Below are 67,432 nucleotides of genomic sequence, written 5' to 3' on the forward strand. Positions count from 1 at the left end.
CAAACCCAGAACAACTATAAATACTTGAGAAGAATCACCATTTGACATTTGCTACAAGAAATGTTTTTAATGGAAAAATTATTAAAAAATAATCTATAAAGTTGTATTTGAAAAAGTCAACAAATGTTGACTTTTGAAAGCAATAAAGTTTACAGTTAATGGCCATAGGACATAATAGAAAACTGAGCTCAAGGCCCAAAAAACATGAGTTTATCACTTAGGCTCTTAGGTTTAGTGGTCTTCTTAAAGCATTTTCATAAAGAAAGAAAAAAATCACAAAACAAGCCCCAACAAATTAAAGAAGATGGAAGTCCATACTATGCATCTTTCTGACCACACGCTATGAAACTATATATAACCTAACCACAAGAAAAATCTAGAAAGACCACAAATGCATGGAGGTTAAATAACATGCTACTAAATAATGAATGTTCAACCAGGAAATAAGGAAAGAAATAAAGAAGTACATGGAAACAAAGATGAAAACACAATGGTCTAAAACCTTTGGGACACAGCAAGAGCAGTTTTAAAAGTAAAGTTTATGGCAATTCAGCCATACATCAAGAAGCAAGAAAAACCTTAAACAACTTAACCTTACACCTAAAACAACTTGAAAAAGAATAAACAAAACTAAAACCAGCAGAAGGAAGGAAATAATGATTAGAGCAGAAATAAATGATAGAAAAACTAAAAAAACAATAGAACAGATCAATAAAACTAGGAGCTATTTCTTTGAATAAAAAAATCAATAAAAGTGATAAACCTTTAGCCAGACTTTCCAAGAAAAAGAAAGGACTCAAATAAATAAAATCATAAATAAGAAAGGAGAAATAACAATCAACACCACAGAAATACAAACAATTATAAGAGACTATGAAAAACTATATGCCAACAAACTGCACAATCTAGAATGGATAAATTCCTAGAAACATATAAACTACCAAAACTGAAACAGGAAGAAATAGAAAATTTGAACAGACCCATAAGCAGCAAAGAAATTGAATCAGTAATAAAAAAAATCTCCCAACAAATTAAGTCCAGGACCAGATGGCTTCGCAGGTGAATTCTACCAAACATTTAAAGAGTTAATACCGGGGTGCCTGCGTGGCTCAGTTGGTTAAGCGTCCAACTTCAGTTCAGGTCATGATCTCAAGTTCCTTGTGCCCTGCATCGGGCTCTGTGCTGACAGCCTGGAGCTGGAGCCTGCTTAGCATTCAGTGTCTCCCTCTCTCTATGCCCCTCCCCCGCTTGTGCTCTTTCTCTCAAAAATAAAGAAACATTGAAAGAATAAAAAGAGTTAATACCTATTCACAAACTATTACAGAAAATAGAAAAGGAAGGAAAACTTTCAAATTCATACATGAAGCCATCATTACTCTGATACCAAAATCAGATGAAGACACCACAAAAAGAGACTACAGGCCAATACCTCTCATGAACATAAATGCAAAAATCCTCAACAAAAATACTAGCAAACCAAATCAAACAATACATTAAAAAAAAATCATTTGCCACCATCAAGTGGGATTCATTCCTGGGTTGCAGGGGTGGTTCAATATTTGCAAATCAACGTGATTCATCACATCAAAAGAGAAAGGATAAGAACCATATGATTTTAACAGATGCAAAAAAAAAATAAAAAGAAAAAAGAAAAAGCATTTGACAAAGTACAACATCCATTCATGACAAAAGCCCTCAACAAAGTAGGTTTAGAGGGAACATACATCAACATAATGAAGTCCAACTAAAAACTCACAGCTAACATCATCCTTAATGGGAAAAAACTGAGAGCTTTTCCCCTAAGGTCAAGAAGAAGAAAAGGATGTTCACTCTAACCACTTTTATTTAACACAGTGCTGGGAAGTCCTAGCCACAGCAATCGGACAACAAAAAGAAATAAAAGACATCCAAATTGGTAAAGAGGAAGTATACCTTTCACTATTTGCAGATGACACGATACTATATATAGAAAATCCGATGAGGCACCTGGGTGGCTCAGTCGGTTGAGCGTCCAACTTCTGCTCAGGTCTGTGGGTTCGAGCCCCATGTCGAGCTCTGTGCTGACAGCTCAGAGCCTGGAGCCTGCTTCTGATTCTGTGTCTCCCTCTCTCTCTGCCCCTCCCCCACTGATGCTCTCTGTCTCTCAGAAATAAACATTAAACAAATTTTTTTAAATAAAAAAATTTTTTTAAAAAGTCCGAGAGACTCCAACAAAAAACCCGCTAGAACTGATAAACTCAGTAAAGTTGCAGGATAGAAAAGTCAATGTGAAAACATCGGTTACATTTCTATACACCAACAGCGAAGCAACAGAAAGAGAAATTAAGTAAACAATCCCATTCATAATTGCATCAAAAACAGTAAGATACCCAGGAATAAATCTAATCAAAGAGGTGAAAGACTTGTACTTTGAAAACTATAAAACACTGATGAAAGAAACTGAAGATGACAAAAAGAAATGGAAAGACATTGCACATTCCATGCTCATGGAATGGAAGAACAAATATTGTTAAGATGTCTGTACTACCCAAAGCAATCTACTCATTTAATGCAGTTCCTATCAAAATTTAATACAATTCCTATCAAAATACCAACAGCATTTTTCACAGAACTAGAATAATTCTAAAATTTGTATTAACCACAAAAGACCCTGAATAGCCAAACCAATTCTGAAAAAGAAAAGCAAGGCTGCAGGCATCACAATTCTGGGTTTTAAGTTATATTACAAAGCTGTAGTAATTGAAACAGTGTGGTACTAGCACAAAAGCAGACATACAGATCAATGGAACAGAACAGAAAACCCAGAAAAAACCCACAACTATAGGGCCAATTAATCTTTGACAAAGCAAGAAAGAATATCCAATGAGAAAAAGTCTCTTCAACAAATGGTGTTGGGAAAACTAGACTACTTTCTTACACCATACACAAAAATAAATTCAAAATGGATTAAATGACCTAAATGTGAGATCTGAAGCCATAAAAATTCTAGAAGAGAACACAGGCAGTAACTTCTTTGACAATGGCCAAAGCAACTTAAGAGAAACAAATGCAAAAATTAACTATTGGAATTACATCAAAATAAGGTTTCTGCACAACAAACAACTAAAAGGTAACCTACTGAATAGAAGATATTTGCAAATGATGTATCTGATTAAGGGTTACTATCCAAAATATATAAAGAAATGATAGAGGTGCCTGGATGACTCAGTCGGTTAAGCATCCAACTTGATTTCCGTTCAGGCCATGATCTCACAGTTCGTGGGTTCGAGCCCTGCGCTGGGCTCTGCGGTGACGGCAGAGTCTGTTTGGGATTCTCTCTCCCTTTCTCTGCCTTTCCCTTGCTCGCATACTCTTTCTCAAAATAAACATTTTTTTTTTTTTTTTAAAGAAAAAAGCTCATGAGGAGGGAGAAAAAAAAAAAAAAAACATCAAAAGTGGCATTGTTAATTTTTTTTTAAGGTAAATTCTACACCCAGCGTGAGACTCAAACTCACAACCTTGAGATCAAGAGTCACATAACTCTAATGATTGAGTTAGCCAGGGACCCCAGCATTCTTAATTTTGCTTTCTTCTGAATATAACAGTTATGAAAAACTTAATTCATCCACAGGTCATATCCTCATCACTACACAAACACTAAGGCCCTACTATATTGCAGAAACCCGGACAGGTAAGAACACACAGGGAAGGTCTACAACTGGGGAGTGAAGATATTCAAGGTATGCAAAAGGAAATTAATGGCTTTAAAAACTCCTTTAAAAATTCTCACCTTATTCTTAGAGCAACCTAGTTTCAGACAAATCTGAGAGTTTAAGTAATTTGCCTGAGTACCTTACTATATATCCTAAATGTGGCCTCCAACAAGAATCACCTAAGAGCTAACTAAAAATGAAGAATCTTAGGCTCCAATTCAGATCTACTGACTCAGATCTAGTTTATCAAGATCCCCAGGTGATTTTTATGCACGTTCGAAGTTTTAGGTACTTGGCCCTAATGCCCATTATTCTAAGTGGTACAGCTGGGATAGAGGATGGGCCTGTGCCAAGTTTTAAAAAATGGCCTTAGAAAAGCAACAAATGAATAAAGAACTGCAGAAAAGTGATCTGAGCTTGGAGTCTGGATTGAATACAGCTTATCCAAAATCTTGATAAGCACACTGAAGACCCAGAAAATAGTAGATACATATAGAAATACTTTCAGCCAAAAAATATAAATTTACTTTTTTTATTTTTGAGAGTGCATGAGCAGGGGAGGGACAGAGAGAGAGACTGAGGATTTGAAGTGGGCCCTGCACTGACAGCAGAGAGCCCAACATGGTGCTTGAACTCACAAACTGCATCATGACCTGAGTCAAAGTTGGATGCTTAACTGAGTCACCCAGGTACCCTATATTTACATTTTTGAAGGGAAAAATGTGGACTAGATCTTTTTTTTTTTTTGGGGAATCAGGAAATTTTGATTTTTTAAGTATATGCCCAATGTGGGCTTGACCTTATGACACCTCAAAAGCCCCATGCTCTATCAATTGAAGACAGCCAGGTGCTCGAATCATTAAGAGTTAAAACAGTTTATGTGGCCCACTCACAGAAATTCAAGTTTTCTATCAAAATTAGGTATATAAAATTCACCTGTGCTTCCCATTTCACATTTAGATTTCCGGCTAAGATCCCAAGGCTCCTCAATAGAACAAGCACATCATTTTAGCACAAAGAACCAGAATCTACCTTCTGGTTAGTGTTTCAAGCAGTTAAGACTTTAGTGCTTAACAAAGCTGATGGCTCTGTGATTCAACGAGGTTTTTAAGTTTATTAATTAGCATTCTCAAGGTCTATCTTGTTTCAGATAAAAAGCTTTTGACCATAAAGCCCTTTGCAGGGCAACTTTCATCAAAAGCTGTTAAAAATCTGTTATGTTCCATATCAAGAATGTGTCTGGGGTACTAATGAACCATACAAAATGATTAACATTCTCTTAGAAGCAAAATAATCAGCTTTATTATACAATTGTATCTAGGGATGGCTACCTGTACTTCATGTAGCATATACTCTAAATATCTAATTGTACTTACATCTCTGAAAATTTCTCTAATTTTCTACAAACCAATGTTGGTGGAGAGGTAAAGCTGACCATCATCTCTAATTTCCAAGTGAGAAACTAAAGTTGAGGGGCTGTGGATTTGCTCCCAGTTACATGAAAAGCAGAGGTGGAACGCAAAGTTATAATCATTTCGGCTCCTCCACCTGTTGGATGCTTATTGAACCAGGCTTTAGCATCATGCCCGTGACAAACACAGGGATGCAAGACCTAACAGTCTTATGAAACTTGTGGCTGCCATGATTATAGAGCTGTCAATCAGGCTGTTGTCCACGTACTAAATACTGCATTTTAGAAACAAAGACTGCCCAGAGGGCACTTGTTGGGATAAGCACTAAGTGATATATTTAAATGATGAACCACTAACTTCTACTCCTGAAAACATTCTCACACTATATGTTACACTAACTTGGATTTAAATAAAATTAAAAAACTAAAAATAAACTGTTTCTCTAATAAAAAAAAAAAAAAAAGACTGTTCTTTGGTGTTCTGTATCTTGGTTTATACCCATGGACATTTTATTTTTGGTCTTGTTTTCTTGTTATTCCCCCATTCTTTACTATAAAATTACTTTGTATTATCCTTTTAAAATTGTCACTTTAGAAAAAAATTGCATCTATGATAATTACTTTGTTGATCCATTCAGAACTCTGAAGTAAATAAAGTTTAGGAACACAATTTTTTCTTTCTGAAGAGATACAGAAAAGTTGTGCTCACTTAATTTAAAAATTCTGAACACAAAACACAGCTTTATTTAAATAAATACAGAGGCGGAAAAATAGGAGAAAGAGTCCAAAAAGGAAAAAAGAAACATTAGTGTGAGGCTCTCAAATTGGTCCATCTACATGATCTCCCAAAAGGCTAAGTTTCAAATTAACAAGTCACAACTCTCACTTCTCAGCTTTAATTATCAAAGCAATAACCATCAAATGCTAGATAGAATAAAGGGCCAAGGCTGTCTACCTAAAATACAGAGATCACAGAACTGCCTCAAAATACAAAGAAAATATTTTTATTTGTATAACAAAGACTCTAAGAAATGATAACATAATCAAATTATCAGAATTGGTGTCAAGACACAAATAGGTTTGGAAAGCTATAGATGATCAATCACTTTGTTTCATCCAACGTTCTCTCAATTGGAGAGCATCTCTGATATATTCCTGACTGAAGTGTGATGTATCCAGGTGATTCAAAGATGGTTCCCTTCAATTAGTCCTCATTATCTCTCTTTTTTTTCTTTTTCTTCTTTTTCTCTGGACTCTGAAAATAACCAACAAGAAGGCTTTTGAAAGAGCTGTAAATGTATGGGTAACAATAACTTTTCCTATAAGAACAAAGGAGATCTATTTTCCTTAAAAATAAATTTGGGTTAAAGATTAAAACCTAAAAATATAAAAACCACCTCTATGAAAGTGATCTTTAGCAAAAATATAAAAACAAAAAACCCAAAAAATATAAAAACCAAAAGTGATCTGCAGCAAATCATATTCTTTCTTTCTCAAGGCAAACCTATTTTGCAATAAGATTCTACGTTTAGGAAATGGCTCTTTGTAAAAATATCATTTTTATTTTTACTATTTCATCATTGAAAACCGTAACTGCTTGCTCATTTCTGATAAAGAGAATAGAATAAAATACAGAGACCCTGTCCATACCAACAAAATGTTGGCAATTAAAAACAAACATACAGGAATTGCTGTGCTAGTGCACGGTTCTTCCTCCGAAAGTGGTTCCTCCTTAATATGTTTCTTTTTGTCCTTTTTCTTCTTCTTCTTCACAGATGTCTCCTGTTCTTCCACCACTAGTACTCCTTCTTCCTCTTCTTCCTCTTCTTCGGCTGCTACTGTTGTGGTTTCTTCAACTGAATGGGTAAGTATAAAGACACAACAATTAACATTGTGTCAGACCTCACTTCCCCCACCCCAAACTTTTAGAATCTCACTTTTTTCCCCCATCATTCTGGTTAACTAGCCAATGTTTATTATAAAATTCTATAAGTGGAAAGGTCCTTGGAACTCCTGTCTAGTCCATTAACTCTAACTTAAATGATATAAAGCTCAAAGAAATTTCTCATGAGATCAGGTAGCTATGTATAGAAATTAGGAATAAAACACATTGAAACTTTTTTTGCAAACTGTCAATTATATTAGAAATGATTAAGAGTTTATGCTCCAGAGTTAGGACACTTGGGTTTATTCAACCTGGTGGGACCTGGAGAGTAAGTCATTTGACTTCTGTAAACTCATATTACTCATCTGTAAAATTTAGTGATGTCTACCTCACTGGATGATAACTAGGACTCAATGAGATAACATATAATACTTGGGGCATTAGAATGAGGACTCAATAGGTAGCTATCATTAGAAACTCATTCACCTTTAAGGGAAAAAAACAGGTCATTCACCAAAAATTCATTTAGCACCTACTAAATACCAGGTTGTATTCTACGATTTGAGATACAACAAGGCATAAAACAGACAAACTCCTTGTCCTTATATATCTTTTATTTTAGTAGAGAAAAAACCCAAAATGATACAACTATACAATATTTTACACAGTAATCAGTGCTAAAGGTAAAAATAAAGCAGGAAGGGGAACATTGAAGAAGACAATGCGTATGGATAGTTTAGACAGGGCAGTCAGACAAACACCTGGAAGAAGCAAGGGAGTGAGTGAATGATGGAAAAATATTATCCTGAGGAAAATTTTTCCAGGTATAGAGAATAGCAAATGCTAAGGTTATTTTGGGAGAGAAGGGGAGTTGGCAGGTTTAAGGAATAAGGAGGAGGTCAGTGTGGCTGCAGCAGAGTGAGCAAGGAGTAGGACTGAATCAGAGCTAATGGGTGTCACGGTGGCTGCTACATTAAGAACAGCAGTGGTGGATATGACAAGTGGTTAGACTCTGGATATATATATATATTTTAATGTTTATTTATTTCTGAGACAGAGCATGAGTGGGGGAGGGGCAGAGAGAGAGAGGCAGACACAGAATCCGAAGCAGGCTCCAGGCTCTGAGCTGTCAGCACAGAGCCCGATGCAGGGCTTGAACTCACAGACAGCGAGATAATGACCTGAGCTGAAGTCGGACGCTCAACCGACTGAGCCACCCAGGCGCCCCTTTACATTTTTTTTTTTAACGTTTATTTATTATTGAGAGACAGAGAGACATAGAGCTTGAACAGGGGAGGGGTAGAGAGAGGGGGAGACACAGAATCTGAAGTAGGCTCCAGGCTCTGAGCTGTCAGCACAGAGCCCGACGCAGGGCTCGAACTCACAAACCGTGAGATCATGACCTGAGCTGAAGTCAGACAGCTAACCGACTGAGCCACCCAGGTGCCCCTGGATATATTTTCAAAGTAGAACTGAATTGAAAGGATTTGTTGCCAAAATAGGGGTGTGTGGCTGTCGACGGAGCATGCAACTCTTGATCTCGGGGTTTTAAGTATGAGCGCCATACTGGGTGTAGAGATTACTCAAAAATATAAGTTCTAAAAAAAAAAAAAAAAGGATTTGTTGCCAGAGTAGGTTTTCGAAGAGTGAAAGTTAAAGGCCAAAGCAACCAGAATTGCTATTTATAAGAAAAATAAATTGGAGAGCAACAGACTGAGAGTAACAAGGATCCACGAAAGTTCAAGTTTAAAAAGCTTACTGGATGGATATATAAGTGAAGATACAATCCTGGAGTCTGGTGTTTCAAATGCTAATTAAGGGACCTAGGGATCACCTTACTGTTCAATAAGTAAACAGAAGTGTAGAAGCTGAATAACTTGTTTATGTTCTCTTCAGCTAGGGTAGGAATTCCCATTTGCTGATAGTATACTTTTGACCACTAAGCTATTTAGAAACCAAAAATTAAATCAGTCATTATTTTAATGCATGATACTCTTGTTGGACTAGTCTGTAGGCATTCAACACAAGTACTGCTAGTAAACAGAATTACTGTCTTATCAACTTTGCGAGACAGCCTAGTTCACTGGAGAGCACCTATTAAATATTACTGTAACGGCAGGCTACCCAATGTTATTACTATAGTCCGTTCTATGTAACAGAAACAATGAAGAAAACCACTGCTGTAAATTCTACCCTTAACTATATAACAAAAATACTTGAATAACGTAGAAACCATAAGCATTTTTTTATGTTTTAAGCTATTCTCAAAATAGCTCACATGGTAGTTAACTAAAGTTTGGTACACTTAGCATAATACAGGATTCCACATATTGAAAGAAATGCTTCTCACATTCCTCTATGAAGTCTGATATATCTAACAGTACCTGAACTATTCCCAGAGAACATGGCAGCTTATTAAAACACCATTAGCTTTCAATATGGGTGATTTTACAATAAAGTTCAGTGGCATGTACTTTCCCAAGATTTCTGAAGTCTGTCTGTCTTAAAAAATAATATAGGGATGCCCGGGTGGCTCAGTCGGTAAGCGTCCAATTTCGGCTCAGGTCATGATCTCATGGTCCGTGGGTTTGAGTTCTGTGTTGAGCTGTGCTGACAGCTCAAGAGCCTAGAGCCTGCTTCAGATTCTGTGTCTCCCTGTCACTCTGCCCCTTCCCCACTCACATGTGCGCTCTCTCTCAAAAATAAATAAACATTAAAAAAAATATATATATAAAGAACATTCAAAAAATTTAAACTGACCTTTAATTTTAACCTTGGCTTTTTTTGCCTTCTTTTCAATAATTTCATCCTCTTTATCTACCTGTTCTATCTTGCGTTTCTTAGAACAGGTTGGGAGTGTGGAGTCACCAGAAGGATCATATGTCTTCACTTCACTGAAAGAGCCAAATTATAGAAAATTTCTACAAATACTTGTATGAAATAATTCTAAACAGATTTAAAGGAAATACTAGTAGATAATACTTACATAAGCATACAATGCTGTTTTACTTTAGTGGCTGTGGGGCAGTTTATGAAAACTAATAGTTCCCAAAAGGTAAAGAGGTTTTACTATTTTCCAAGCAGATCAATCAGACTTCAAGAGAAGTGGGGAACTAAAATGAATTTTGGTTTAGTAATCAATGTAGTGACTATGGTACAGAAAAACATTCAATCAGTATGGGGAAAGATGGAAAAAAAATCTCTTTATACCAAATGACTTCTAGAAAGTAAAAATTGAAGCAATTCAAGTTTTAGAACATAGGGCAATTCAATGAAAACAACAACAACAAAACAGAAAACCCACAAAAAACCTAATCAAGTTAATACAAAAGACTTCATCACAAAATCCCAAAAGGTAGAACAAGCAGGGATACATATGGATAAACATTCCCTAAATAAGGCAACATTTGCTTTCGCTCTAATGTAGCAGAAAGAAAAAACTGAAGTACTAAGTGCCTAAGAACTAAACCTCATAATTGGTGCTTTAAGACCATGTGTTTAAAGTCCTAAGATCATGTGTTTAAAGTCCCATGGTATGGGAATATTAAAAAATTGTTCAAAACAAGCTAACGAATGTTTCATTTTTTAAATTGTAGACTTGTGGCTGTTTAATTTTTATAGATTAAAAACATTTAGAATTTAAAGAACAAAGATCCACACTTATCAACTAAACACATCAAATTAGACCTTGAACAGAAAAAAGGAAAACAATTTTTCTAAATGTGTACACTTACAGACATATGAATACATATGGTAAGATGTTATGGTATTTTGTTCTCCTTGCCCACTTAGAGTTTAAAATTTTACTATTAAAATTCTTAGAAGGGTTACAAGAGTCCTAATGGAATTTATGGGTTAATGACGAGAAACATTTTAAAGGCTCCTGATACATACCGTCAAACTGCTTCCCAGAAAAGTTGTACCATTCTCTACTTCCATCATCACAACCTTACCAGTGTTGAACACTACCTCAAATAACAAGCAAAATACCTCTCCCTACACGTATCTTTTGTTAATTTCATGGTGGTCTGAATACTTTACTATGCCTCTTAGCTAGTTTTAGACTTTTCTGTCTTTACATCTGAAAATGAACAAGTTAAATATTAAGAAGAAAAAAAGCCAAGGGGTGCCTGGCTGATCAGTTGAAGGAGTATGCAAATCTGGATCTCACAGTCTTGAGTATGAGCCCACGTTGGGTATAGAAAGCCAAAACAAGTATGCTATATGTGTACTTAGTACAACAATGTAAAAATATGTATATGATTAAAAATTGGGGGGTGACTGGGTGGCTCAGTTAAGCAATCGACTCTTGATTTCGGCTCAGGTCATCATCGCACAGGTTCACGGGATTGAGCCCTGCATTGGGCAGCATGGAACCTGCTTGGGATTCTCTCTCCCTCTCCCCCTTCCCAACTCTCTCTCTCAAGAATAATATAAAGTTAAAAAAAAAAAAGTAAATATGGAAAACTGTAAGGAGCAAAGAAACAATTAGAGACATTGAGGTGTTTACATTTATAATAAAAAAGTGCTGTCAAAAATTATAATTTAAATAAGCAGAAACTGTTCATCCATCCTCCCCCAAACGTACTCACCTTTTATGTTCGTATTTTTCTGTTTTTGCTAATGCTTTTCCTGTTCCACTTATTTTCCTTATCTAAGAAAAGATATCAATTTTTGGTAAATATAAGGGAAATTGTTAACAGTAGAAACAAAAAATGTTGTTAGGTATGCTGAAATGTTTCATAAATAAAGGTGCTTAGGTGAAATAATTAAGTACATACACTTGAAGTTTATTAATTTTTGATAGCTAACACTTCTGCAATAATAGGCAGGATGTGGTTCTTACCCCTCTATCTTCCAAGGACCTCAACCTGGCCTCTAATTTGGCTCTGTTCTCAATTCCCATTGCAGAACTGGAATCTTCACCAAAAGCATCATACCGGATAGCCAAAACAGTTTTGGCTGCCAGCATTCGAGAAATCTAAAAGAGAACTTGAAGTTAGAGGCATTCAAACTATATTCCAAGTTGAGATATAAAAATCCTCAGTTATCTATGAGAAAACTAGAGCAAGTCATGAACTCAATCATTCACTCTAGGATTTTTCCAAATCAGGAATTACAAAAGTATTATAAAATCATACAACTCAAGAAACCTATCTTATATCTGAATCTCTGCCACAATATAATGGATAACTGGTTATATACACAACTACATTCGTTTTGGTGGAAAAAAGTATCTTGTAGTTCATATCTAAAATGAGCTCAAGCTGGAGAGGATGTGGAGAAACGGGAACACTCTTGCACTGTTGGTGGGAATGCAAACTGATGCAGCCACTCTGGAAAACAGTGTGGAGGTTCCTCAAAAAATTAAAAATAGATCTACCCTATGACCCAGCAATAGCGCTGCTAGGAATTTACCCAAGGGATACAGGAGTGCTGATGCACAGGGGCACTTGTACCCCAATGTTTATAGCAGCACTTTCAACAACAGCCAAATTATGGAAAGAGCCTAAATGTCCATCTACACCAACTGATGAATGGATAAAGAAGATGTGGTTTATATATACAATGGAATACTACTTGGCAATGAAAAAGAATGAAATCTGGCCATTTGTAGCAATGTGGATGGAACTGGAGAGTGTTATGCTAAGTGAAATAAGTCAGGCAGAGAAAGATAGATACCGTATGTTTTCACTCATATGTGGATCCTGAGAAACTCAACAGAAGACCAGGGAGGGGTGGGGATAGGGGGAAAAAAAGTTAGAGAGGGAAGGAGACAAACCATAAGAGACTCTTAAATACTGAGAACTGAGGGTTGATGGGGTGTGGGGGAGAGGGGAAAGTGGGTGATGGGCATTGAGGAGGGCACTTGTTGGGATGAGCGCTGGGTGTTGTATGGAAACCAATTTGACAGTAAATCACATATATAAAAAATAAGACAAAAAAATAAAATGAGCTCAAACTGCTCTTCTAATGTCTTCTTTTAATTTCTACTCAGTGACCTTAGTTCTATATCAAGAGGTCATCCAGAAAACGCGTAGCCCCCTTTTTAGGCTAATTAACACTTTACCAACCTCCTTCTTCTATCTGCTCTGAATTTTATAAAATTTCAGTTTCTATTAAATTACGTATCCTACCAAAAACCTTGAAAGTACTTAGTTGGTTTAATATTCAGCTTTCTCATCTGTAAAACCTTTCTCATAGGTAGTTTTTTTGGTTTTTTTTTTTGTTTTTTTTTTTTTTAAAGTAAACTCTACACCCAACAAGGGGCTTGGAACTCATGGCCCCACAATCAAGAGGTCCATGCTCTACTGACTAAGTCAGCCAGGAGCCCTGAGTACACTTTCAGTGCATAGAAGTGCTTTTTAAAAAGCTCAAGAATTCACCATTCTCTATTTAATGAAAAGAAATAGTAGAAAGATTTATTGCATATTACAGAGTAGGATATGGGTTATTTAGAGGAAAAAAAAGAAAAACGACCCACCTCAGGAGAACTGTAACTCACCTTTCCTTTGTGTTTGGGACTTGTTTGGCCTACAAGTGAAGCATGATAAATGAGTCCATACTTTGGAGTATCTCGTCTAGACTTGAGGGCTCTGAAGAGTGCCTTTTCTGCTCCAAGAATCTGAACTGTAGAAGCTGCGTGTTTGGCCAAATTCAAAAGAGAACCTTCAAAAGAAAAGAGGTAGTTACAAGGAATGCAATTCCAAGTATTTGAAAGTTCCATGTATTAAACACAAGACATATAGTCTAAGTATTTACAGCCACTACAGTAAATAAAAATAATTCAGATTCTATATAGTCTGGGATTCCCTAAAAAGCTTCAGCATTTGTGATTCATCCATGTAGCACCATGGGCAGAAGTTTGTAATGAATGCTTATGGTAACTGAAGGTTAAGACTATAAGTTCAATTATACTTATTTGCCTGAGAGATGGTATTACTATTCCACATTCCATGTGGATGGATGGATAGTTTTGGGGATGATTTTGGACATCAAATATTCTACTTTTAGAGATGAAAAAAATATACAAATAAATGGAAACTCTCAGGACATCTCAGTAGTAGAACTATGTGATAATCTTCTCACATGTTACCTCTGTTGTTTAAGATATGGAGATGGAGATACACTTATATAAGTATAATCGGGTACTAAAAGGTGCTAGTTTGTTAAATTTATTACACAGGTTTTGTAAGAACACACCCCCAACATTAATGCTCAACCACACAATACATATTTAAAATTAAAAACGTACTTCTGTTAATCCCTATATCTCTTACAACAAAAGGTTAGCTAAGCCTATGAAATTTCATATGTAGACAACAAAACCTGCCAGATGATCCCAACCTTGCAGCTGAAGGTATCTGAATGGCATATTTGTCTATTTAATGATGCAGTTACAGGAGCTATTCTAGTTTAGACATGGTGACAGATGATATGTTAAGATCTTCTGTGATGGATTATACTCCAATAATGTAACGAGCTAGTAATTCACTCTATTTGCAACTATTCAATTTTATAGTATTTTGTAGCATACCTTCTTTGTAAAATCACTATATACATGTTTGAAGTTTTATGATAGATTATATATTAAAAATATTTTGCACGTCAAATATATTAAAATAGCGTATTTTAAAATAGCATATTTAATAGTGAACCAAATTCTCAATCAAGCATATATATATCAACCCTTGTGATAACTATTCCTATTTTAATCTGATGAGTTTTTAGTATCAGGAAATATTAACTGATTTCATCCTCCTGCACTTCATCTGAGTATTCTAAATAATGGTAACAAACTTCTGAAAATGGACCATAAGTGTCTCAGAAGAGGTAGTGACTAAAGATGCCTTCATTATCCAAAAGGAAATCAGGCATACAAATTAGAATCATCATTGAACACTTACTTGGTCCTTGGTTCTCCCCAATATACTATCTACTTCTATTTTTTAACCAAAAATTTCTAATAAATGTAATTTGAAGAGTAAAAAATAATCCTAGTAGAAAATAACTCTAAATATTCCTATTTACCAGTCACATTAAAATCATCACCTGCATGAGCAATGAGCCGTGCTCCCACTAATTCCCCAACCATGACTGTAACATTCGGTGCAATGGCCATCATTCGATTTTGTAGATATTCATAGAGCTGGGTTCTATACTCTGAGATTTCAATTACCTAGTATAAAGAACAAAGTGGATATGTCATAAATGATGTGAGTAAAAATTATATAAAAACCACCATCTGAAACATTACAGTCCTTCCTAAATTATCACAGAACAGCTGTGCAATCCTGGGAAAATGAACCACTCCTTACTTCAGTTTCTCATTTTAATACATATTTTATGAGATAATAAATGTAAACAACCTAATACGCTGCCTAAAAATGTTAGTCAACTATTTATTTGGTTAAGTGCTCAGCTTTGCCTCAGGTCATGATCTCACAGTTTGGGAGTTCAAGCCCTGCATCGGGCTCTGCGCTGACAGAGCAAAGCCTGCTTCAGATCCTCTGTCCCCCTCTCTTTCTGCCTCTTCCCTGTTCATGCTCTCTCTCAAAAACAAACATTAAAAACAAAAACAAAAACAAAAACAAACAAAAACTCCAAGGGCTAGACATTGTGTCATCCTCTTTGGTACTTTTTTTTTGTTTTGTTTTTAAAGACTTTGTTTTTAAGTAATCTCTGTACCCAACATGGGGCTAGACTTTAAACCCTGAGATTAAAAGTCACATGCTCTATCAACTAAGCCAGCCAAGTGCCCTTCTTTGTGATTCTTGTTTAACTATCTCCAAATGGGCAAAAAGGGGCTCCAGGCTACAAACACAGAGGCTGGAATTAAATAATTTAAACTGTAATTCTGTCTTCTTAATGGATTTATAATTCATTATCCAGACAATGCTAACAATACAGATAAATTAGTGTTCTATTAACTTTACTTCAGTATTATTTTCCCCACTAAGTATATAAATCAAGATGGCATCAGATGAGGTAGTGACTGAACACCCTCATATTTGTCAGGTGATTAGTAAATTTAAAAATCATCATTGCCATCAGAAAATTATTACATAGCTGGTTCCAACACAACTAGTTTCTCCATGTATAGTTTACCTGAGTGCAGAGATGTAGAATATTGCAAATATCTTCTTCTGAAACCTCTGTTCCCATTGATATTTCTGCAGCTGCTTTCACTTCTGCTTCAACTTCCTCTGGCAGTAATTCAGAAAGTTTAGCTGAGGCATAATTCTTCCTGTCGCCTATGGAATGTTTGCAGAGGATGAGGAAGAATCACTCTTGAACAAATTATATAAAACCCAAATAGTAACAAAACAAAACAAAACAAAACAAAAGGTAGAAATAAGCCAATGAAAAGGGTGCCTAAACAAAACAAAAAGCAAACAAGTCTGACCTGGATATTTTTCTTATGTAAAGGCTTAATTTTAGAGCTTAAAATCTCTCCCCACATTTCTCTTCAAAAAAAAAATATGAATTAGATAAAAACAAAATACCCCATGAAATAGGACTGATAATATTGTGACAATTTGTAGCCAAAGTTTCATTAAAGCCAGCGCCATGAATTCTTGCGGTGGTAATATGGTAATATAACATGAACCTGGTAAGTCCTATTTATCAACAATGCCCAAGCCCCTCTACTAATATTACTGTACTATTAATATAGAATATAACAGTAACAGCATAGACAGCGTACTAGTTTTATTATTAATATAATGCACGATATTCGAAGTCTACAGTTATTCGTATTAATGGCAAATTCACTATGAGATATATTCACCTGAAGATGCCATTTTCAGAAAAACCAAATTACAGGGGCATCTGGGTGGCTCAGTCGGTTGAGTACCTGACTCTTGATTTTGGCTCAGGTCATGATCTTACAGTTTGTGTCAGGTCATGATTTTACAGTTTGTGGGTTTGAGCCCTGCACTGGGCTCTGTCCTGTAAGTGTGGAGCCTGCTTGGAATTCTCTCTCATTCCCCATCTCTCTGCCCCTCCCCAGGTTGTGCTCGCTTGTGTTCTCTCTCTCAAAATAAATAAATGAACTTAAAAAAAGAAAAACGAAAGAAAGAAAGAAAGAAAGAAAGAAAGAAAGAAAGAAAGACCAAATTAGAGAACGATGCTCTGTTGTACAGGCCATCAAAATCACAGATAACTGTATCTGAATTCTAACAGACACTAAGATCACTACACTCCCAAACACATAAAAGTCATAAGGAACTCTGGGAAGCTCAAGGAAAAAGCATTACTATAAACTCATGTTTTTGGATGCAAATAATTATTTTCAATGCCTTAAAAGATAAAGTTACTCACCAACTTTCTGTAAACACTTGCAGTATGTCAAATTATCTGAAATAATTTTTCCTAATTCAGGAAAATGCCAGCCATACCATTCTCTACACCGCATAATGTAGTTGTTTAGTTCTTTATCTAGATCATCTAACAAGGCTGCAGGAGATTAAGATGGAAAAGAAAAGAACTTTTAAAAAGGCTTTGAAAAACTGTGGTAAAATATACATAAAATTTACTATTTTAACCATTTTCAAGTGTAGGTTTCAGTGGCATCAAGTACATTCACAATGTTGAGCAACAGTCGCCCACTATCCATTTCTAGAACTCTTTCATCATACCAAATGGAAACTCTGCACCCAATAAATAACACCCCATCCTCTCCTCCTCCTATCTCCTGGTTATCTCTTCTACTTCCATTCTCTATGAACTTTCCTGTTTTAGGTACCTCATAAGTGGAACCACACAATAGTAATGTTTTTTTGTGTGGTTTATTTCTCCTAGCAGGTTTTCAAAACTCATATAACATGTTGTAACATGTATTAGAACTTCATTCCTTCTTAAAGATAAATAATAATCCATTGTGTGTATGTATTCCATTTTGTTTACCCATTCATCTGTTAATGGGTATATGGGTTGTTTCCATCTTTTGGCTATTGTGAATAACGCTACTGTGAACACAGATGTATATATACCTGTGAGTATCTGCTTTCAATTCTTTGGAGTATATACCCAGAAATGCAATTGCCATTTAAAGGGATTTTTAAAACTAGAAACAACAGTTAAGAATCTGATGTTTTCAAAATTCATTTAATGACTTAGGAAAACGACCTATTACAAAGCCAAGTGAAAAAAGCACAATGCAATAGATTCTACTTAGTCATTTACTTCATGGAAAAACACACATCTGTTAACATCACTAGTGTTAATTCACGTTATTTCTACCTAGTTAAATTATGGGTGGTTTTCCTTCTCAATTCTGCATTTTCTAGTTTTCTACTTCATTACTAAAAATTCTAACTGAACTCCTTTCCCTTCCTCAAGTGCTAACATTACAAAAAATACAGTTTTAACAGGAGGAAAAAGTCATGAGGATTAGGCCTCCCATGGATTATACTTACAAATTGCCTGAACAATCATGGTATCCACTTTATCAGCACTGAATTTCAATCTATATCGGGACAAGCTGGGGATAAAAGGGAAAAATAAGAAATTACTGACAGCATCTATGAAAAGAACTAACAGCTTAAAAAATTGTTTAAAACCAATCCCCTCTTCTTGGAGCTGCATTATTTTAATTTTCCCAGCATGAGAAAATCAGTTGAACAAGAATACAATATGCAAAATCAGGGGCGCCTGGGTGTCTCAGTCAGTTTAAGCATCCAACTCTTGGTTTCGGCTCAGATTGTGATCTCATGGTTCCTGGGTTCGAGCCCCAGGTCAGTGCAGAGCCTGTTTGGGATTCTCTCTCTACCCCTGCCCCACTCATGATCTCTCAAAACAAATAAAACAAACAAAATATAATTATGCAAAACCAGGAAATACACATTTAAATTTTTTAATGTTTATTTATTTTTGAGAGAGAGACAGAGAGAGACAGAGAGAGAAAGAGCATGCGCCAACAGAGTGCGTGAGATCATGACCTGAGCCGAAGTCACTTAACAGACTCACTTAACTGAGCTACTCAAGAGCAACGTGGAAATACACATTTAAAAAGAAAATACATCTGTCCTATAACCTATATTTCAGAAACATGAATTAATTTATGACAGACAAAAAGGATGATGCTGTGCAATGCAAGTCATATTGGCTCATACATGATTTTTACAAGGTATCAATGCTTTATACCAGTAGGTAAGTAAAAGTACAGCACTGTTAACACCTGAAAACGGAAAGCCATGGAGGAACAGAATTGTACATAAGGATTTTTTTTAATTTTACTTATATTTATTTATTCTTATGTTTTGTCTCCCTCCCTGTTTTTATATTATTTTTGCTTTCCCTCCCTTATGTTCATGTTTTGTATCTTGAAGTCCTCATAAGAGTGAAGTCATATGTTTGTCTTTCTCTAATTTCATTTAGCTTAATACCCTCTAGTTTCATCCATAGTTGCAAATGACAAGATCTCATTCTTTTTGATTGCGGAGTAAAATTCCATTGTGTGTGTAAACACACACACACACACACATCCATCAATGGACATCTGGGCTCTTTCCATACTTTGGCTATTGTGGATAGAGCTACTATAAACATTGGGGTGCACATGTCCCTTCAAAATAGCACACCTGTATCCCCTGGATAAATACCTAGTAGCACAATTGCTGGGTCATAGGGTAGTTCTATTTTCAATTTTTTAAAAAATCTCCATACTACTTTCCAGAGTGGCTGTACCGGTTTGCATTCCCACCAGCAGTATACAAGGGTTCCTCTTTTTCCACATCCTCACCAACATCTGTTGTTGCCTGAGTTGTTATTGTTAGCCATTCTGACAGGTGTCAGGTGGTATTTCATTGTGGTTTTGATTTGTACTTCCCTGATGATGAGTGATGTTGAGCATGTTTTCACGTGTTGGTTGGCCATCTGGATGTCTTCTTTGGAGAAGTGTCTATTCATGTCTCTTGCCCATTTCTTCACTGGATTATTTGCTTTTTGGGTGTTGAGTTTGATATATTCTTTATAGATTTTGGATACTAACCCTTTATCTGATATATCGTTACAAGTATCTTCTCCCATTCTGTCGGGTGCCTTTTAGTTTTGCGGTTTACTCCGCTGTGCAGAAGCTTTTTATTTTGATGAGGTCCCAATAGTTCATTTTTGCTTTTGTTTCCCTTGCCTCCAGAGACGTGTTCAGCATGAAGTTGCTGTGACCAAGACCGAAGAGGTTTTTGCCTGCTTTCTCTTTGAGGATTTTGATGGCTTCCTGTCTTACATTTAGGTCTTTCATCCATTTTATTTTTGTGTATGGTGTAGGAAAGTGGTCCAGGTTCATTTTTCTGCATGTCGCTGTCCAGTTTTCCCAGCACCACTTGCTGAAGAAACTGTCTTTATTCCATTCGATATTGTTTCGTGCTTTGTCAAAGATTAGCTGGCCATACGTTTGTGTGTCCATTTCTGGGCTCTCTATTCTGTTCCATTGATCTGAGTGTCTGTTTTTGTGTCAGTACCATACTGTCTTGATGATTACAGCTTTGTAATACAGTTTGAAATATGGGATTGTGATGCCTCCAGCTTTGGTTTCCTTTTTCAAGACTGCTTTGGCTATTCGGGGTCTTTTCTGGTTCCATACAAATTTCAGGATTGTTTGTTCTAGCTCTGTGAAGAATGCTGGTGTTATTTTGATAGGATTGCCATAAGGGTTTCTTAATCCTGGCACTGTTAACAATGTGGGCCAGATAATTCTTTGCTGTAGGGGCCTATTCTGTGTAGAGTGGATGTTTAGCAATATCCCTGGCCTCTACCCATTATGTTAGACCTGAACCCGTATGTCACAACCAAAAATATCTCTAGACACTACCAAATTTCCTCTACGGGATATTTAATTGCCCCTGATTGAGAACCACTACTGTTATACAATGCCAACTAATCAAAAGCTTGTATCTTGACTCAGTTTAGCTAGTAATGTTCTTTTAAAAATGCTTATTACATAGGGGTGCCTTGGTGGCTCAGTCAGTTGAGCATCTTGATTCCTGACTTCAGCTCAGGTAGCGATATCACAGTAAGTCCTGAGATACAGCCACTCGCACGCCACGGTAAGTGAAGCTGGCTCCAGATTCTTTCTCCCTCTACCCCGCCCCACAACCTCACACGTGCTTGCTCTCTCGCTCAAAAAAAAATGCTTGTTACAAAGTTCTTCTTGACTTTTATGTTCATCTCTGTAACTCAGTAGCTTTAACCCTTTCATTGATTTATGCTATGTTTTGTTCAAAGGTACAGATCTCCGTTTATAGTATTATTCCTTTTATATAAATTTAACATGTCTTTTTAACTGTATTAACGTATAGAGCTTTTTTTTAAAGTTTATTTTGAGACAGCACTAATGGGGGAGGGGCAGAGAGAGGAGACAGACAGACACAGAATCCGAAGCAGGCTCCAGGCTCCAAGCCATCAGCCCAGAGCCCGACGCTGGGCTTGAACTCATAAAACTGTGAGATCGTGACCTGAGCCAAAAGGACACTTAACCAACTGAGCCAGCCAGGATTACAGGGCTATTTTTGATAGTGCTCTGGTTATAAAGTTGCATAGATTTTGAGTAGTCTATCTTTAATCCTATCTATTCTTCACCGAAAAATCCTGATAGTTTAGTACAATTTCACAATATGCCGAGGTTTTCGGGAAAACATACCACAGTAAAGCAGAAATGCCTGTTCTAATGGACCTCTGGTTAAACATGATAGGACAATGTGCTTCTCTTTGCCTTATTATAAAAATTCAATGAAAATCAGTAAAACAAGCAACATAGATACACAGCAGACCATAGCAGGTAAGAAAGTTCAGGAAGATGAAGACGGAGGGATAGCAAATGATTCAGCAGATATCAGAGAAAAGAAAAAAGAGAAAGCCCAAGTATTGTGGGACCCAATGCTCATAAGACAGAGAATGCTTATGATGAGGACTGCCTGGTTTCCAGCCCTGGCTTTGTCACTTACCAGATAACTGACTTTGGGCATCAGATTCATCTATAAAACGAGGATACTACTACTACTACCTTCCTCATAAAATTATTATGAGAATTAAATTAGTATTTACAATATGGTTAAACCAGTGCAACATAATTGCTTATTAAACAGAAATAAGCGGACTTTGTTTTCCAGTAAATCTCACCTGTGTGCCAATCCAAGACACATAGCTGCCATTTCACGTGGTTCTACTCCAGGGATTAATCCATCCATCTGGGAACGAATTCCTCTCATAAGTTCATTAACAACAGGACTATGGATACAACTGAGATTCAGCTTTTCCTGTAAGAATAAGAATATCTATCTGTATCAATGAAATAGAACTTTTCCTAAAACCATTTAATTATTAAAATAGAACAGATTTAAATATATATTTCTCAGTTTCTTAAAAAGCAGTTTCTAGTGTGTGGGGAGAACACTAAATGCAGATTTAAAGAATTTTTTTTAATATTTATTTTTGAAAAAGAGAGTATGTGAGCAGGGGAAGGGTAGAGAGAGAGGGAGACACAGAATGTGAAGTAGGCTCCAGGCTCTAGCTGTCAGCACAAGGACCAACAGAGGGCTGGAACTCATCAGGCTGGGCTCAAACTCACAGACCGAGAGATCATGACCTGAGCCGAAGTTGGATGCTTAACCAACTAAGTCACCTAGGGCCCCCAGACTTTTTTGACATGGTCCAGTACTATAAATGTACTTTCTCTTCCTTATGATTCTGCTCTTTGTAAAAAATATTTTATTTAAGTAATCTCTATACCCAACATGGGTCTCAAACTCAAAATCCCAAGATCAAGAGTTGCATGCTCCACCTACTGAGCCAGCCAGGCGCTCCCGATTTTCTTAGTAACATTCTTTCCTCTAGCTTACTTTATTGTAAGAATACAGTATCTAATACGTGTTGACATACAGAATATGGGTTAATAAACTATGTATGTCATTGGTAAGACTTCTGATCAACAGTAGGCTTTTAGTAGTAAAATTTTGGCGGAGTCAAAAGTTATACACAGATTTCTGACTGTGTGTGCGTGTGTGTGGGGGGAAGGGTTGGCACCCCAACACCTAAGTTGTTCAAGGGTTTACTATACAATTTTTTTACACACACACCCTCCACACATTAATAAATTTTGTTCTGCACCCATTCATTTCTTTTCACTTTGCATTGTATTTGGTATTCAATTCAATAATTCATTGTATTGTGCTAGTTTATCCAATGCAAATAATGACATGCATGCAAAATTAGATGTATTACATCATGTTTAAGAAACAAATATTTGGTATGTATGAGTGATCTTCAGTGTAAGTTTTTAAAACAGAGAAACTGAAAAGAAAAAAATAAAAATACCCATAATCCCACCATTCAACAATTTCTTCTGTACTATGCTAAAATCTAATGTTTTCAACAGAAAACTACAAACACTTGTGGGCACACCAAAGAATGAAGATAGAGATTGACATCATCACAGAAAACTTCATTACTTACCAGACAGTGTTAGAAATTCATTTAATTGAACTTCTTAAATTTACAATCCTGGCCAAAAAACCCCCTCAAATCTACTTAGCATTTTCTTACCTAAAAAGACCTATTTAACACGGGGTGCCTGGGTGACTCAGTCAGCATCTGACTTCTGGCTCAGGTCATGATCTCATGGTTCATGGGTTCGAGCCCCGTATCGGGCTTGCTGCTGTAAGCGCAGAGTCCACTTAGGATCTTCTGTCCCTCTCTCTTTGCCCCTCCCCAACTCGCACACGTGCACTCTCTCAAAAATAAATAAAACAGTAAAAAAACAAAAAAACACAAAACCCTACAACATAATATAAACCTTACTTTAAGAATTAGAGGTATGGAACACCTGGCTGGCTCAGTTGGAAGGAGCACAGAGGGTCTTGATCTCAGGGTCGTGAGTTCAAGTTCCATGTTGAAAGTAGAGATTACTTAAATAAACTTAAAAAAAAAACCCAAAAAACAGAGGTATATTCACAAACACAATAATTAATCTGTCACTGTAAGATCTACAATAACCACTGAAGATCAAACTATCGCAACCGGCTCTCAAACTCTTCTTTTCGTTCTTGGGAGCCCATTTTTCCACTATTTCTACCAATCTCTAGAAACTCTACCCCCTGCTAAAGTTTTCTAATAAACACACACACTCAAAAGAAATGTCATGTTTCCATTTCTGTTGAAAGAAAAAGAAATGTGGCTGAACAAAGACATGGCAGGATACAGTGTTAACAGATTATCTCTGGGCAGCAAGATTAAAGCTATTTTTTTTTTTAATCATTTTAGGGGTATCAATATTTTCTACAATGACCAGGCATTACTTTTATATGCTTAGTATATCTTGGAAATCAATTATTCTATAGGTAAAGGAGAAAAGATCAAGTATGAGAACTTAAAACAAACAACTCAATGCAAAGCCAAGTCTTTGTAGTTGCTAAGCTGTATGGTGAACTCTGATTAGCAGGCATGAAAAAAAAATTACCTTTATGACCCCTCCTAGTTTAGCATCAGCTACGGCCAAGGGTTCATGAGCTTCTTTTACTATTTTCTTCAGAACTTTCTTCAGCTGCTTATTGATTTTGCCCTCCATCAGAGCTGTAAATGCTTTTGAGGAAAAAGAAAAACCAAAGAATTCTCAAGTTTCTAATTTTAAGAACTTAAGCTCTCATTTAAACTTAAAAGATAAAGCAAAATAAACATTTCCTTTTACCTTTCAAAAAGGGTGAATTTAACATTACTTCTAAAATGAAATGATAAATGTAAAAAACACTGAAGGAGTTACACATTTGAATTTCATCTGATCTTCCCACCCCCATTTCAGCTCTAGAATTGGGAATTAAAGCAGAACCAACATTCCTTTCCCTATGTAATAGGAAATCTACTCTTGAACTCAGAGCTAAAATCATAAAACGTTAGAAACAATCTATTCTGGAATCAAAAGTAAATTCCCTCTCCTATATCATTATAAACAAACTGGCCTGTAAAAGGAGTATATTCATTTGGAAGGTCCTGCTGCGGGGTAAGGATGTCTGAGTGGAGGGCTTTTGCTAATCCTGATTCAGATATGTCATCAGGCCTCTGCTTGTAAACCTCCAGTGATGGGGAATTCCCCACTAAAGACAGCCTCTTCAATCTGAGACTGCTTTCATTTGTGGAAGGTTCTAAATCTGCTAATTTGGGGCGCCTGGGTGGCGCAGTCGGTTAAGCGTCCGACTTCAGCCAGGTCACGATCTCACGGTCCGTGAGTTCGAGCCCCGCGTCAGGCTCTGGGCTGATGGCTCGGAGCCTGGAGCCTGTTTCCGATTCTGTGTCTCCCTCTCTCTCTGTCCCTCCCCCGTTCATGCTCTGTCTCTCTCTGTCCCAAAAATAAATAAAAACGTTGAAAAAAAAAAAAAATTAAAAAAAAAAAAATAAATCTGCTAATTTATTAAGTCTCACTATTCTTTAGGCTTACACTTAGATCTTCTGGACCCACATGGACTGACACCTCCTGTTATCTGTGCTGGTTCTGGCTGAATTTAAAGTACTCCTGGCAGGAAGGAATTCTGTCACAATTTCTAAGGCCAGGCAATTTATGCTTTATCAGCCAGGTACCTGCTCTTTCATGACCACATCTCCATCCATTTGAATTACAAGTCCATTTCACCTGTTGTCTGGGAAAATGAAAGGTGAGGACAAAAATCATCTGGCTACCATAAAGCTCTTACAGAGGTTGAGACACTCTAAGAAGTTGAGACTCAAGCTATTTTTGTTAGGTTCCAACCATACTGTACAATACTGACTCCTTATGATCTGCCTTTCTAATAGGAGTTATCTTACTTCCTTTTATAATTAAAAAATTTCAACTTCCAGCTTCTGTTCTCAATCTTGCATACCATCATTTTTACATTTAAAAAAAATATTTATTTTTATTCTTGAGAGAGAGAGAGAGAGAGAGAGAGAGAAGGGGACAGAAGATCTGAAGCGGGCTCCCAGCTGACAGCAGGGAGCCCAATGCAGGGCTTGAACTCACAAATGGTGAGATCATGACCTGAGCTGAAGTCACATGTTCAACCTACTGAGCCGCCCAGGCACCCCATCTTTTACATTTTAACCTGGAGTTTTCCTTTAAAAATTCTTTTCTTATAAGCAAAAATTTCTACTCTAGATCTAATGCTTAGATTGATCTTCCCTTTATTATGAGAAAACCTGTTAATTACTCTTCATAATATGTATTTTTTTGTTAAGTTTATTTTTGAGACCAAGGGAGAGAGTGTAGGGAGGAGGAGAGAGGGAGAGAGAATCCCAAGCACGCTGTGTACTATCAGTGAGAACCCTGATGGAGAGCTGGATCTGGGCTGCCCCTGTAATATGTATTTTTAAAAGATGGCAAACAGGGGCACGTGGGTGGCTCAGCTGGTTAAGCATCCAACTCTTGATTTCAGCTCAGGTCATGATCTGACAGTTCGTGGGATTGAGCCCCGAGTCAGGTTCCTGCCTGACATTGCAGAGACTTCATGGAATCCCTGCTCTCTCTCCCTCTCAAAACAAATAAATAGACTTAAAAAATAAATAAATAAAACATGGGAAACAGAGATGGTGATGAAGTTAAGAGGACACTGAGTCTTGGGGCACCTGGGTGGCTCAGTCGGTTAAGTGTCCGACTTCGGCTCATGTCATGATCTCATGGTTCGTGGGTTCGAGCCCTGCGTCGGGCTCTGTGCTGACAGCTCAAGAGCCTGGAGCCTGTTTCAGATTCTGTGTCTCCCTCTCTCTCTGCCCCTCTCCCACTCGCACTGTCTCCCTCTGTCTCAAAAATAAATAAACATTAAAAAAAAAAATAGAGGACACAGAGTCTTTATTCTACTTCACTAGCCACTTCCCAGTAATTTTCCCACTTCATCCAAATGTAGGCTGGTGCCAAATTTTTCTGTGGCATTTGGAAGACTTGCAACTTGAAAATTAGACCGAGAGTAAAGATAAAGCTCTCCATACCAACAGCATATTTGAATTTCTAGGACCAATATAAATTCTTTTTTTTTAATTCAATCTTTTATTTAAAAAAAAAAAAGTTTATTTACTTATTTATTTAAGTAATCTCTACACCCAATGTGGGGCTTGAACTCATGACCCTGAGATCAAGAGTCACACTGCCCCTCCAACTGAGCCAGCCAAGCACCCTAAAGACTTTAAGTAGGCTCCACATCCAATGCGAGGCTTGAACTCATGACCCTGAGATCAAGAGTCTCATGCTCTACCAGCTGAGCCAGCCAGCTCCCCACCCCCACCTCATATAAATTCTTGACATCACAACAGATCAGACTGTTTCTTGGGCTACGGAGTTTTAAATGTACACTACCATATCTATAACCACTCAGTTTTGGTTTTGTCATACTATAATTGCTTTTTACAGGGAGTGGGAAGTTAATTTCCAGGAAAGACTACTCTCTTAATAAGGTGATGTTGAGTTTCTGGTAAAAATAGATGAGAAAAGGCAGATTCCTGACAGAGCTCACTACTTTCATCCCTTTATCCAAAATATTTATATGCTAGAATCTAGCAATTTGACAGCGAAGAACAATATAGTCTCTGCCTTCCTGGAAGGAAGATGGGGGAGGGGGGCTGACTTTAAATTCTTAGCTAGTATGGCATTTTAGCCATTTATTTTACAGTATTTTAAGGTATACCAAAAGCTCAGTAGGGAAATGAGATACCTCTTAAGCCTCAGTTTTTCTGTAAAATAGTTATTAATATGTATCCCACAGGACTGTTTCAAGGATTAAACAACAATTTTGAAATGATGAGTACAAAATCTGACACACACTACATGATCAACATATTAGCTATTAATAGTAAAAATCTGGGGGCACCTGGGTGGCTCAGCTGGTTGAGTGTCTGCCTTTGGCTCAGGTCATGATCTCACAGCTCGTGGGTTCAAGCCCCATGTCGGGCTCTGTGCTGACAGCTCAAAGCCTGGAGCCTGCTTCAGATTCTGTGTCTCCCTCTCTCTCTGCCCCTCCCCGACTCATGCTATTTCTCTCGATCTCAAAGATAAACATAAAGAAAAATTAAAATAGTAAAAATCTGCTTCATGTCTGGGTAGAAGTAGACCATTTAATATGGACTGGTCAGAAATAGCCCAAAAAAGATTAAAGAAGTAATATGCAAAAGGGAATTCAAAAGAAGTCACTTGGGATCAGGGCCACTGCACTTTATAGCTTCAGCAGGAGCTGTTCAAATCAGTCTATGTGAATATTGCACACCCTACCTGAGTTGGAAAATAATGAACACAATCTTTTTCTATAGAGTTTTAGCAAAACTCTACCCATATAATTTTAAAGCTGTGATAAACTGATCTTTTAAAAAATTCTCTAGGCAGGGAGGCACCTGGCTGGCTCAGTTGAAAGAACATGCAACTTGTGATCTTGGGGCCATGACTTCAAACCCCAAGTTGGGTATAGAGATTACTAAAAAAAATAAGAACAAAAACTAAAATTTAAAAAATTATCATTGTTGTGCTTTAATAGCTCTATGAGGCTTTAATTACTGACTTACTGATGCAGCAGCCCTAGAACTCTTTTTAAAAATTAAAAAATTGGTCTTATTGGGTCTTTCTTCAGCTACCCCTCTGCCAATGTTGGGGCGGTCTATTAATATTCTAGCATGTTTAGTTAGATTCCTAATTTTAACAAGAGAATTATACTCCTCTTTTGTGGCTGATGAACAATATTATTTGGGTCTATGATATTCTTGCCTAATTATAAGCCATATTCTTTATAGTCTACATTTTCAGGTTATACCAACAAGCAGTTGGCTGACTTAATATATAGAACTTAAGCAACTGAAAAATCCATGATTAGAATTTTATATCCAGTCTTCTTATTTTCCCTAACACTATGGGCAGGGGGGAACAAGCTTGTTAAGACCAACTGCTTATTAAAGCCAAACCTAGATGATACACCTTATTACTTTATGTCTGTTCTCCCATTATGAGGACTGGTTGAAGGATATGAGCCATCCATTCTTCATGTTCCCTTCAGATTAACTCTTAAGGCTCTGTGTAGGTTTCATACTAAAAAAAAATCCCCAAAAGCTGCTTTATTATTATTTCAACTGTGAATCCTGGCTATTCTCAACTTTACCCTTGAATTAAAATCATCAGAGGGCTGTGCACTTGACTACATTACCTTGGTCCCTTGTAGAACAGCTTTTACTGAATTGTGCTTCAGCATTATGCTGTTGGTTTCCACAGGGAGATCAACTTAACCACTTCTCACACTCATCACATGGGGGGGAACAAGCCCTATGGTGAAAAAAGCTAACTCAATGTTGTCTCAGTGGTAGTGACGAATTAGAGTTAGATCACTTAAATTCAGTTCCAAAAAGAATGCATCATTGACAACATTGAATAAGGTTAACTCAGGCAACTGAAGCACATAATCTTTTGATAAGAATAATACATTGACAAGATTATAAATAAAACCAAAAAAAGCTAGTCTTTCACTTTACCTGCTAATGCTTCTGCTGTATCCTGAAATTTCTCAAAATGTTTAAGCTTTACTCTAGAAGGAAAAAAAAAAAAAAAAGAAAAGTTATGAGGGCAAATTGATTCTTCAAAAGCCATATATTTAGGAAAGAGGTTCTGGACTGTTTTCAAAGCATACACCAACAAAATAAATTTTCCTGTCACTGGGCATGAGGGTGCAAAGTTAGATAAATTCATATTAAAACAACTAGTTTCTCCAAATACTAGGTCATTAATGTCTGGACTAAGAGAAGATTGTAGGGTTTGAAGGAAAAATAGCTAAGAGGTTTGGTACCACATCTCAACCACAGGAAAGATGTTGAAGCCTGAACATAACCTCTGTTGCTTAAATCTGGACACAGATGCCTTTTACTATATGGAATAGGAGACCTTAGAAAAGGAATTAAGAGTACCTCTCAGGTCAGGAATCTCACAACACTGATTTGTCCATCTAGTACAAATGTCATTAAAAAATAGCTAATGGTCTGGGAATGCAAGCTGGTGCAGCCATTCTGGAAAACAGTATGGAGGTTCCTCAAAAAATTAAAAATAGAACTACCCTACGACTCAGCAATTGCACTACTAGGCATTTATCCATGGGATACAGGTGTGGTGTTTCGAAGGGACACATGCACCCCCATGTTTATAGCAGCACTATCAACAATAGCCAAAGTATGGAAAGAGCCCAAATGTCCATCGATGGATGAATGGACAAAGATGTGGTATACATATACAATGGGAGTATTACTCAGCCATCAAAAAGAATGAAATCTTGCCATTTGCAATTACATGGATGGAACTGGAGGGTATTATGCTAAGTATTAGAGAAAGACAAAAATCATATGACTTCACACATATGAGGACTTTAAGAGACAAAACAGATGAACCTAAGGGAAGGGAAACAAAAATAACATAAAAACAGGGAGGGTGACAAAACAGTAGAGACTAAAAATATGGAGAACTGAGGGTTACTAGAGAGGTTGGGGGGGGATGAGCTAAATGGGTAAGGGACATTAAGGAATCTACTCCTGAAATCATTGTTGCACTATATGCTAACTAATTTGGATGTGAATTTTAAAAAATAAAAAATTAAATAAAAAAAAGAACTATGTTGCTTTATTTCCAAATATTTGTATTCTTAAAACCAATTTACTATTAGCTTGTAATATATTTCTGTTGACATTATAATATATGCCCTGTGAGATTTCAAGCTTTTGAAATTTACTGAACCATATTTTATTACCCAGCATATGGTTTATCTTAAAAAGCATTCCATCGGAAATTGAAAATAATGTATGATACGGAATTTTGTGAGGTTTATCAATTACATCAAGGTATTCATTATTGTTTTTATCTAATCATTCTATCAATTATGAAGACAGTGATATAAAATTAATCTATTTTGTCTATGATTTTCATTAATACACTGTCAGTAAGAAATGTGACAAATAATTCAGGTGTATTTCTTTTTAGAAGATAAATGAGACTTAAGCTCCTGCTGTTTAATAAACTCTTCTATAAACAACAACAACAACAAATAGCTAATGGTCAAATCTGACTCCTGTTACCCTTATTTTACTCTCCTTCTCCCCAACACACTTATGTGGAAGGTAACATCATTTTATATTCAACAAAAATATACAGTTAATTCATAATTCATTGTTGTCTCAGTGGTAGTGACGAATATTTGAGTTAGATCAGTTATATTCAGTTCCAACAAGAATACATCATTGACAACAATGAATCATGTTAACTCAGCCAAATGAAGCATACAGCCCTTTAAAAAGAAAAACTAGTCTTCTATTGTCCCTAAAATAGTATTGTCTTAATTAAGGAAGGTTTTCTTATCTGCCAGGGAACAAAAACCCTGGTGATCCCTTAAATACATTTAACAATACAAAGATTTTAGGAAAAAATAGTAATTTCAACTTATTGTGCCTCACCCCATCCCCATTTCCACCCTTTTGAAGTGGCATCTGTTGGTGTCTATGCCTGCATAAACGCATACACAGATCTAAGAGAACCTTGAAACAATGGGATCACATATGTATCACTGAGAAGCATGATTTTCTTGGTATACCACAGTCCTCTCCCCAGGTCACCAAAGGATCTATAGATATACTACAATTTATTCAGCAATTCTATTACTTGGGCCCCCTGGTTAACTCAGCCGATAGAGCATGCAACTCTTGGATCTCGGGGTCATGAGTTCAAGCCCTGCGTTGGGTGTAGAGATTACTTACAAAAAACACACCTAAATGTTAACTAAATTCTTAGTTTCAAGATGACTTACATTTTATTTGCTTTCTCTGGAGTTTCAAATTCTTTCCATAAACTATCAACCTCTTGAAGTTTCTTCTCATTCAAAACCTGTAACAAATATTTAAATGGCATAGTTTAGACATATATAACTACACTCTTCAAGTACAACTGTACATGTAAAATGAGAGTGGTGAAAGCTATGTTCTCATTGAAATAACACCATTTTTTTACCCACCATAAATGCGTGATCAAATTAGCAGCTCAAGTACCCCATTTAATAACTGGATGGAATTCAGTTGATGACTTTGTTTAAAACTTCCCATTTTGAAGGAGTCACTAACACCTTCACAAAACATGTTTTTTAATTTTTTAAAAATATTTATTCATTTTCGAAAAGAGAGAGAGAGAGACAGAGCATGAGTGGGGGAGGGGCGAGCGACAGAATCTGAAGCAGGCTCCAGGCTCTGGGCTGACAGCACAGTACCCGACACAGGGCTTGGACTTACAAACCGTGAGATCATGACCTGAGCTAAAGTCGGACGCTTAACCGACTGAGCCACACAGGCGCCCCAGCATATGTTTATAGAACAACAAAAGACTTTATTTCCCTACTTTCTAGAATAAAGAATAAATTTTATTTACTGCTTATGATCACCCTAACATCAAAGTACTAAGGATTTCTCTAAAACTGAGATACTATCAATTTTAAGATACATCCTGTTACAAGAAAACTTAAAATGAAAAGGGAAAAAAAGGGGCACTTTAAATCTATGAAACAGTCATTAACAATTAGGCATACATATTTAAGGCTTTTTGACGGTCTTCTCAACATTTTATTTATGCATACTTTTCAGAATCACACTATATACCATTTAGCATAACACGGACACAATTATAGGTTTTGACAACGTAGAATTAGACTGTATGAAAATACCACCATCTTATGCTCTTATAGAAGTTTAAGGTCTTTCTAAATTTTCCTTATTCTCCTTCAGAAAACAGTTTTGTATGTACACATGTTGTATTTCTATAAGACATACTTTACTAGACGTGCGGTTAATTGATCATATAGGAAATGCATATTTTATATTTGACAGATGCTACCAAATTGCCTTCAAGAGAGTCTATTAGTTTCATTTAAATCAAGAGTTAAAAGGGGCGCCTGGGTGGCTCAGTCAGTTAAGCGTCCGACTTCGGCTCAGGTCATGATCTTGCAGGTGAATTTGAGCCCTGCGTTGGGCTCTGTGCTGGCAACTCAGAGCCTGGAGCCTGTTTCAGATTCTGTGTCTCCCTCTCTCTCTGCCCCTCCCCTGCTCACACTCTCTGTCTCTCAAAAATAAAAACATTAAAAACAAACAAACAAACAAACAAACAAACAAAAAGAGTTAATAAAACATTTCCCACACTCTCACTAATTCTTGATGGGATAAGTCAACTGACCAAGCATAACACAGGGTAGACTCAATCCTAAAAACCATTTCCTCTGTATTTAACATCCTTGAAACTGACATGCCTTACAATTGATGGGAGATAAATTTAATTAGCAGTGCAAAATAATAGCATATTAAATTTGGTGAAATATAATACAGATATTATGTCTTCTTGTGGGAAAAATACTCAACTGATAAATTTAAAACTATACCTTACTGATAAACATTTTATCAAATCCATTATCACAGAATATTTACACAGTAAGATTTATTGCCCAGTTACATCTAGTGTATATTTTTGTGATAAAACATAATTACAATACTTCAAGTTGCATTTAATTTCTGTCAGACAAGTATGGCAAGATGATTTTAAGGAGGATTTGTTGTGGGGTTGCCTGGGTAGCTCAGTCAGTTGGGCATCTGCCTCTTGATCTGGGCTCAGGTCATGATCCTAGGGTTGTGGGATCAAGCCCTGCGTTGTGCTCCATGCTGGGTGTGGGGCTGGGCTTGGGATTCCCTGCCCCACCCATCACCCTCTGCCCCCCTTCCTTAAAAAAGAAGGGGTGGGGAGAAGGAGAGGGAGAGAGAATTTGTTGTGTTCTTTAAATTTAATCTCACACAGCCAAATTACATATATTCACAGAACTTGAGAAGTCAGTCAAAACAAATCAAAATGAAAAAACTTAAAAGACCAGAGTAAGAGCACTACATGATCACAAAACATAGTGTTTGTATTAAAAAATTACAAGCTGGGGTGTCTGGCTAGCTCGGTCAAGAGAGTATGTGACTCTTGATCTTGGGGTTGTAAGTTCGAGTCCCACGTTGGGCACAGAGTTTACTTAAAAATAAAATCTTTACAAAAATTACAAGCCACTAACAGTTTCTTTTTTTGTTTTTTGTGGGGTTTTTTTGTTGTTGTTTTTTGTTTTTTTGTTGTTTTTTTTTTTTTTTTTTTTTTTTAGAGAGACAGAGAGCAAGCGAGCAAGTCCAATGCTGGGCTTGATACCTGAGCCACCCAGGCACCTCTAACAGTTCTATTTTGTGTATCACCAGAACTTCCAACAAATCTCATGAATGCACTGAAACATTAACTGTTACTTTTTGATTAAGTAAGTTCATAGAATAGTTCTAACTTTTGGAAATAGTTTTAGAGAATGCAGTTAAACCATACCCAAAAAGTTCATGAACTGCCGAGAGGATATGTATCAAACAGGGGACATGACTCATGAGTAAAATCTACATTTTTTCCTAGTTGAAAAGCAAGATAACGTTTGGGTAACAACTGGCATAGTTAAGAGATATTATCAGCATTCTAAAAGTAACAAGGGAAATGTAATGAAAACATTCATGACTACTCAAAGGTCTCCAAAGACTGTTACAAACAAAACCTTGTTACTAAATGTTTCCAATTGTGCTACAACTTACTGAAGAGAACATTACTAATAAAGACAGTCTGAACAAAGAGATAACTGCTACATTTTCTGTAAAATGTGCCTCAAATTTTAGTCATTTTCAGACAGAGAAATCTAAAAACATTTGCATACAAAGTCCATTTCAAGTTTTATCATTTTGGATTATGATACAATAATTTCCATTTCCAAGTAGAAACGGTGTGTAGTTATTACCATTAAAACATTTAGCAGGCTGGGGAGCCTGGGTGGCTCAATCGACTTCAGCTTGGGTCATGATCTTGTAGTTTGTCAGTTTGAGCCCTGCATCAGGCTCTCTGCTGACAGCTCAGAGCCTGGAGCCTGCTTCAGATTCTGTGTCTTCCTCTCTTTCTCCCCCTCCCCCACTTGTGCTCAGTCTCTCTCTCTCAAAAATAAATAAACATTAAAAAAAATTTAGCAGGCTATTATTGTTCTTAGTTTTAAAACTGGTCTTTATATCTTACACATACTGTAGAGAGCAAGATGGTCTCTCAGGTCAAGCAGTAACTTATGTCACAAGCAACCAAGGGCATTCCACTTAAGACCCCATACTGCCGAAACCAGCACCAGCTGAGACATACTCAGAAAAGATAACCAATAGAAACATAAGAGGTTTGTCAATCAGGACTTATTAAGTCCTTTTTAAAATGGAAGATTTCTGCAGTAAACTGTCAAAACTTTCTTAACACTGACCCTTTCACATCTGACCACATCAAAAAGGTAGCTGCTGTCCAAGACCCTGCCTGACTGATCTCTGAACAAAATAGAGATCTTCCACTGCTTGACTATAATAAGCAGTAAGTTCTGTGAGCTGACCTGGACCAGACCAAGGCCACATCTCAACTGTGCAATCAAAGACTTCCTTTCCCCCGTTCTACTTTATTTGTTGTGTAACCTGTCTTGTGCTTTGCTTTCTGTAATGTGTAAGAAGTCAAGTTAAACAGGTAGTGAAATGTTGAGTCTGGAATCCTGAACCTGAGTTATAATTATACTAACCTTGCTCTAACACTGAAAAAAGCTGATACTGTGGAAAGACACAATTCATTTGTGCGCCTGCCTTCACAGCATGAGACACACTTACTTACAGATCAAACTAAATATCCATGGGGCTCCTGGGTGGTGCAGTCAGTTAAGCATCTCGACTAAGGTCATGATCTCACGGTCCGTGAGTTCGAGCCCCTCGTCAAGCTCTGTGCTGACAGTTTGGAGCCTACAGCCTGCTTGGGATTCTGTCTCTCCCTCTCTCTGCCCCTCCCCTGCTTGTGCTCTGTCTCTCAAAATAAAATAAAATAAACTTAAAAAAAAAACCCCTAAATATCCAGGATTTGCTTCAAAACAATGTGGGGAGGGGAATGAGAGAGGACACAAAATGGGCCTGCTGAAGCTGAGTAATGGGGTACATGGAGAGTCTTTATAATCTTCTACTTGTCTCCTTGAAAACTTTCACAATAAAAAGTAAAAACAAACGCATCCCACAGCATGCCAGATAGTCCTAGGGTATCCTCCTCTATTCCACACAGGCATGAAATTTATAAGCAGGAAAGGGCACATTATTATCAAAAGTGACTGTCCCTAATTTTCACTTTTTAATTGGTTATTTTGAGACTCCCTATGTTTTATTTAAATATTCAATGCTGGAGTGCCTGGGTGGCCCGACTTGGGCTCAGGTCATGATCTCAATGAGTTTGAGCCCTGCACTGGTGCAGAACCTGCTTGGGATTCTCTCTCTGCCCTTCCCCCACTCTCATGGGTGTGTCCACGTGCGCTCTCACAACATAAATAAATTTAAAAGAATAAACATTCAATGCTAACCTAAAAAAAATTTTTTTAATCTTTATTTACTTTTGAGAAAGAGACCGAGTGAGCAAGCGAGCAAGGGAGGAATGGGGGAAGGGGGGGGGGGACACACACAATCTGAAGCAGGCTCCAGACTGAGCAGTCAGCATACAGCTCAAGGCAGGGCTTGAACTCACAAACCACGAAATCATGACCTGAGCCAAGCTGGGATGCTTAACTGACTGAGCCACCCAGGCTCCCCTCAATGCTAACTTTTAAAGTTTTATTTCACAAACAAAATGGTTAAGTATTGTTCTATGAAACTGTGTGAGTTGTTACACAGGATGACTTGGAATAGTTTCAAGTGTGAATTATTCAAAAAGGAACAAATTGATACATGCAACATGGATTAGCTTCAAAAGCGGAAGTGAAAAAGCCAGACACAAAAAAACTATTACTTCACTTACATGAAATATCTAGAAATGACAAAATTATACAGACAGTGGTTGCCTAGAGCTCGGTATGACTGACTTGCAAATGGGCAGAGCTTTATTTTTTAAGAGGAAGTACTCTACACTGGATTGTAACTTGCACAGCTGTATAAATTCTACTAAAATGTATCAAACTGCACCATTTACAATAAGTGAGTTATACAGTATGTAAGCTATACTCAATAAATGCAGCTGGAAAACCATACTGCTCACTAATCATATTATACATGACCTGTGGTATACACCTAAAAAAAAAATCTCTTCCTCATGGCCTTGAGGAAATAAAAGAACACAAACAGAGGGATGCACTCTACAATGTGATTATTAAAACCAAAAGATGCCTTTAATCTTGCTATGTGTGCCTGCCACACGACAAGGAACACAGGTTGAGTTTTTACAATATTCTAAAAATAACAACAGTTCTTTCAGTATTGTCTTTGTATTCACATATTACCATGTTAACACAGTAATTTTTTTAGAAAGTATTTAGTTCTTTGTGAATCACTCTGTATATATGGCTTCATACACAGCGTATATATGCTATATACACACTGGAACATAACAGAATAAATGTATTCCTTACTATGACCTGAGGTTTAAAAAGTTTTAAAAATTTCTTGGGGCTCCTGGGTGGCTCAGTCGGTTGAATGTCCACTTGATTTTGGCTCAGGTCACCATCCCAGAGTGGTGACATCCAGCCCAGCATCGGACTCTGCTGCTGAGCACGGAGCCTGCTTTAGATTTTCACCCCACCCTTGCGTGTGCCTTCTCTCTCTCAAACTCAAACAAAACACCAAAACAACAACAAAAGCATTCATATTAAAGCACGAATTTCATGCAAACCAATATAGTTTTATACCCCAGTGTTCTGAAAGATCATGAAAAGGGAGCTAATGATTTTGTACTACATATGCACTTTAATATATAATTTATATACTGTAATATTCACCCTTCTCAAGTGTACGACTTACTTTTTAGCATATTTTCCCAAAACTGTGCAACCACTATTAATTCCAGAACATTTTGTATGACTGTTTTATTAACAATCAGTAACTGCTATTAATCGCAAATATTTGGGAGTAAAATCATTATTTCAATATACTCAAGCCTTTAGTTATTTATCTATTACATGGAACCATAAACCACAATTTGAACAGTGACTTGCAGATAGATAGCATTAGAAACTGACAGAATACTCAAGACTTATTTTTGTGGAGAACACTCTTCATTAATAGAAACCAGTAATTTATTAAGAAACATGGTTAAGTGTTTTATGACCCAGGTCACTACAATTGCTAAGTCAATTCCTTCCTACCAATCAGAGGCACACAGTGGACTGCAGAGTTGCCCCTCTCTCTATCAGCATCCAGTGGACAGTACACAATGACTCCAATTTAGATGAAATTCATCCATATACACAAATTCAAAATATGACAGACCATGCTGGCTAAGAAAATTTGGGCACATGTGCAGAATTCTATTTAAGAATTTAGAAAAGAGTGCCAAGAAGCTGGGAAAACGTAAAATAGACATACTCCACGTTCCAAAGCTTTCCCAAGTCCCTTAAAATTTCTAATATTGCAATTACAGACAACTCCAATGAGAAAAAATAAGCAAAGCTAGCTTTTGGCTTTTACCATTTTATCTCTTAAAAAATAATAAGTAATGTACCAAGTGCAAATGGAACTGTATTTTCAAAAGTCTGAAGAAAACCTTAAAGTTTTCTCTAAACCAATATTTTGGAAAACTGATTGCAGATTTTCCGCACTCATACCAGTTTTTTGATTCATAGCTAGAATCTTACTATACATATTTTATCCATTTTTGCCTTAACAGCACATATATGAAAATTTTGTTTTTCGATGCTACATTTGTAGAACTCAGAAGACTGGCTAGCACATGGATAGCACTCAGTTTCTCATTCTTTCTAACAACTCTATAGCATCCTACTACACGAATGTCCCATTTCTCAATCAGCTCCGTGCTGATAAACTTCAAATTTCAAACTTTATTAGGACAACCAAATCTCAAATTGATTACCATCGGCCCAGATCTCTCCCTTAGGTATTAAACTTAAAAAATGACGATTTAACAGACACCGCAAGTTTCACAGCCCAAACTGGACCTTTTTAGTATCCTCCCGTCTCCAAAAAAACCCAACCATCTTGTTTTTTTCTTCTCTTCGCTACCATCACAGCCCACTCACTTCATTCATTAGCCAAACCCACCAGTTCTACCTTCAAATTTTCTCCTGGTATTTATTTCCCTCCGTAGCAACCTTAATCCAAGCAATTTCATCTTGTCTACATTGATGCAAAAATATTCTTCCTTTCTTTCTTGCCTCCTATAATCTATTCTTCACACAGCAAAGCAACTTCATTAAGACAAGTTTAGATCAAGTCATTCCTCTGCTTAAAACCTCTCAATCATTGCTCAAAACCACTAAGAATAAACCCCAAACTCCTCACCTTTACCTGTGAAATTCTAATACAGCTCCCGCTCACCTCTCTCACCAAGCTAAATGCTCTAACACAGAACCCTGCGCCCCAAACGGCGGCGCCACGTGTTCACCGAAACATGCCTCCCAGGCCCAAAGCCTTCCCCCACCTTTCAAGGCAGGAGGACACAAACGGCTCCCACGCGATCCTGAGCAGTGCTGTCTTCTTCTTACGTCTTTCCCTCTCCTCGCCGGCCCAACACCAGCCTCCCCCCTCCAATGGCTCAATCACCAACCTACCTTAAAGATGGCGTAGCCGACAGACGTTTCAAATAGCACCAACATGGTGAGGCCGGGTTAGGGCCCTGCGTGGCCCGCCGCGAGCTCTGTTATCAGTGAAAAGAAATCAAACTTTCGGCCCGAAAGGTCCGCAAGGCCGCAGCGGGCCAAGCACAAAGCCGCACGCCTCCTTGCAAAGAACCACACCACGTTGCCTAAAGATTCCACACCACACTGCGCAAAGAACGCCTGAAAGCGCCCCTCCTTCTCCAAGGATTCTGGGATATTGCGTCACTTCCGACGGAGAGCGTGCCGTTGCTTCCGATATGTTCCCGCCAACGGAGTTGGGGGGGAGAGGGGGGAGAGAAAAAAAAAAAAAAAAGACCGTGTTGTTGCGAGATTTCTTAGGGACTAAAGCGAGCTTTTAAGTGGCTGGACTGCAGGGAAATCCAAAAGGGGAAAAACTTCCCTTTTTATTATTTTTGAAATTCCCACATAGGATATATTTTACTTTAAGGGAAATGCGCAGCAGTCTCGTCTGTTTACCCCAGGCATCTGGAATCTGGGAAATGCTAGCCCTTTAACTTTGCTCGCTGGATAGCCCTGCCTTGAAGTGAACTTCTCAGGGTGACACCATCCATGACTGTCGCTGTATTTGCGAGCATTCCTGGCCGTTCTCTTCTCTCTTGCAAATTGATTTTTAGCATAGATGTCTTTCATACATACGTACGCCTCTCCCATTTTTGCTGCAATGATTCTAGGGTATGCATTTAGACTTTATGTCCTTGTCTTAGTGTAATTTGCTTTTCTGGGACTTTTCAGTTTGAGTGACTGATTTCTAATACCTCAATTATTCCACAAGTCTGGCTTTCAATAGGAGTGAAATTTCCTTCCTCACTTCCCAGGCTTTATACGCGGATTGCGTGAAAGCATTAAGTTGCAACCTGATGAAAGTTTTGGAACACCAAGTAACTTGATTTTTTTTCAAGCAGCTCTGCAACCTGGGATCAAATCCTGGACTGAATAACAGGAAAGATGAAAGTGGCGGGGGTCGAGGGTGGCGTGGGGGTGGGAATGGGGGCTGGGGGGAACCAAGTGATGGGGGGAGGGAATACAGACAAGAGCATGGTTGATTATAGCCATAGGATTCGGTGTGATCAGGGAGGAAAGAGATACTAATATGGCTTGATTAGGAAAGGAAGGGTGAATGGAGTGGCTGGATGAAGTGGAAGCACCGTGTCTGTTTGTGGTGTTATATAATTTCACAATACATATCATCTTTTTTTATCTAGTTTTTTTTTTTGAAGATTTTTTTTTTTTTTAAAGTAATCGCTACATCCAACTTGAGGCTCAAACTTACAACCCCCAGGGTAAAAGTGTCATGCTCTACGGACACAGCCAGTCAGGTGCCCCTGTCTAGTTTTAACTGAAGAGTTATCTGCTAGAAGGAGCATTCTGTATCTTACACTTAATTATATCTGTATAGGGCATCATGTTGTACTAGTCACGAAGTAGGCTCTCATTAAATAATTCTTAACCATTTAATGAATGAATGTTTGCAGGAAGTAAAATTCTTTTTCTTGCATCTAAAGTTTGCATCTTTTGCTCAAAGAGAAATGAAACCACTTATTCAATAAGAAACCTTTTTACTGTGCTTCTCCAAAAAGTTGTCTTTGCACATTGCCATTTATATAATCAGCCCAGTGATGCATTAGTCAGGGGTTCAGAGCTGACTCTGGATTTGGATTTGGATCTTGGCCAAATAAAGTAATTCTCCGAAAAATTCCCTATTGCAAGAGAAAAGTAAGAGATTCAATACTTTATTAAATTAAACAAAGTACTAGATCAAGGGGAGATAGCACCAAGAAGTATAAGGAGGAGAATATGGGAGAATATAGATAACCCAGAAGAGGGATTTATTACTTTATTAGTGGTTTAACATGGTAAAAGGACAAAGGTAAGAAACATGGTTCTTTTGTTCACTCCCCACCCTCCAGCCCTATCCCTGTCCCAGCTGGAATATAATCTCCATGAAGGTTCATTGCTGGATGCCCAGTACCAAGTGAGTATCTGGCACATGGTAGGGACTCCATAAGTACGAATAGTGATGGGTGCATGAACGACTGGAATGAATAATGGGATTAAATTATTTCTAGGTGCTAGTAGAGGCTTCATGTACTTTTGGGGATGGACTGATAATAGCAAAAGAGATCCTTCTGTTACGAGACCTTTGATGTGCCTTGTAATAAATAGAAGGAGATGTTTTGGATCTTTCATGTAGTTCAAGTAGTAAACATCTTTTATGTAGTCAACAACTATGAATGTTTACTCTCTGTCAGGCTTTATTATAGGCACTAAGACATACCAATGAATAAAACATGGAAAAACCTCCACACTTCATGAAACGTATATTCTAGTAAGGGGAAACTAAATAAGTAAATATCTAGTATATTAGAGAGTACTAGATACTACAGAGAAAAATAAAGCAGGACAGGGGAATAAGATATTCCAGGATGGTAAGGAAAGGCCTCATTTAAGTGACATTTGAATAAATGACTTTAGGGACTCAGTCAGTTAAGTGTCCAACTCGTAGTTTTGGCTTGGGTCATGATCTCACGGTTTGTGAGTTCAAGCCCCTCATCAGGCTCTGTGATGATAGTGCCCCTCCTGTGCACATGCACTCACTCTCTCTCTCTCAAAACAAATAAGTAAACTTAAAAAAGAAAGAAAGCAAATATGGCAAAACACTAACAATTAAAAAAATGACTTTAGGGAGCCAACCATCGTGATATCTAGAGGAAAAGTATTTCAGGCAAAGAGAACAGTTTATTCAAAGACACCAAGCAGGAGTGTGCCTGATATGTTCTCAGAACAGTATGACGGGTATTGGAGTGACTATAAATGACCCCATTTTAAAATAATGAATTAACATTTTTATCAGTGTAACAATTAGTATTTTTTTTCAGTGCTCATAATATGCATCATATGATATAATCCTTAAACAAATTTAGACAATAGGTACTCTTTTTTTTAAGTCAACTCTTTTGTTTGTTTTTTTTTTTTAGAGAGAGGAAGAGCAAGTGTGCATGTGCATGCACAAACAGGGGAGAGAGGCAGAGGGAGAGAGAATCTTTTTTTTTTTTTTTATGTCTATTTATTTTTGTAGAGAGATAGAGCGTGAGCGGAGGAGGGGCAGAGACAGGGAGACACAGAATATGAAGCAGGCTCCAGGCTCTGAGCTGTCAGCACAGAGCCCGATGCAGGGCTTGAACCCGTGAACCATGAGATCATGACCTGAACTGAAGTCGGACACTTAACCAACTGAGCCACTGAGCTCCCTGAGAGAGAGAATTTTAAGCATGCTCCACACTCAGCATGGAGCCCAATGTGAGACTTGATCTCATGATCCTGGGATCATGACCTGAACCAAAATTAAGAGTAGGATGCTCAACTGACTGAACCACCCAGGTACCCCAATAGGTACTCTTATTATTACCCCCATTTGCCTTTTCAGAGAAGTTAAGAACCCAAGATAACACAATCTCCCTCACTGTATCCTTTAGGAAACCCCAGAGGATGGGCCATAGAGACTGTTTCTATTATAGAATTGAGCTGCTGCCTGTCGCTTTGTATTCCCTTGCAGACTCCCTGGTGTCTGCTAGTATTGCCATCTTTCTGCTGTTAACTGCTGCCACATTTTTGAACACAGGCGATGTCCACACCATTGCCCATTTTCTGCAGACTACCACCATCAGGGGTTCTTGTTCTTCTCCAGGTAGGAAGGAAGCAGCTTTTGTGCTTCCTAACCTGTTCTTCGGTGAGACATATTTTTCTTTTTGCAAAAGTCCTCTCCTTCCAGAGACCACAGGTACTTGGAGGAAAGAGAGGTAGTTAGGACATAGGTTGGAAACAGGCTCAAACTTCTGTTCTAACAGCCATGTTTTACTTCTCAGTCTGGCTCATGCAACTAAATACAGGATGGTTTCCTCTCATGAGCCTATTGTTGCTCTCTTCAATCTGTCGTTTTCTGAGGACTTCCTGCCATCAGATCAGTGTCTCAGATCAGTACCTGAATGAAATCTTTAAAAAAAATTTTTTTTAATGTTTATTTATGTTTGAGAGAGAGAGCTACAGAGAGTGAGTGGGGGAGGAGCAGAGAGGGAGAGGGAGACGCAGAATCTGAAGCAGGCTCCAGGCTCCGAGCTGACAGCACAGAGCCCGACACAGGGCTCTAACTCATGAACCGTGAGATCATGGCCTGAGCTGAAGTTGGACTGAGCCATGCAAGTGCCTCTGAAATCTTTTTTTTCTTAAGATTTTATTTTTAAGTAATCTGTACATCCAGTCTCAAACTCACAACCCTGAGATCAAGAGTTGCACGCTTTACTGACTGAGCCAGCCAGGCACCCCCTGAATGAAAATATTAATGTCTTTCCCTTATTTACCCTACATACTCTAGACCCTGTGTAAATCAAGAGCATCTGTTTCAATTGAGTGCCTATTTTAGTTGAAAAGTTCCCTGAACATTAAAAATTTTTTTCCTGAACATTGAGACATAACAGTTTGAATAGCCTCCAGAGAGGGCAGTCTACCCAGAAAACACAGAGGTGATATGTTTTGGGGAGCCAGCTCTTCAAAACAGCCCAAGAAAATCTCATCTCTGACCAGTTAAATTATACTTACACTCTTTCATCATTTTCTTGTGAGCTTGTACAAAATGAGCAATTCCCTCTAAAGTTATTAACTCTGGATTCATGGTCAAAATTGAGTTTCTTACTTGTAAAACTAAGGTCCAGATACTGAACTACATCATGGTATGGGCCTGAACAGACTATTAGCTGGTCTCTAGTTTTGACATCAGCACCTCTGATCCAACTTCAACGTTCCTTGCCCTCAGGGGACTTACTTTTTCAGAAAATAAGATTTATGCATGTTTAACAATTATAAAATTGTAAAAGATAGCTCATTCATTTATATGCCTACAACATACTAGACGCTATACTTTGTTCTGGTCATTCAAAGACGTACAATACATAATCTGTGCCCTGAAACTGCTGCTGATTGATGGGAAAAGCCTACTAGTACAAACACAATTACAATGTAGCAGAGGGGCACCTGGGTGGCTCAGTCCGTTAAGCGACGGACTTCGGCTCAGGTCATGGTCTCATGGTTCAGGAGTTTGAGCCTTGTGTCAGGCTCTCTGCTGACAGCTCAGAGCCTGAAACCTGCTTCACATTCTGTGTCTCCCTCTCTCTCTGCCCCTCCCCCGTGCTCTCTCTCTCTTAAAAATAAACATTAAAAAACCAAACAATGTAGCAGGAGTTCAAATCTCAGCTTCATCTCCTACTATTTAATGGATCTTAAGTCCTCGGGTAAATGATTTAAGTTCTTTGGCACTTTTCTAGTATGTAAAATAGAAGTAACATCTACCTCAAAGAGTTATTGTGACTATTAAACAAGATAGTATCTTTGTTTGACTTAACCTAAGTGCTCAGTAAATGGCACGTAATTAAATTAAATTAAGACAATAATTCAAATAGACCATAGGAGGGAGATATCAAGAAGGAAACTAAAGACATGTGGGACAAAATTCACACCACTTTCTTCCACTAAGGGTAAACATACATATCACATCCTACAGATAGGAAACAAACATACAAACACAACTTTGTGCCCCAAGGAAACAAAAACAAAACACAACGAAACCAGGTTTCAGTTCTAGATCCAGGATTAAGTGAAATTTTGAGACTTTGTGTAACTTATACTCTCAAACACAAACAACTCTATCCCTGCCTTTTGCAATGCTAATACCTGAAGATAAGGGAAAAGCTTTATAGACAAGATACACCTGTGAGAAAATCGCTGTTTGGTTTTTTTTTTTTTTTCCTCTGTTAACAGAACCTTGGTAACCAAACTGAATAATTTCCTTTTAATATATGTTTTGTGTATACTCAATAGGAGTGTCTTTGTTTAGGGTGGGGGGTGGCCATGTGACCAATAATGTAACTAACCTTGGAGACTGCGTTCAACCCAATGGGCAATCAATCAATCATGCCTATGTGATGAAGTCTTTATAAAAACTCTGTACCTGGAAGCTCAAATGAGCTTCCCTGGTTGGTAGTCCTCTATGAATATTGTCAAACATCAACACTGGGAGAGTAACAATGTGTCAACTGCATGAGAAAGGACATTGAAAGTTTTATGTTTGAAGTGCTCCCAGATTTTTGCCTTTTATGCGCTCCTTTCATGAGCTGATTTTGATATGTATCCTTTCCCTTTAAGAAATAGTAATCATGGCGGAGGTGGGGGGGGGGGGGGGGGGGGCCCTGGCTGGCTCACTCTGTGGAGCATGAAACTCTTGATCTTGGGGTTGTGAGTTTGAGCCCCACTTTGTGTGTGGGGATAACTTAAAAATTAAAAAATTTTTAAAAATTGTAACCATGAGGGGCGCCTGGGTGGCTCAGTCGGTTAAGCGTCCGACTTCAGCTCAGGTCACGATCTCACGGTCCGCGAGTTCGAGCCCCGCGTGGGGCTCTGGGCTGATGGCTCAGAGCCTGGAGCCTGCTTCCCATTCTGTGTCTCCTTCTCTCTCTGCCCCTCCCCCGTTCATGCTGTGTCTCTCTCTGTCTCAAAAATAAATAAACGTTAAAAATAAAAAAATTTAAAAAAAAATTATAACCATGAGTATAAAACAGCTTTTAGTAAGTTCTGTGAGTCCTTCTAGTATTACCAAACCTGAGGGTGGTTTTGGAAACCCTCTAAAATTTGCATTTAGTGTCAGAGTAAGGGCAGTCTCGTGGAAAGTGTGTGCTCCCTAAACATGATAGTTGGCTCTAAACCTTACAGTTTGGCTAACTCCAGGCATATGGATTTAGTAAAAAGACAAGAGAACTTTAAAATGATTCACTTGGTTTATGTAACACATATATGAATGAGCCTGAATGTGTGGTAGAACGGAAATCTAAATAGAGTAGGACCTGTTGTTTCTAACTTGTCTGGAGCTTCATGATCTCTTGAGAAGTATAAGGGTTCTGGAGGCATGACTTTTTCTCTCTCCTTTCTCAAAGGGAAATAGGAAAGTCTTATGGAAATATACAAATGAACTAAGCCACATTGGAGAGAAAAGCTCTATATATGGACAAGGTGTTAATAAATCTTAAAGTTGTGCCCCTAGATTGGTCTATTATCTGCACAAGTATTACATAACAGTGCATAATGACATAAGGGGAGATCCAGTTATAAAATTCTTCAGAAATTCCTAGCTTGCCCAAAATTCAAATAAGATTCTTCTATTGTGTGAAATATTTTCTGAGTAAACATGCAGCGTACTTTGCATATTTCAAAAAAAAAAAAGATAGATTATAACTTATCTAAAGTTTAACAAAACTCTTATTTTGATTGACTTACAGAGATTAATACTTGTATGACTTGTATTCATATCTTGTCTGCTCTGATAACTCTTTAAAAGATTACAATTTTGGGGGCGTCTGGGTGGCTCAGTCAGTTAAGTGTCTGACTTCGGCTGAGGTCATGGTTCATGGGTTCGAGCCCTGCATTGGGCTTTGCACTGACAGCGTGGAACCTGCATAGAATTCTCTTTCCCCCTCCTCTCTCTGCCTCTCCCCTGCTCGCACTTTCTCAAAATAAATAAATAAATAAACTTTTAAAAAAATTAAAAATTTTTTCTCCGATAAATTTTAAAAATATCGTCCTCACATTCAAACTTCAAATTCAAAATAGTAAAACTGTTATACACCTAAACTTTATTTGGAGTTTCCTAGACAAACCACAAAGAGGTTCACTTTCACCTGGTAAATGGAGATGATGTTAATCATAATTAAATATATTTGGCATTCTCCAGATATTTAATTATTTTATCACTACTATGAAAATTCTCTTGTCTCTCAAGCTCAAAATCTGAGAACAGCTGCTAAATAAAAAAGAAAAGCTCAGAGTGCCTGGCTGGCTCAGTTGGTAGAGCATGTGACTCCTGATCTTGGGGTTATGAGTTCAAGCCCTCTGTTGGGTATAGAGATTACATATATATACATATATATATTACATATACATATATATATATATAATCAAAATGATATCAATTTTTGGTAGGAGTAGGATTCAGTAATTGTGTACTTTTTAGGTTGGCTAGAAACATGCTCATGTTCACATACAAAGACAGTGCATTAGTTTCCTATTGTTGTAACAAATTACCACAAATTTAGTGGCTTAAAACAACACAAATTTGTTGTCTGATAGTGGTAGGTAAAAAATGGGCTTCATGGGGCTAAAATCAGTGTGTCAGCAAGACATCTAGAGCTTGTAGGCTCCAGGAGGGAAACTTTTTTTGCCTTTTCCAACTTCTGAAGGTTTCCCACATTCATGGCTCGGCTTCAGTTGTTACATGTCCTCCTCAGACTCTATCTTGCCTCCTTCTTTTAATTATAAGGATTCTTATGATAATATTGGGTGCATCTGAATAATTAAGAATAACCTCCCTATCTCAAGATTCTTTTTTTATTTAAGCCAATAACTTTTTATTTAAGGAATTTTACATGTGATTGCTGCCACTGCCAATCACCATAGTTCCTCCAAAGTCAGAATCATAATCTTCAAAAAATTCCTTTTGAAAAGAACTTTTTGGGGGTGCCTGGGTGGCTCAGTTGGTTGTGTGTCCAACTTTGGCTGCGGGCATAATCTCATGGTTTGTGAGTTTGAGCCCTGCATCAGGCTCTTTGCTGTCAGTGCAGGGGCCCGCTTTAGATCCTCTGCTCCCTCCCCATCTCTCTCTCTCCAAAATAAATAAAGTTAAAAAAAAAAAAAAAAAGAACTGTTGTTCAATCCACACTTGTCACTGTCAGTCCAGAGTTCTTTCAGTTGGACTTTTTTGATCTCCACTTGAACATGGACAGACTTTTAAAATTCTCCACCTGTAATCTTTGGTGATCCAATTTCTTTAGGGCCACGTTCAGGGTCACAGTCGATGGATCTGCCTGGTTCTCAATTTCAAATACCCTCTGAATGTGAATGAGTTCAAATCATATTCACTCCTAAACTACCACACCCTAGAACTGTACAGATTGTTGAGATATGCCAATACCTAAAATTAAAAAAAAAAATACTATTAGGTCTCTCACAAGTTTTAGCAGATAGATGTCTTATAATTCTTTCCCACAGATCTAACATATAAGAAATGTGAATAAAGGAAACCACATATGTACTCTATGAGGTGTTTCCAACAATGTAGGTCTACAGAAAAAGCCTGGTTGGGATAGACCTCAATTCCCATCTCAAGATTCTTTTTTTTTTTTTTTAATGTTTTTTAAACATTTATTTATTTTTGAGACAGAGAGAGAGCATGAACAGGGGAGGGTCAGAGAAAGAGGGAGACACAGAATCTGAAACAGGCTCCAGGCTCTGAGCTGTCAGCACAGAGCCCGACGCGGGGCTTGAACCCACAGACCGCGAGATCATGACCTGAGCTGAAGTCGGACGCCCAACCGACTGAGCCACCCAGGTGCCCCTCCCATCTCAAGATTCTTAACTTAATTGCATTTGCAAATTCCTTTTGCTATGTATGGTAACATTCACAGGTTCTAGGGCTAGAAATGGGCATTTTTTGGTGGGGGCATTATTCTGCCTATCACAGAGAGGCACCATAACTCTCAAAAAATCAGTTACTCTTAAAAAAAATCAGTTATTCTTGGGGGGCCTGGGTGGCTCAGTCAGTTAAGTGTCTGACTCTTGGTTTTGGCTCAGGTCAGAATCTCACGGTTCGTGAGTTCAAGACCTGTGTAAGGTTCTGCGCTGGCAGTGTGGAGTCTGCTTGGGAATCTTTCTCCCCTCTCTCTCATTCCCTCTCCCCCTCAAAAATAAATAAATAAACATTAAAAAAATTTTTTTTTGAATCAGTTCCTTTTTTTTAAAAAAGATGAGTGATTTTATTTCTAGGTACCTGGAAATAATATGGTAATTTAAGAAAAACAGCCATTTTTTTAAGGAATGCATTCTGAACCACCCAGACCCCCCCCCCCCATTTTTTAAAAGTTTATTTTATTTTGAAAGAGAGAGAGAAAGAATGAGTGGCAGAAGGACAGAGGGAGAAGGAGACAGAGAGAATCCCAAGCAGGCTCCATACTCTGCACTGAGCCCTACAGGGGGCTTCATCTCATGACTGTGAGATCATGACCTGAGCCAAAATGAAGAGTCAGACACTCAATCAACTGTCAAGGAAAGCATTCTAAAGTATGTAGAGATGAAATGACATGTCTGGAGTTTGCCCTAAGAGAATTCAGGAGAGAAAGAAGACGACAGAGAGGAAGGAAGTGTGCCAAATCTTGATGCTTTTTGCATCTGGGTGATGTATATTTGGGGATGTGAAAAGGTGGCTAAAGAAGATACAATTTGAGTCCTGCTAAATAGATGAGAAACCTATAGAGAGTGATCCAAGTGAAGAGAACTTTCCCTCACCTTTTAAAATGTTTTGTATTTTATGATGCTTTGGCATCTTAGGACTTTAGGGACCCAGAGAGAAACTGCCCCTCCCAGAGGTAGTAAAGAACTTGCCTGAGAATAAGCCTTTGATAAGCAAACCAACCAATCCTGAGTCCACCCCTCCTTTTACCAGGTTCCTGCAATTGAGGACACTAACCTCCCACCCTAAATCACTCTTGGGCCAGGTACTGGGCACCAGGGAACCATTCTTATAGCTGGGAGCCCAGGGAAATCAAACTATCCAATCCTAAACCTGCTTAGTTTGCTTATCCTGCCTCACCCCTTCCTCCCCATGAAAACCTAAAGAAAAGCTTTAGCCTACACTTTCCCCTCACTCTGTCTACTTCATGGTGCTTGCCGTGTGTGGTCTTGTGTGGTGTGCCATGCCTCCTGCTTCTAGGGATCCATGAGTATAAAAACTTCTTCCTTTATGCCAGTTTCTGTGTCTCCATGTCTTACGATACCTGACTAAAACAAATCTCGAGTACATTTTAAAGTAATCATGCCCTTCCTAAAACAAAACCATATGAGGAGTTAGAAGAATATTACAGATGTAAGCTCAGCAAAAGTAGAGCCTTTATGTGTTTTGTCCACTGCTGAAAGTGGAACGCAACTGTAAAAAACAAACAAACAAACAAACAAACAAACAAACAAACCTATGTGGCATTTACATGGCAAGTGGATGGTGGGCTACAATGAACCCAGTATCTGTCGATGAAAAGATGGTTAGTCATGAGATGCAGTGGCAAAACATTTGGCAGAATTATTGCCTGAGATGACTTGAGCAGCAGACTATGTGTCTACTGACTCCTGGGGGAATGGAAAATAGAAACTTAATAGAGGTTATTTTTAACAGTGTGTGGCAAGATATTATAAGAAAGGGATGAGATCAGGAAAGAATTCCCTCATGGGTTTGTTAGAAGAAATAGAAGGGAATAGAATCTAAAATTTGGAAACTCACAGGTAAAACTTCTGCTTCTATACCTCACTTATAAGAAATTAGGGGCAGCAGGGTGTCTCAGTCGGTTGAACGTCTGACTTTGGCTCAGGTCATGATCTCATAGTTCATGAGTTCCAGCCCTGTAATGGGCTTGCTGCTGTCAGTCAGCTCAGAGCCTGCTTTGGATCTTCTTCCCTACCCGCTGCCACCTCTGCCCCTTCCCCGCTTGTGTTCTTTCTCTCAAAAATAAATAAATCTTTAAAAAAAATAAGAAGAAATTAGTTAAGGAAGGCTATGAGCTTTTCCTTTGCCTCTTTTTCTTTCCCCTTCATTTCCTTTTCTTTCTTTCTTTCTTTCTCTCTTTCTTTCTTTCTTTCTTTCTTTCTTTCTTTCTTTCACTTTCCCTTCCTGAACTATTCCATCCCAAAGTCATTAGGTGGAGCTGAGAAGCTAAGTGACAACATGGTGTCACCTGGACAGAGGGGTCAGAGGCTGACTGGGGTAAGAAGGGTGTCCTTTGGTGGGGAGACCTACCAATGGATGTTAGAACTTGGATAGGAGGAGGAAGACATTCATTCAGATGGTTGCCCAGTACAGGATATTGGAGCTTGAGTGGAGTAAGGGCATCCTTATGGAGTAACAGACTGTTATGAGCTATCAGAACCATCAGAGGTGTTGACTCACCCCCACAGAAAAAGAACTTTACAATATTTACCCAATGGGATTTCAAAATGATGTGATCCTATCGCTTCTTGGCCTTTTGGCTAAGATCAAGTGTAGTATCAAAACGATGTGATCCAGTGAGAACTGTGTGTTCAATTCTTCCTTGTTCTGAATGAGAGTGTTTCAATTTTCCTGTCTTTGTTGCATTATCAATGGGCATGGGTGTGTCTGGGCAGATTATTTGTCTTTTTAGTTCATCGGTCACCAGTCCATAAAGAGCCATATCTGAACCTGATAGAGGAAACTGGACATTACCTGGAGAACTTGCACTTTGAGCTGAATATATTTACTGGGTGGAACTTTGGGCTGTCCTCTTTGGGGATGGGGAGAGTATTATCTATACAAAGGAAAAATATTTCGTGACAAAAAGAACTGACTCTGCCACAGGCTGCCTAGATGGTCACAAATCTCTTTTCCTTTCATTAAGTCACAAGAAAATGACATATTCCAGGCTTACTTGGTTGGGGCCATGAGTCTTGATTCTGGCCAAGAAGATATGGGTAGAAGTCATGTCCCATTTCTTGCCTGCCTTATTATTTCTTTTGACCTTTTGAATGCAGACAGGATCCAGTCCACATCTCTGAGAAGACCTTGGAACAGGGACTAGTAAATGGTCACCCATGGGTGAAATCCAGCCCGCCACAGTGTTTGTAAATAAAGGTTTATTGGAACATAGCCATGTCCATTTATTTGTTTATTTTTTATGCTGCTTTCATGCCACAATTGCAGAACGGTGACAGTATGTTCCAAAAAACCAAAAATATTACTATCTTTTATAGAAAATGTTTGCGGGCTGCCTGAGTGGCTCAGTCAGTTGAGCGTCTGACCTCGGCTCAGGGCGTGATCTCACGGTTCGTGAGTTCCAGCCCCGCTTCAGGCTCTGTGCTGACAGCTCAGGGCCTGGAGCCTGCTTCAGATTCTGTGTCTCCCTCTCTCTCTGCTCCTCCCCTGCTCACACTCTGTCTCTCTCTCAAAAATAAGTGAAGATTAAAAAAAAAAAAATGTTTGCATATACCTGCCTCAGAAGATGGTGCCACCATGAGTTGATCGGAGACAGAATCCTTGAATCAAAATATGAAAAGCTGCCTGCTGAACACTCAATTCAGGCTGTGATATGAATGAAAAATAGTTTAATTTTGTTAAAATATTGAAATAATTGAGTTATTTGTTAGTAGCTAGTTACCTTATTACTAAAATATTGCTTTCCCCAGTACCTAGATTAGTGCCTGGCTCATGGCAGGAACTAAATAATTATTTGTCTACAAAAGTAGTATATTAACAGTATAACAAACAATCTAAATATTACCTCAAAAAATTAACTTAGAATTTGGAAGTCCCTGTAATCCTTCATCAAGAAATAACCATTGTTAAGAGTTTGATGTATATGATTGTAAGTTTTATATATATGTATATGTATATATATATACATATACATATATGTATGTATATACACACACACACACACACACATCTGTATATATATCAGATAACTTGACCTAGTGGATTAAGATAATGGACTCTAGAGCAAGACTGCCTGGGTTCAAATTCTAGCTTTTAGTCTATGAGCTCTTGCACAAGTTACTTACTTAAACTATTCCCCATTTTGCTCACTTACAAATGGTGTTATTATACACTTATCACACAGGGTCCTTGTGAAGATTAAATGAAATAATGTAGTATGCTTAAGGAAGTATCTTACAAATGGTGTTTGCTATTATTAGTAATAGTAATAGTAATAGTAATAGTAATAGTAATAGTAATAGAACTACTTTAGTAGCCGTTTTCTTCCCCCACAGAAATATGAATCATAGAATTTCCCCCACCAAATATAGCTCAGGCATTCTTCCAAGTCAGTATCTACAGATTAATCTTATTTAATTAACTAATTAATTATTAAGTTTAAAATTTTAATTCCAGTATAGTGAATATACAGTGTTATATTAGTTCCAGGTGTGCAATATAGTGATTCAACAATTCTATACATTACCCAGTGCTCATCCTGATAAGTGTAGTCTTTAATTCCCATCACCTATTTCACCAATCCCCTCACCCCATCAGTTTGTTCTCTATAGTTAAGACTCTCTCTCTTTTCCTTTGCTCATTTGTTTTGTTTCTTAAATTCCACATATGAGTGAAATCATGTGGTATTTGTCTTTCTCTGACTGACTTATTTCTCTTAGCATTATACTCTCTAGCTCCATCCATGTTGTTGCAAATGGTAAGATTTCATTCCTTCTTATGGCTGAATAATATTTCATTGGGTATATATACCACATCTTCTTATCCATTTATCTATGGATGGAGACTTGTGCTGCTTCCATAATTTGACTACTGTAAATAATGCTGCAATATACATAGGGGTGCATGTATCCCTTTGAGTTAGTGGTTTTATTTATTTGTTTATTTTGAGGGGTAAACACCCAGTAGTGTGATGACTGGATCATAAGGTAGTTCTATTTTTAATTTTGTGAGAAATTTTCATACTATTTTCCACAGTGTCTGCACCATTTTGCATTCCCACTAACAATGCATGAGAGTTCCTTTTTCTCCACATCCTCGCCAACACTTGTTTCTTGTGCTGTTGATTTTAGCCATTCTGAACAGTGTGAGGTGATATCTCATTGTAGTTTTGATTTGCATTTTCCTGATGATAAGTGTTGTTGAGCATCTTTTGATGTATCTGTTGGCCATCTGTATGTCTTCTTTGGAGAAATGTTTGTTCATGTCTTCTGCCCATTTTTAAAATGGATTATTTGTTTTTTGGGTGTCAAGTTGTATAAGGTCTTTATATATTTTGGGTACTACCCCTTTACTGGATATGTCATTTGCAAATATCTTCTCCCATTCAGTAGGCTGCCTTTCAGTTTCGTTGATTGTGTCCTTTGCTGTGCAGAAGCTTTTTTCTTTCTAAGTAATCTCTACACCCAATGCGGGGCTCAGACTCACAACCCTAAGATCAAGAGTCACATGCTCTACCAACTAAGCCAGACTGGTGCTCCAAGAAGCTTTTTATTTTGATGTAGTCCCAAGTTTATTTTTGCTTTTATTTCCATTGTCCCAGGAGACATATCTAGAAAAATGTTGCTACGGCCAATGTCAGAGAAATTACTGCCTGTGCTCTTTTCTAGGATTTTTATGGTTTCAGGTCTCACATTTAGGTCTTTAATCCATTTTGAGTTTATTTTTGTGTTATGGTGTCAGAAAGTGGTTCAACTTCATTCTTTTTCGCAACACCATTTGTTGAAGAGACTGTCTTTTTCCCTTTGTATGTTTTTTTTCCTCCTTTGATGAATACCATGTAATTGTGGGTTTATTTCTGGTTTTTCTATTCTGTTCCATTGCTCTATGCCTCTATTTATGTGACAGTACCATACTGTTTTGATTACTACAGCTTTGTAATATAACCTGAAGTCTGGAATTGGGATACCTCCAGTTTTGTTTTTCAAGATTGCTTTGGCTATTCAGGGTCTTTTGTAATTCCATACAAATTTGGGGATTGTTTGTTCCACTTCTGTGAAAAATGCTGCTGGTAGATTCGTCTCATTTTAACAAGTGATTGCATAGGATTCTATTCCACGTATGTAGTATAATTTATGTATCTAATTCCCCACTGATAGACAGGAAATTGTATACAGTTTTTCAGCTCTTACCAACAATGCTGTAGAGAACATTCTTGAATATATGTGCTATGAACAATTGTGTCAGCACTACTAAAGGATACATTCCTAGAACAGGAATGTCATGTCAAATTTCTGTATATATAAAATTTTGATATTCTCAATTTGTCCTCCAATTTCATGTCAAATTTCTGCATATATAAAATTTTGATATTCTCAATTTGTCCTCCAATAAAACTGTATCATTTACACTCTTTCTATTCATGATTCAGAGTATTCATCTTAACAACCCATGACAATAATAGGCATTATCTATCTTTGCAACACAGGTAGGTAAAATATTCTATCTCATTTTTTTAATGTTTATTTATTTCTGAGAGAGAGAGAGAGAAAGTGAGAGACAGAGAGAGAGAGAGGATGAGTGGGGGAGGGGCAGAGAGAGAGAGAGAGACAGAGACAGAGGATCTGAATTGGGCTCTGCACTGACAGCAGAGAGCCTGATGCAGGGCTTGAACCCATGAACTATGAGATCATGACCTGATCATTGGCTGAGCCACCCAGGCGCTTGTATCTCATTTTTAAAAAGATTTTTAAGTAATCTTTACACCCATCGTGGGGCTCAAAATCACAACCCCAAGATCAAGAGTTGCATGCTCCACTAACTGAGCCATCCAGTCACCCCTGTATCTCATTTTAATGTGTATTTCTTTTGTTATTATTAGAGATGCTATCCTTCTTTTCATAGGAAAGGGATTAGGATAAAAACAATCAGCTCTGAAAACATCACACTTGGTTAGACTTATTTGAGAACAAAGAAAGCTCACAACTCCTTCAGTGTTTGAGCAAGGGAACCAATGAAGACTAAACTGATACTTAGGAAACATTATCAACCCTTGTACCATTGCAAAGGCTAACATTCATTCCTCCACTACTGTGTTTTTTAAATGATAGTTTTGTTTTATCCCAAAATGTCTCCTTTAAAAATACCTTATCGAGGTGCCTGGCTGGTTCAGTCAGTTACGTGTTCAACTTCAGCTCAGGTCATGATCTCGTGATTCTTCAGTTCCAGCCCCACATCAGGCTCTGTGCTGACAGCTCAGAGCCTGGATCCTGCTTCAGATTCTGTGTCTCCCTCTCTCTGGCCTTCCCCCACTTGCACTCTGCCTCTCTCTGTCTCAAAATAAACAGTAAAATAATAATAATAAATACCTTATCAACTGGTGGGAATGCAAACTGGTGCAACCATTCTGAAAAACAGTATGGAGGTTCCTCAAAAAATTAAAAATAGAACTACCCTACGATCCAGCAATTGCACAGCTAGGTATTTATCTAAGAGATACAGGTGTGATGTTTTGAAGGGGCACATGCACCCCCATGTTTATAGCAGCACTATCAACAATAGCCAAAGTATGGAAAGAGCCCAAATGGCCATCGATGGATGAATGGATAAAGAAGATGTGGTATATATACAATGGCGTATTACTCAACAATCAAAAAGAATGAAATCTTGCCATTTGCAACTCCCTGGATGGAACTGGAGGGTATTATGCTAAGTGAAATTGGTCATAGAAAGACAAATATCATATGACTTCACTCATATGAGGACTTTAAGAGACCAAACAGATGAACATAAGGGAAGGGAAACAAAAATAATATAAAAACAGGGAGGGGAACAAAACATAAGAAAGTCTTAAATATGGAGAACAGAGGGTTGCTGGAAGGGTTGTGGGAGAGGGGATAGGTTAAATGGGTAAGAGGCACTAAGGAATCTACTCCTGAAATCATTGTTGCACTATATACTAACTAATGTGGATGTAAATTAAAAAATAAATTAAAAAAATTAAAAATTAAAACAAAGCAAAGCAAAACAAAACAAACAAGAATACCTTATCAAATCAATGATGGTCAAGTCACTACCATAAATATAATAAAGGGGGCTTGGGAAATTGCAAATTCCTGATTCAGCAATCATGTTACTTTCATTGGCTAAGGACATTTGAATTGTTTCTACTTTTTGGCTATTATGAATAATGCTGCTACAAACATTTATGTACAAGTTTCTGTGTAGACATATGTTTTCACTTCTTTTGGATACATACGTAGTATATACATGACATTCCTGAGTCATATTTAATTCTATGTTTATCTGCACAGTGCCTGCTATATAATAGGTGTTCTATAAACATTTACTGGATGAAGTAATACATAAATGATTTTGCTGTTAAGAAACAGTCACTTGTAATTCTTCAGTGAATACACTGTCAGAGTTTTTCTTATGTGTGCACATTTATATGTTTCTTTACAGAAAAATAAGATTATACTGGGCTGCCTGGGTGGCTCAGTCAGTTGAGCGTCCAACTTTAGCTCAGGTTATGATCTCATGGCTCATGGTTTCAAGCCCCGAGTTGGGCTGTATGCTGACAGCTCAGACCCTGGCACCTGCTTCATATTCTGTGTCTCCCTCTCTGCCCCCCCCCCCCCCCCGCCCCCCCTCAAAAATAAATAAGTTTTTTAATTTAAAAAATAAGGAAAAATAATTCTATGTTTAACTTTGTGAGAAACTGTCAACCTGTTTTCATAGCATCTGCACCGTTTATATCCCCAGCAGCTACATTTGAGAGTTTCAATTTCTCTGCATCCTTGACAACACTTGCTATTTTCCATTAAAAAACCCCACAAAACTGTCTATAGGGTATGAGGTAGTATTTCATTATGGTTTTGATTTCCTCTTTTAATTTATTAAAACAGTTTTTTTTTTCTTGCAAAGAAGCATATGAGTGGCACTTTTTGTATAAATGTAGGGTGAGGGGGCAATCATTGTCTATAATCAAAATGTAGTAGGAACTTTTAAAACTGTGTGTTAGTCAGGATAGGACAGATTATGCTGTGGTAACCAGAAGTTCCATGGGGTGCCTGGGTGACTCAGTCAGTTAAGCATCTGACTTCAGTTCAGGTCATGATCTCACAGTCTGTGAGTCTGAACCCCAAGTCAGGCTCTGCACTGACAGCTCAGAGCCCGGAGCCTGCTTCAGAGTCTGTGTCTCCTTCTCTCTCTGCCCCTCCCCCGCTGGTGCTCTGTCTCTGTGTCTCAAAAATAAATAAACGTTAAAAGTTCCAAAAGTCAATGAATTAAAATAATAATGGTTTATTTCTTTCTCACACTACATGTGTACTGTGTGTTGGCAAAGGAAGGGGCTGTATTCATCATGGTCACTCAGGCTCTTAGGCTAACAGTCTTAGGCTAGCAGTCACTATCTCTAAAGGTGCTAAACTGTGTACTAGAGGAAGACAGATTTTGGGGCTGTTTCACACTGTCAAATTACATATTCCGTTACATGTTCTCCTGTAAATGATATTTGTCACTTCCATTCACGACTCACTGGCCAATACTAGTCATAGGACCTCATTCAACCACAGGGAAGCTGGTAATCCTATTGTGTGCTTGGAAGGTTGAGGGTCGAATATCTTTGGTAAGCAGCACTCATATATACCAGAGTCTGCCCTTCTGGTCATAAAATACTTGGCTCACTCTCCTTCTTGCAGGTAAAATACACTCGGCATCCTCCTAGAGAGACAAACCAACAGTGTCATCTAGTCACAGCATCAAGCAGTAGTCTGCAGTCAGGGAAGCAGTGAGAACATCCCATTAGTCCAGGTGTGGGTCTCTTGTGATCTAGAGACCTGTGAACTAAAGAGGCAAGTTATCTGCATCCACATACTCAGTATGCCAACTGACATGCCAACTATAATAAAGTCCCCATTTAGAGAGGGGAAGAATGGAAGGCACAGAGTAGTCACTTGTCCGAAGATGTTTTATCCTTGTGGTGAGGAATGTGGTCTTGTTTAGGCCTAATCCTGGTCTTTGGGAGGGACTCCTTTGTCCATTGTTCTCCAGGTCTCTTGCTGCTGCCCTTCTGGAAGTTTCTTTTTGTTACTCTCCTTGGTCATATGTGAATAGTGGACATTGTAAAGCATACTTTTTTAGGGATGTTTTGCTCAGCTTTGCTAGCCTACTTTCTGCTTACAAAGTGCTGGGGCCCCAAGATTTGCTGACTTTTTCAATCTAGAATTGTGGTTTCTTTGAAGCAGTGTACCTCTTTCAAGAACCTAAGTCTTTTGGGAACTTCTACTTCTGGCAGAGGGAGACTAGCTTGCTTTGAACTAACTTACCTGTTGAGACCTACTAGAAAAGATGGAGAAAAAGAAAAAAAAAAAACATTTATTTGAAAGCATCTGAGACTTACCAAAGCAATGAGGATTTTTAGGGAAAAGGTGGCAGAGAGAAGTCTAGAGATGTAAGCCCTACTTCGGTGCCATTTTTCACATTGTGGAATTTGCTGACCCAAAGGTGATGGCTAAGAGGATAAGAAACTGAGCAGAAAGCAGCGGCTGAGAGATGGAGAAGCTGAACAGAGCTTTGGACTAGACAGATAAAACATGGAGTTCAACTGAAGAATATACATTCCCCCCCCACCAAGTACATGTGCATCACTTACCAAATTGACCATATGCTATTCTCAGCAAATCATTAAGGATTGAAATCATATAAAGTATGTTTTCTGACCACTGTGAAATTAAGTGAGACATTTATAATAAAAAGACATGTTGAAAATTATCATACATTTTGAAATTAAGTAATAAACTTTTATTTATTTTTTATTTTTAATTTAGAGAGAGAATGCATGTGAGTGGGGGAGAGGGCAGAGGGAGAGAGAGAATCTTTTTTTATTTCCAATTATATATTTTTAATGTTAAATATTTTCCAGTTGTACATGCACAGATTTTATTTTATTTTATTTATTTATTTATTTATTTATTTATTTATTATTATTATTTTTTTAAGTTAGTCATTTTTTTTTTTAATTTTTTAACGTTTATTTATTTTTGAGACAGAGAGAGACAGAGCATGAACGGGGGAGGGTCAGAGAGAGGGAGACACAGAATCTGAAACAGGCTCCAGGCTCTGAGCTGTCAGCACAGAGCCCGACGCGGGGCTCGAACTCACAGACCGCGAGATCATGACCTGAGCCGAAGTCGGCCGCTTAACCGACTGAGCCACCCAGGCGCCCCTGCACAGATTTTATTTTTAAAAATTTTTTAGATGCCTATTTATTTTTAAGAGAGAGAGAGACAGAGCATAAATAGGGGAGGTGCAGAGAAAGAGGGAGACACAGAATCCAAAGCAGGCTCCAGGCTCTGAGCTGTCAGCAAAGAGCCCAATGCAGGGCTTGAACTCATAGACCACAAGATCATGACCTGAGCCAAAGTCAGATGCTCAACCACTGAGCCACCCAGGCACCCCTCAGACTTTAGAGTCAAATAGTTTCTACAAGGCTTGCTATGAAAATCAACAAGTTCCCTGCTGTACTTTCTAGTTTTCAGTTCCCTCAAGGTAACTACTTCCAATTGAGAAGAGCACAGAGCCCAACGAGGGGCTCAATCCCATGACCCTGGGATCATGATCCAAGCTGAAATCAAGAGTTGGTTGTTCAACAGACTGAGCCACCCAGGATTCCCAAAGGAATAAACTTTTAAAATAATCCATGAGTTAAAGGAGAAATTACAGTGAACAGTAGAATTTTTAAATTAAATAATAATGAAAATATTAATGCAATATGTCAAATTTTATGGGATGAGGCTGAGGCTGTGTTTAGAGTGAAATATTTACCTTTATTTTTTGCTCCTTCCCTGAAATATTTACCTTTAAAAATACATACACTTATTAGAAAAAAAGAAAGGTTAAAAATCAGTGATCTCACTATTAATCTGATAATGCTAGAAAAAGACCAAATTAAATGCAAAAAAAAAAGCAGAAGAAAGTGGCATAAAAGCAGAATTTAAAAAGCAATAAATTTACAATATAGAGAATCATGAAAGCAAAAGTTGTTTTGTTTCTGTTTTTTTTTTTTTTTTGGAAATGACTAATAAAACTAATGCACCCTTGATGAGACTGGGAAAAAATAGAGAAGGTACAAACAAGCAATATCAGGAATAAAATGGAGGGCATCCTATTTATTCTAGAGGCTTACAATATTTATATGCTTTATTCTATACTTGATACATAATAGCTTCAGAATATATTATTAATATTAAAATTATTTAAAATTTACTTTTTTAAAGTTTATTTACTTTGAGAGAAAGAGAGAGCAGGGGAGGGGCAGAGAGAGAGGGAGACACAGAATCCCAAGCAGGCTCCAGGCTCTGAGCTGTCAGAGCTGGGAGCGGGGCTCGAACTCATGGACCTTAAAATCATGATCTGAGCCGAAGTCAGATACTTAACCGACTGAGCCACCCAGGTGCCCTTCTTCTTTTTCTTTTTTAAAGTTTATTTATTTATTTCGAGAGAGAGCATGTGTGAGTGAGAGCAGGGAAGGGGCAGAGAGAGAGGGAGAAAGAGAATCCCAATCTGGCTCTGTGCTGACAGTGTGCTGACAGCATGGAGCTTGATGTTGGGCTCCATCTCACCAACCTTGAGATCATGACCTTAGCTGAAATCAAGAGTCAGTCACTTAACTTAAGCCACCTAGGCACCCCTCCTCCTCTTCTTCTTCTTCACCTTGTCCTCCTCCTCTTCCTTCTTTTTTCCCTTCCCCTTTCCTTCTCATTCCCTTCCCCCTCCCCCCTCCTCCTTCTTCTAAACTTCTGTATCTTCTGATTTCTTTCCCCCGTGAGAAAATATGAGTGCAGAGTTGCAAGCGACACTAATGTCTAATTATATGGACAGTTCTGTTCATAGAAGACAATATGTTTTTTTTTTTTAACTTTATTTATTTTTGAGAGACAGACAGGGAGGGGGAGAGAGAGAGAGAGAGACAGAGAGGGAGAATGCTAGTGGGGGAGGGGCAGAGAGAGAGAGGGAGAGTGAGAATCCCAAGAAGGATCCGTGAGAGTTCCACTGGGGGCTTGATCCCAAGAACCATGAGATCATAACCTGAGCTGAAATCAAGAGCCAGGCACCTAACCGACTGAGTGCCACCCAGGTGCCCCAGAAGACAATATGTTAATTGCACCTGTAAGTTTAATTTAAAAGGCCTCTTCTTGAGAACTGATATTATAATAGGGAAATTATTTTTAAAATTGTGATAGTTGAAGTTTTTTTAAGTTTTTTGGATGATCTTCCGAGGGATGGGAAATGTTTGCACTTTTTGTTACTTTGCTTTTGAATAGCATCTGAGGCCATTCAATAAATAAATAAATAAATAAATACTCCTTCAGACAGCAAAGAGGTTGTTTATCCCTGAACTCAGGAATTTATTCTTGGCTAGTTTGTTCATCAATTAATACAACTGTGGAATTTGTTTTACCCATAGTGCCATGTTAGTGCAGGAAAAACCTGTTGTGAATCTTTGTGGGGGGGGGGGAAGGAGAGGAGAGATAAAGAGCTGTTAATACCAAGGCATAGGTACATAGCAGATGTGCAGGTAATGTTTAATTTTAATTTCTCCAAGAATCTTGTTTGAGAAATGATAGAAAATTGGTCCAAGTTCTTGGTGTTTCTTAGTCCCTCCAATATTACTTTGAGAACACCATTCTTCCATTTAGTTTAAAAATTTGTCCTTCTGGGGTGCCTGTGTAGCTCAGTTGGATGAGCATCTGACTTCAGCTCAGGTCATGATCTCACAATTGATAGGTTCAAGCCCTGCATCAGGCACGTTTTGTACTGACAGCACAAGGCTGCTTGGGTTTTCTGTCTCACTCTCTCTCTGTCCCTCCCCAGCTCAAGAGCTCTCTGTCTCTCAAAAATAAATAAATAAACATTTCAAACAAACAAACAAACAAACAAACAATTGTTCTTCCTCTTTACTACTATCACCAAACTTATTCACTTGTTCATTGGCTTCCTTACACTCCAGGCCCTGTAGTCACCGAGAGTGATTTCAATTTCTTTCTTTCTTTCTTTCTTTCTTTCTTTCTTTCTTTCTTTCTCTTTCTCTTTCTTTCTTTCTTTCTTTCTTTCTTTCTTTCTTTCTTTCTTTCTTTCTTTCTTTCTGAGTGAATTGAATTTCTATGTGATAACCTACCAACACCCTAGTCTTCTATTCCTCTGTCTCTTCATTTCTTAGGGCACTTGAGCCATGTACTTCCAAGTCCACACCCTAGTCCTTGTTGTCACCAAGACTTTCTCCACTTCTGAGATTCTAAATTCAGACCACTCTCTTATTGACATAACACACCTAAGGAATGTAAGACACTTCTGGCAATAACTGTGGTTCACCGTGGCTGTGATTCTGGAGGCGAGGAGCGAGGAGGGAAAAAAAGAGGAATAAACTCTTGAGGACATTCATCTAAATTTCAGAGGTTTACTTAAATTTGAAAACCCTCACAGGTGATTTTGATGGGTATCCTGCAAGGAGCATTTCTCCTGCCCTCTTTACCTGCTATATATCACTGAAGGAACTGGATCCAAGATCTCCTGTGCTCAAAAACTGACTCCATCACTTGGGTGAATTCAATCTCTCTTGTCTCTGTTTTCTCATCTATAAAATGAGGATAGTTTTATTACTTTATAGGATTAAGTGAAATAATAAATGTGTAGTACTTGGAAGAACATCTGCCACTCAGTAAGTGTTAATAATTAACATCAACAACATTTATATGCCCCTGATTTCCAAAGCTCTTATGTTCAACCCAGACTTCTCTCAGTGCTCCAGATCATATCAATTGCCTCTTGGACATCTTGCCTTGAATAAGTCTGGTACTGCACACTTACATCTAAAACTTATCTTTTTTTTTTTTTTCTTTGCAAATCTGCTCTTCTTCTCCAAGGTTTTCTATCAAATCTTTTTTTTTTTAATTTTTATTTTATTTTTGGGACAGAGAGAGACAGAGCATGAACGGGGGAGGGGCAGAGAGAGAGGGAGACACAGAATCGGAAGCAGGCTCCAGGCTCTGAGCCATCAGCCCAGAGCCCGACGCGGGGCTCGAACTCACGGACTGCGAGATCGTGACCTGAGCCGAAGTCGCACGCTTAACCAACTGAGCCACCCAGGTGCCCCTCTATCAAATCTTTAAATGATATCACCATATCAGGTTACCCAAGTTAGAATCTAATAAATATCCAAACCTGATGATTGTATCATCTTCATTTCCATTTCTACTACCATTGTTCTAATTCCCTGTAATTCTCTTTTTTCTTTTGGATTACTGATGCAGCTTTCTACCTTATTTCCCTTGGTTGTCTTGCTTTTCCCCACTGGAATCTGGTATAATTTCTTCCCCTGGTTAAAAACACATTATGCCCCCCCTTACTCCTCCTCCCTCCACTTCCAACCTCAGGCCTTTCAGGATTAAGACCACATTTCCTAATATGATTTACTAGATTTTCAGTGAACGGTCCCTTACTTTCCTTTCTGGAGTTTTCTTTCTAGCTCCTACCTCCCAAACTGTGGTCCTATCATACAGAACTTGTCATGCTTGCCTCTTTCCCTCTTCCCACTTGTCTCGGCCAGGACAAAGATCTCATTTTACTTCCTCTAGCTTAAAATATGGTCTGTGGGGGGCGCCTGGGTGGCTCAGTCGGTTAAGCGGCCGACTTCCGCTCAGGTCATGATCTCGTGGTCCGTGAGTTCGAGCCCCGCGTCGGGCTCTGTGCTGACAGCTCAGAGCCTGGAGCCTGTTTCAGATTCTGTGTCTCCCTCTCTCTGACCCTCCCCTGTTCATGCTCTGTCTCTCTCTGTCTCAAAAATAAATAAATGTTAAAAAAATTAAAAAAAAATATAGTCTGTGGAATACTGGAGGACCTGAGACCTTTTAAGGGGGACTTCAAGTTCAAAACTATTTTTGTAATAATATTTAGACATTATTTGCTTTTTTCACTGTGTGGACATTAGCACTGAGAGTGCAAAAGCAGTAGTTTGTAAAACTGCTGGCCTTTTAGCATGAATCAAGACGGTGATGCCAACTATACTAGCATTCATTGTATTCCTCACTGTGATGCACTTGAAAACAAAAACCTAGTTTCACCTAAGAATGTTCTTGAAAGAGTAAAAAATTAATTGTGGTAGGCTGAACAATGGCCCCCTAAAGATGTCCACTTCTTGATCCCTGAAATCTGTGAATATGTTATCTTACATGGCAAAAAGGATTTTGCAGGTGTGATTAAGAATCTTGAGATGAGGGGCGCCTGGGTGGCTCAGTCAGTTGAGCGTCTGACTTTGGCTCAGGTCATGATCTCACGGTCCATGAGTTCGAGCCCCGCGTCGGGCTCTGTGCTGACAGCTCAGAGCCTGGAGCCTGCTTCCGATTCTGTGTCTCCCTCTCTCTCTGCCCCTCCCCCGTTCATGCTCTGTCTCTCTCTGTCTCAAAAATAAATAAACGTTAAAAAAAAAAAAAGAATCTTGAGATGAGGTGGTTATCCTGGATTATCTAGATAGTTCAATGGAATGACAAGAGTTCTTACAGGAGGGAGACAGAAGGGTCAGAGTCAGAGAAGCAGGTGTGATCACAGACAGAAGCTGAGGAAAAGAAGAGGGAGAGGTGAGGAGGAAGGGGTCAGGAGGGTGAGTAAGGGGGGCTAGTTGCATGGAGGGGGGCTAGCATGCATGGAGATGAAGAAAGGGACCACAAACCAAAAAACGAAGGTGGCATCCAGAAGCTAAAATAGGTAAGAAAAGGAATTCTTCCCTAGATGCTCCAGAAGGAACATGCCCTGCAACACCTTGACTTTTGACTCTCAGAACTGTAAGAAAATAAACTGTGTTGTTTTAAGCCATGACGTTTGTGGCAGTTTCTCCTAGCAGCAGTAAGACAGAAACATTAATTTTGTTAAATTTCAATGCTCAAATAACATTTTTAAATATTCTATATGAAGAAGTACAGCCATTTCTTCTCCATAAGATGGCTATCTCTAGGAAAATCACACAAAAGATTGAGGTATAAGCTGATTTAGCCACTTTAAAAAAAGGAACACTGTTTTTAAGTGACAGAATATGGCAGGTCAACAATCATTATTCAGACTTAGAGCAGCTATTTTCTCAAAAAATGAACAAAAGAGCCTAGCAAAGAAAACTACTGCCAATATTTGTTGTCAATGACAGAAGTTGAGCTTTTACATAAAAATTAGCATTTTGAGGGACACCTGGGTGGCTCAGTTGGTTAAGTGTCTGGCTCTTGATTTTGGCTCAGGTCATGGTCGCATGATTCATGAGATCAAGCCCTGCATCAGACTACGCACTATCAGCCCAGAGCCTGCTTGGGATTCTGTCTCGCTTTCTTTCTGCCCCTCCCCAACTTGTGTGCAGCACACATGCATGCACTCTCTCTCTCAAAACAAACAAACAAACAAACAAATAAATAAACTTAAAAAAATTAGCATTTTGGAAAACTAGTATTCATCATTGTGAATTTGACAGTGATGAATACAAGTTTTTTCTGATGAGTCTAAAAATAATATTATTGAAGATGTTTTTTGATGAATCTGTGACAATAGTGAATATGATTTTAAAATATTTCATAATGAAATGTGTCAACATTTAGGAAATCTATATGATTCATTGAATCAATGTTTTTTAAATGAGCAATCCATGATGTTACAAAATTATGCATGAGTAAAATATCTATACAAAGTGTAAGATAGAGCAATGGATTTTTTATGTAATAGAGAACAAAAAGTTCATTCTCTGTCCTCTCTCTCTGCCCCTCCCCTGCTCACTCTCTATCTCTCTCTCTGTCAAAATAAGTTAAAAAAAAAAGAATCATTCTTTGTGGCTCTTTCCCTTCACTTAGCATGTTTTCAAGGGTCCTCCACATTGTATGAGTAGTTCATTTTCATGACCTAGTAGTATTCCATTTTAAATGTATACCGTTTTTGTTTACCCATTAGTTAGCTGTTGGCATTTGGATTATTTCCACTTTTTTGCTATTATGAATGATGTTGCTGTCAATATTTGTGTAACTGTTTTTTTGTATGGACATGTCAATTCTCTTGGGTATATATCTAATAGAATTGATAGGTCATGATAACTTTAACAATTTGAGGAATTGCCAGAATATTTTCCAAAGCATTTTATATTTCCACATGGTGTATATGTTCCAATTTCTCCATATCTTTGTTAATACTTATCATCATCTGTCTTTTTGATTATAGACATTC

The 67,432-nt window shown here is 38.0% G+C and overlaps 1 protein-coding gene, 5 non-coding genes and 1 pseudogene across 10 annotated transcripts; 1 reads left to right on the forward strand and 6 right to left on the reverse strand.

Annotated features, from left to right (window-relative positions):
- Positions 1–5,983: 5,983 nt before the first annotated feature.
- On the reverse strand, positions 5,984–39,849 carry NOP58 (NOP58 ribonucleoprotein). 5 transcript variants are annotated; one of them, XM_049615160.1, is made up of 15 exons: positions 39,592–39,849; positions 31,759–31,835; positions 29,450–29,502; positions 24,444–24,565; positions 22,109–22,245; positions 18,409–18,473; positions 17,312–17,446; positions 16,097–16,242; positions 15,041–15,167; positions 13,494–13,657; positions 11,835–11,969; positions 11,581–11,642; positions 9,749–9,882; positions 6,787–6,959; positions 5,984–6,358 (listed from the first exon to the last, which is right to left on the reverse strand). In XM_049615160.1, the coding sequence occupies exons 1-15, from the start codon at positions 39,634–39,636 to the stop codon at positions 6,308–6,310; spliced, it is 1,626 nt and encodes a 541-aa protein (XP_049471117.1). In that variant the 5' UTR covers positions 39,637–39,849; the 3' UTR covers positions 5,984–6,307. The 5 variants fall into 5 exon arrangements, with proteins under 5 accessions (XP_049471117.1, XP_049471118.1, XP_049471119.1 ...); XM_049615161.1 differs by lacking the exon at positions 29,450–29,502; XM_049615162.1 differs by lacking the exon at positions 17,312–17,446 and having other exon boundaries at positions 39,592–39,848.
- Positions 14,808–14,891, reverse strand: LOC125912020 (small nucleolar RNA SNORD11). The gene has a single exon (XR_007454587.1). It is a non-coding gene; the product is annotated as a small nucleolar RNA SNORD11 (small nucleolar RNA).
- LOC125912021 (small nucleolar RNA SNORD11B) lies at positions 15,960–16,041 on the reverse strand. Its single transcript, XR_007454588.1, has one exon. It is a non-coding gene; the product is annotated as a small nucleolar RNA SNORD11B (small nucleolar RNA).
- LOC125912015 (small nucleolar RNA SNORD70) lies at positions 29,263–29,349 on the reverse strand. The gene has a single exon (XR_007454583.1). It is a non-coding gene; the product is annotated as a small nucleolar RNA SNORD70 (small nucleolar RNA).
- Positions 31,121–31,209, reverse strand: LOC125912014 (small nucleolar RNA SNORD70). The gene has a single exon (XR_007454582.1). It is a non-coding gene; the product is annotated as a small nucleolar RNA SNORD70 (small nucleolar RNA).
- An 8,869-nt stretch (positions 39,850–48,718) lies between the features above and the next one.
- LOC125912011 (small nucleolar RNA SNORA18) lies at positions 48,719–48,850 on the reverse strand. The gene has a single exon (XR_007454578.1). It is a non-coding gene; the product is annotated as a small nucleolar RNA SNORA18 (small nucleolar RNA).
- Positions 48,851–51,745: 2,895 nt separating this feature from the next.
- LOC125912036 (uncharacterized) lies at positions 51,746–51,896 on the forward strand (annotated as a pseudogene).
- The last annotated feature ends 15,536 nt before the right edge of the window (positions 51,897–67,432 follow it).

Source organism: Panthera uncia (assembly GCF_023721935.1).
Source record: "Panthera uncia isolate 11264 chromosome C1 unlocalized genomic scaffold, Puncia_PCG_1.0 HiC_scaffold_3, whole genome shotgun sequence".
Taxonomy (NCBI): domain Eukaryota; kingdom Metazoa; phylum Chordata; class Mammalia; order Carnivora; family Felidae; genus Panthera; species Panthera uncia.

Bases quoted from the DNA above. Each gene is read 5' to 3' on its own strand.
- NOP58 (XM_049615160.1), bottom strand. From the start codon at position 39,636: ATGTTGGTGCTATTTGAAACGTCTGTCGGCTACGCCATCTTTAAG. The intron at 17,447-18,408 runs GTAAGTATAATC...AATCTCCTGCAG, and splicing joins CATGATTGTTCAGGCAATTT to CCTTGTTAGATGATCTAGAT. The intron at 6,359-6,786 runs GTATGTTTGTTT...GGTTATTTTCAG, and splicing joins GCACTAGCACAGCAATTCCT to AGTCCAGAGAAAAAGAAGAA.